This window comes from Haliotis asinina, chromosome 1 (assembly GCF_037392515.1).
Source record: "Haliotis asinina isolate JCU_RB_2024 chromosome 1, JCU_Hal_asi_v2, whole genome shotgun sequence".
In the NCBI taxonomy this organism is placed as follows: Eukaryota; Metazoa; Mollusca; class Gastropoda; order Lepetellida; family Haliotidae; genus Haliotis; species Haliotis asinina.
In genome coordinates, this window is record NC_090280.1 from 22,200,889 (window position 1) to 22,272,977 (window position 72,089).

At 39.2% G+C, this 72,089-nt stretch overlaps 2 protein-coding genes across 4 annotated transcripts in view; both read right to left on the reverse strand.

Annotated features, from left to right (window-relative positions):
* Positions 1-26,772: 26,772 nt before the first annotated feature.
* LOC137276953 (retinoic acid receptor beta-like) lies at positions 26,773-41,041 on the reverse strand. Of its 2 annotated transcripts, none has more exons than XM_067808611.1 (7): positions 40,927-41,041; positions 36,665-36,801; positions 33,165-33,303; positions 31,193-31,422; positions 30,364-30,547; positions 29,121-29,345; positions 26,773-27,994 (listed from the first exon to the last, which is right to left on the reverse strand). In XM_067808611.1, the coding sequence occupies exons 1-7, from the start codon at positions 40,979-40,981 to the stop codon at positions 27,756-27,758; spliced, it is 1,209 nt and encodes a 402-aa protein (XP_067664712.1). In that variant the 5' UTR covers positions 40,982-41,041; the 3' UTR covers positions 26,773-27,755. The 2 variants fall into 2 exon arrangements, with proteins under 2 accessions (XP_067664712.1, XP_067664716.1); XM_067808615.1 differs by lacking the exon at positions 26,773-27,994 and adding an exon at positions 28,022-28,376.
* A 16,976-nt stretch (positions 41,042-58,017) lies between these two features.
* The window catches only part of LOC137288790 (palmitoyltransferase ZDHHC23-like), a 15,153-nt gene continuing 1,081 nt past the window's right edge, over positions 58,018-72,089 (reverse strand). The window contains exons 1-6 of one of the 2 annotated variants that reach the window (XM_067820813.1): positions 70,336-70,406; positions 66,969-67,118; positions 65,700-66,340; positions 64,384-64,495; positions 64,058-64,234; positions 58,018-63,353 (exon numbers count right to left, since the gene is read on the reverse strand). In XM_067820813.1, the coding sequence (XP_067676914.1) occupies positions 63,101-63,353; positions 64,058-64,234; positions 64,384-64,495; positions 65,700-66,340; positions 66,969-67,096 (1,311 nt within the window). In that variant the 5' untranslated portion in view covers positions 67,097-67,118; positions 70,336-70,406 and the 3' untranslated portion in view covers positions 58,018-63,100. Of the gene's footprint in view, positions 63,354-64,057; positions 64,235-64,383; positions 64,496-65,699; positions 66,341-66,968; positions 67,119-70,335; positions 70,407-72,089 lie in introns of those variants that run through there. The other variant, XM_067820812.1, reaches the window with a different exon arrangement.

The following is a 72,089-nucleotide window of genomic DNA, read 5'->3' on the forward strand; positions in this document are numbered from 1 at the left end:
CATAATGGTATATGTAAACCAGGAGACATACATAGCTTGACATATAGAGAATCTCACCCAAGTATCTACCGATATCAAATATATCAACACTCGTGTTGATATAATTGATATCAGTAGACACGAGGGTGAGATTCTATTTATCATCCAAAATCATTCTTCATTATTTTTCAATGAAAAATGTACATCTCTGAACACAGCATTGGCATTAGATTTGCAGTGCAATCATGTCATAGCAATAGGACGTCATCAAGTTCGTGACGTCATAGTATTGTCAGGGCATTGTGCAAAATCTAATGTCAAAGCGATATCTCCCAGGCGATATCGTCTGATCTCACACAAGCGATATTTCCTGTGGAACACAGATTTGGATGATAAACGTTGTATCTACATATAATTTAAACACTTATTCAGATCCCAAGGGCCAGCACTATGGTGATGAGTGCACGAGGACCTCTGACTGTGTGGATGTCAGGACACAGTGCATCGATGGACAGTGCAAATGTCAGGCTGGCTACAGCTTCAACCATAAAGACAGATCGTGTATCGAAGGTTGGATTTCCACATTACTAAATACATATTTCTGGCAGAATCAGTTTGGGGGACTGAGTGGATCGCTGTGCATATAGTGTTCTTGGTTGTATTTGTATGATATACTCGCTGATGTGTCTGATTTGTGTGGCATATTCAGGTTATTCGATGTGTTGATGCTTCTTGGTAAGTATACAAGAATCTGTATCGAAACGTCGCAGCACCTGCATGAAGAACTTGTTCATCTATAGAGTTTCAAGTCGGTTTGATGACACAAAGTATGTTTAGAATTCCTATTACATCACAAAAGGATGTTGTACTAATATCCAAGTATTTTTAAAGATAAAAAAGCAAAATCATCGTCATAATTTAGATTTCTTATCTTGGGCTAAGTAGTAGGTAGTAAATTCGTCAAGAAACGTATTTTACATTGTGGCTTAATCAATTCACATTAACATTCGATGGATGCAAACATTGGATGGAGCCCCACAACTAGTACTCAAGTACCAAAGTGTTAATTTGCCTCAAAATGGACATATGTTCAGAGGAATGATTGGACGCTTGTGTAAAGCTGGATTCGTACCTTACTGTCGATTTAAGGCTGTATTCGTTTTGAAATATATACTTTGTATAGTTCCGGACAGATGCAATGTCACATTTCAGTGGAATCATGTTTCCCAGAAAACCTGTACACAAGAATAGGGGTGGTATTGGAAACGATGTAACTACCCCGAAACCAAGCCGGCCACTGAAGTAAAAATTTACCATTTTTGGCAGATCTTCATTAGTATGGACCAAAGGCCTTGTCACACTAAACCAATGAAATGGTATAGCCCCCGCATAGCCAGTGAAACATTGCTGTTTGTGTTATAAGAGACGGGCGGTGGGATAGACTAGTGGTTAAGTGTTCGCACGTCGCCTCGAAGGTGCGGGTTCGATTCCCCACATAGGTTCAATATGTGAACTATATTTCTGGTGTCACACCTTGATATTTTTTAAATATTGCTAGAAGCGGCGTAACACCATACAAGATAATCTACTATAATTCCAGAGAAGCAGAGGCGAGATAGTCCAGTGGTTAAAGCGTTGGCTCCTCACGCCGAAAACTGGGGTTCGAATCTCTACAAGGGTACAAAGTGTGAAGCCCATATCTTGTGTCCCTTGTCGTTGTTCCTGGAATAGTGGTAAAGGCGGCGTAAAACTTAAATCGGTCAGACAGTCAAAAGGCACAGTTACGGCACAACACGTTCGTTTGCATCGGTGCTGTTATTACTGTATTTGGAGAAAACGAAACATGTGGTTTGGACTAATGTGATCATTTGAATATGTTTGATTTTGTTATGACCATACTTCATAATAACTGTCACTCCTGCACAGTCAATATGCTTTACCGGTCACTGTGGTAGATTTGTAATATTGGCAGTAAATCAGCAAACTCTGGTCAGAGAACTATGACTGTGTTGTGTTTCATGTTAACAGAGTGCGACAAGTACGGCACAACCTTCAGTCTGCTGTCCTATGAGTACTGCAGCAAAGGCTTCAACGATGAGACATACCACAATCGAGACTTCAGGAGATGCAGTAAGAAGTGCGGGCAAATCAGAAGCTTCACCTGTCGCTCGTTTGAGCTATGGAGTGGTGCATGCTTCCTATCAAGGGACACAAGACTCGCCGTTCCTGATGAAGACTGGAAGCCTTATAGAGGATGTAAACACTACCAGAGAAACTGTGCAGAGTAAAATAAGCAGAACCAATCTCGGAGTAACAACACATTATGTACGAGGGTTGGCTGAAAAGTTCTAAGCCTCACTGTGGAAAAAAGTTACAAAGTCAACGTTTGTAATTTATTATTTTCTACATAGTCCCCTTCCAAGTTCACACACTTTTGCCAGCGATGCTGCAAGGCCCGAATCCCGGTCAGGAAGAAATCTTCTTCAGCTACCCTAAAAAATCAGTCACAGCGGAAATGACGTCATCATTACTTGCAAAATGGCGACCGGCGAGTTCCTTTTTCATTTTGGGGAACAGGTGGAAGTCAGAAGGAGCCAAATCAGGTGAATAAGGAGGATGGTCAATGAGTTCAAAGCCACAATCGCGGATTGTTGACATGGCCACCACCGATTTGTGAACAGGCGCATTGACTTGGTGGAAGAGGACACCTTTAGCGATCATCCCTCGTCGTTTGGCTTTGATTGCTTCTCGCAACTGGTTCAGTAGATCAGCATAGTATCTGTCGTTGATAGTTTGACCTTTTTTCAAGATAATCAATGAGCAGAATACCCCTGGAATCCCAAAAGACTGATGCCATCACCTTTCCAGCTGAAGGAACAGACTTGGCTTTCTTCGGAGCTGGTGAATCAGGGTGCTTCCACTGTTTTGACTGTAGTTTTGTTTCTGGTTGAAAGTGATGTATCCAGGTCTCATCCATGGTTACAAATCGTGCCACAAAATCATCGGGATCTGCTTCAAAACGACGCAAATTGTCAAGGGACGTCTGGAACCTGACACGTTTCTGTTCTGCTGTCAAGAGCTTTGGCACCCATCTTGCAGAAACTTTCGTCATTCCTAATTCGTTGGTGATAATATGCTCAACCCTCTCATGAGAGATGCCCACTACACTAGCAATATGTCGAGTAGTCAATCGTCGATCATCCATCAACATATCGAGCACTCGCGTGATGTTTTCTGGAGTGGTTGCTGTTGAAGGCCTTCCTGAGCGTGGGTCATCATCAAGGCTTTGTCTGCCACGCTTAAATTCTGCAGCCCACTTCTTTACTGTGGAAAATGAAGGAGCATCATCCCCTAGAGTGGAGACCATGTCAGCATGTATCTGTGTTGGGGACATCCCTTTCTTTTGCAAGTACTTGATGACTGCCCTGTATTCAGTTTTTGATGATTTCAGAGGGTAGGTTTACCAAAGAGCTGTAGTTGAGATAAAACTATTAGTACGTTTGTAGTTCTTGTGTCTATGATTCACTAAATGATTGTCCTCATTGGTGGCAAACACCTGTCTCTACCTGGTGGGGAAAAACCACTCAGACTGAGAACTTTTCAGCCAACCCTCGTAAATATGTCGGATTGTTAAAGACATTCTGCATCATTTTGCGGTGGTGTTTTTATCATTTTTTCCTCTTTCGATGCCAGCAATCCGGTACTACATTGGATAGGAACAGGGTAAATTGAGGGTTGTGCAGACAGGACTTAAGTACAACAAAAAATCATGATTCCTGTTGATCTCCATTGCGTTTCTATGTTCATCAGAATTACATGCATTCTCAAGTGCACCAACAGTATAAAACGCCTGACATTTCGTCCCACACACAGCTGATATCCTTGAAGTACAGTTCTATACCACCTGACTTACCCACCCCACATACAGCTGACATGCCTAAACATCCTCACTCACTCAAGACACTTACAGCTTACATGCTTCAATACAGTTGTAAATCACCTCACTTACCCCACTTACAGCTCACATGTTTGAAGTACTGTTGTAAATCACATCACTCACTCACCCAAAATACAGCTGACACCCTTGAAGTACTATTATAAACCACCCCACTCACATACCCCACTTACAGGTGACATCCTTTAAGTACTGTTATAAGCCACCTCACTCACCCACCCCACATACAGCTGACATGCTCAAAGTACTGTTGTAAATCACCTCACTCACACATTACACTTATAGCTGACATGCCTGAAGTGCTGTTGTAAACCTCCTCACTCACTCAAGACACTTACAGCTTACATGCTTCAATACAGTTGTAAATCACCTCACCCACCCCACTTACAGCTCACATGTTTGTAGTACTGTCGTAAATCACATCACTCATTCACCCCAAATACAGCTGACACCCTTGAAGTACTATTATAAACCACCTCACTCACATACCCCACTTACAGGTGACATCCTTTAAGTACTGTTATAAGCCACCTCACTCACCCACCCCACATACAGCTGACATGCTCAAAGTACTGTTGTAAATCACCTCACTCACACATTACACTTATAGCTGACATGCCTGAAGTGCTGTTGTAAACCTCCTCACTCACTCAAGACACTTACAGCTTACATGCTTAAATACAGTTGTAAATCACCTCACCCACCCCACTTACAGCTCACATGTTTGTAGTACTGTCGTAAATCACATCACTCATTCACCCCAAATACAGCTGACACCCTTGAAGTACTATTATAAACCACCTCACTCACATACCCCACTTACAGGTGACATCCTTTAAGTACTGTTATAAGCCACCTCACTCACCCACCCCACATACAGCTGACATGCTAGAAGTAATGTTGTAAATCACCTCACTCACTCACCCCACATACAGCTGACATGCTTGAAGTACTGTTGTACAACACCACATTCACACATTACACTTACAGCTGATATCTTAGAAGTTGTAAACCACCTCACTCACCCAACCCACATACGGCTGACAAGCCTGAGGCACTGTTGTAAACCTCCTCACTCACCCGCCTCACATACAGCTGACATGCTTGTAGTACTGTTGTAAATCACCTCACTCACAGACCCCACATACAGCTGACATGCTTGAACTACTGTTGTAAGCCACCTAACTCACACATTACATATACAGCTGACATGCTTGAAGTACTGTTGTAAACCACCTCACTCACCCCACATATAGCTGACATGCTTGAAGTACTGTTGTAAATCACCTCACTCACTCACCCCACTTACATCTGACATGTTTGAACTACTGTTGTATACCACCTCACTCACATACCCCACATACAGCTGACATGCTTGAAGTACTGTTGTAAACCACCTCACTCACTCACCCCACATACAGCTGACATGCTTGTAGTACTATTGCAAACCACCTCACTCACATACTCCACATACAGCTGACATGCTTGAAGTATTGTTGTAAACCACCTCACTCACACATTACACATACAGCCGATATCTTAGAAGTTCAGTTGTAAATCACCTCACTCACCTACCTCACATACATCTGACATGCTTGAAGTACTGTTGTAAATCACCTCACTCTCTAACCCCACATACAGCTGACATGTTTGAACTACTGTTGTAAATAAACTCACTCACACATTACACATACAGCCGATATCTCAGAAGTACAGTTGCAAACCACCTCACTCACTCACCCTACATACAGTTGACATTTTTGAACTACTGTTGTAAATCTCCTCATTCACACATTACACATACAGCCGATTTCTCAGAAGTACAGTTGCAAACCACCTCACTCACATCCAAACTACAGCTGACATTTTTAACTACTGTTGTAAACCACCTCACTCACTCACCGCACACACAGCTGACATGCTTGAAGTACTGTTGTAAATCACCTCACTCACTCACCCCACATACAGCTGACATGCTTGAAGTACTATTGTAAGCCTCACTGACTCACACATTACACATACAGCCGATATCCTAGAAGGACTGTTGTAAACCACCTCACTCACTCACCCCACTTGCCGCTGACATGTTTGAACTACCGTTGTAAATCACCTCACTCACTCACCCCACATACAGGTGACATGCTTGAAGTACTGTTGTAAACCATCTCACTCACCCACACCACATACAGCTGACATGTTTGAACTAATGTTGTAAATAACCTCACTCACCCACCCCACCTACAGCTGACATGCTTGAAGTACTATTGTAAGCCTCACTGACTCACACATTACACATACAGCCGGTAGCCTAGAAGTACAGTTGTAAACCACCTCACTCACTCACCCCACTTACAGCTGACGTGTTTGAACTAATGTTGTAAATAACCTCACTCACCCACCCCACCTACAGCTGACATGCTTGAATTGCTATCGTAAATCACCTCACTCGCTCACCACAAATATAGCTGACATGCTTGAAATATTGTTGTGAATCACCTCACTCACCCCACATGCCACACGCTGTTGAAAACACAATTCACTCCCAACAACGTAACAGGACACCTGCTGATCAACAGCAATAACCTAACGCCCTCATTCGTACAATATTTAATTTTAACAAGTTTGTTTGAAAAAGCAACATCAGAACATCACTTTCTCAATTTTCCCATAACGCAGTTAGATGGAAATAAGTGTAGTATGAACGAAATAGCAGCGATTAGCACACAATTACGAGAATGCGAGATAATGATATGTGTAAAGGTGAAATTATGGTAGACAATTAGTCCAAAATACTGGCTTCCCTTACAACCTTAATTGGTAAGCCACCTTAAACAGTACAAGATCTTCATGGGATGTATATTTTCGACAGAAATGTAGACATTTGGTCGTTATTTGTGTAGCCCTTCTCAAGTGACCATATGTGACTATTATTTAAACACCTCTGTATGCGCATTTTCCCCACGACATGAAACGATCAAGTCCTCCACAAACAATGAGTCCTCTACTGTGTCATGTAATAGTTTTGAGAGACTAATGCGCTTTATGTTGAAGAAAGTAACAGACTAAAAAACGACCATGATCCTGATTAAAATGGTCAGAAATAGTAGATCCAACGTGAACTTGATACTGTCTGTCTACTAAAAACTGTGACATAAAATGAGTCAAAATGACGTTTTTTTTTAAACACAAAAGGAGGTTAAACGTAAATGAAGGGTTGGACTAATTTGAAAGAGATTTTGTAACATACTCCGAATATAGTTTGGGTGAGAGATGGCTCAACGTCTTCATTTCAAGGCAAAGACTGTCAATAGAGGAAGTACGGACAGATTGAAGATCTTGGTGGTGGATAGAATTAGAAGTGCTATTAGAATGAGAATATGGCTCCACCATATACCATGGAGCCGCTCCACCATATACGATGGAGCCGTAGTCGAGTTTACGCATGGGAGGTCGTTTCACACAAAGTTGTCTGTTTTCTGAAACCTGTGATATATAGTGAGACAAATGGCCTCTCAAACCAAGACCTTGAAGGTCCCGGGATAGAATAGGTCTTCAGCAACCCATGCTTGCCATAGTAGGTGACTATGCTTGTCATAAGAGGCGACTAACGGGATCAGGTAGTCAGGCTCGCTGATTTGGTTGACACATGTCATCGGTTCCCAATTGCGCAGATGGATGCTCATGTTGTTGGTCATTGGATTGTCTGGTTAGGACTTGAGTATTTACAGACCGTTGTCATACAGCTGGAATATTGCTGAGTGCTGCGTAAAACTAAACTCACTCACTCACTCTCAAACCAAAATCATGTAAATGTATTAAAATAGCCATGTTTCCATTGTGCATCATGAGCTGGGCTGAAAAGGATTGATACAGCATGCCGGTTATTTACAATGGAATTTTAATGGATGATTCCAACAGCACGTAACTGTCAACCTTATATTTTTACGAAGCCTACATTGAATGTTGGCAATAAGATCAAGATTATTGATTTCTTGAAACCATACTAATCTACAATTGACGATATGTTCAAAGGTTTTGCATGGCTAGTAAATTAAACAGGTGCAGTTGTGTGCATTTGTATGATTACACAAGAGGTTTATTGAGCAAAGGAACAGTCTTCATGGAATTAGTGTCCTCAACCATCTGGGCACTGGTTGACCACTGCGGCAAACAGGTTGGTCAGTTCGATCGACCCTTACGACCAGCAATAGGTTGCTGAGGACCTACCATGAGTTGTTTGCTTTACCCAACGCATCCAAGCGGGCAAGTGCACACCCTGCCCGCTAATTCCATTATCTAATGAAGTATAAAATATCTGATTTTCCATTCTGAAATGCGACCCTGATTTCAACGTGTGAAGTTTAACGATGCTGCTGGTGCATAACATAAGCAAAGATAAGTCTTATCCCGCTCAACAACGTGACCATAGTAATTATTTATACAAAGACGTGTTTCAGACTTTACCCTGTATTTAAGGCGTAGCTCTGGTATGAAGCTGTGTTACAAAAACATTCATGCACTCATGCACACGAATATGAATACACACGGCATATTTGGACTAGTTTGATGCAAATACTGTGTTGGTAGTGAAGACTGGGTATTCGATTTCATTGACCTATGACATACAAGGACTGGGCTGTTGTTTCTGCTGGTTCCCTTTTTACGCTACGCAAGGGAATAGCGGCACCTCTACGCTTAATGCAATATTTACAACTGTATTTCCGGTTCTTCGATCACTTCATCGATCATGTGGCAGCATTTTGACAAGACAATATTTCCTTTGATCATGTGGCAACATTTTGACAAGACAATATTCCCTTTGATCATGTGGCAACATTTTGACAAGAAAATATTCCCTTTGATCATGTGGCAGCATTTTGACAAGACAATATTCCCTTTGATCATGTGGCAGCATTTTGACAAGACAATATTCCCTTTGATCACGTGGCAGCATTTTGACAAGACAATATTCCCTTTGATCATGTGGCAGCATTTTGACAAGACAATATTCCCTTTGATCACGTGGCAGCATTTTGACAAGACAATATTCCCTTTGATCATGTGGCAACATTTGACAAGACAATACTCCCTTTGATCATGTGGCAGCATTTTGACAAGACAATATTCCCTTTGATCATGTGGCAACATTTTGACAAGACAATATTCCCTTTGATCACGTGGCAGCATTTTGACAAGACAATATTCCCTTTGATCATGTGAACATTTATGCACACATACATTTTATGTCTTTTCTGCCTTCAAGTCCTGGAGTATTGAGTGGCAGACATATTTCTCAAAGAAAGAACCGCACACACACACACACACACACACACACACACACACACACAGAGAGAGAGAGAGAGAGAGAGAGAGAGAAAGAGAGAGAGATACACACACACACTATAAAAAAAAACAAAATAAAATAAAAGCAAAACAAAAAATATTAACAATAACGCTCCAGAACGAACTGATTCATGAAAATTTGAAAGTTTGTTTGACCAGTAGGTCAGCCGTTATTATTTGTATTTGAATGAACTCTAGGGTCTCCAGTCGAATTTTGTACTTCGGACAAACCATTCTTCATAGCTGGAATGTGGCGATAAACTACAAAAATGTGATAAATCACATATGTTAAAATGACTGAGATCTGGAATAAAGCGTCCAGTCGAATCTTTCTGCAGAAATACCCTGCAATATACTCTTCGTGAATATGACTTCTCGTTATGATTGTGAAAAATGTTTTGGCCTGCAGTGGAAGGTGAAAACTGAAAGGTTTTAACGCATGCTCCAAAAGGGACCACTGCCATCATACTCAGTCGTAGCCAATCCAACTTTTTTTTTCTAAATTCCAGACCTGTCTATGTGCAAATTTATGAAGAAATAGTGAACGATTTTAAAGTTCTGCGGTAGAAAATAGCACTAACACCAAATTCAGTCAAAGTCGAATTTGTTGCCATGGAAACGCAAAAAAATGCATATTGTACAAAGGAATCCGAATCTACTGTAAGGCACCAGTACACTACCAGATGTATAAATATGCCATGTTTGGTGAAAAAAGAAATAAACGGATTTGAAGTTCTGCTCAATAAAAGACGAATGTGCACGAACGGACGGATAGATCGCATTTTAAAACCCCCACAATAGGCTTTGCGGGGGATAACAAGGTGGCGATAGTGTTAGAGTGCTAAAGGGGCGATTTAGACGAAAACACGCAGGTGGGAATTGCCAGACACTAGACGAGGTCTCAAATGCAGTTAACGGCCTAGATGTTTTATCTGAAGCGATGTTTGAGGACAGTTCAATCAACAACACTGAAAAAAATAGAATTTTGAATGTCATCAAGGCCTCACGCAGAGTCATTAAAGGGAAAAGTTCATCAAGCACCGGTAAGATAAATTATTCAGGCCCAGACGAAATCTTAAGTTCTTATCAGCCTTCTTAACCAGAACAATTGATCTACTTAGTTCCATTAAAGATTCATCAACTATTGATTTGGTTTCGTGCATTCGTGAAAGTTCGACTGCATGGCCATTCACCTTGCCTAAACCTGTAAACAGCATCGCATTGTATTCTCTGAGCAATGATTTTCCCGATATAAATTCTATGTTGGACTTCTGTAAAACTCAGGATCGTTTGACCTCCAGTGTTTTGACGCTGATACCGTATTTGAACACACAGATTCCTCACACTCCCTCACCAGGAGAACCAGCGAACAACTTCTTAAGCACAGGTAACCCTGAATTGGTTTCGAAATTCTCATTACGTCCATTCACCGTGGGTTCCGAGACATCCGTAACACTTTCTGACACCTTGTGGTATGACGACAGATTAAATCTAACGTACAGTAGCAAATTCTGTCACCCGAGTCGATTAAGTTACACAACCTGACTTCATTACTCGTAGGTATCAGAGTAACACTGTCGAATTGTGATAGGAAATCCCAGTCAAGCAGAACAGTCTCCATCTAATGACCAGATAAGCTACGAGTTCGTTTTGTGTACGGACATACCGCTAGAAAAAGCCCTCTCCAACGAGCTAACACTAATGAATGGCACACATGCACCTGAAACAATGACTGCATGAGTAATGAGCCGTAATTTCAGCAACTTTGGATGGTAAAGCAGAAGGTTGTACAGCATTCACTCCCTTACGACAGAGTCGCGTAACTTCGTACTTTCCCTCATCACGCGTACCTCTCCTGAAACTCGCTGCATCACGGGACCCATAACATCAGAACGTGTGCCCTCCTGGCTAAAGGCTAAGTGTAACTTACCACGAAACTCCTTTTCCCTATGATCAAAGTTCTTTTGAAAAATGAACATATATTGTACAAAACTGCAGGAATAACAGAAAGGTCCTGGGACTCTTGCTGGCGACGAGTCATACAAGGTTATCGAATTTGGGCAGTTTAGCTTGCTCACAAAGAAGTAGCTGAAAATGACCCTTAACAAAGTTTGAATACAGATCACCAACAGAGTTCATCCGTATTAGATAAATGGGGGATAAGCCTCGTCTACTTGATATAGATAAATGGGGGATAAGACTCGTCTACTTGACATAGATAAATGGGGGATAAGCCTCGTCTACTTGACATAGATAAATGGGGGATAAGACTCGTCTACTTGACATAGATAAATGGGGGATAAGACTCGTCTACTTGACATAGATAAATGGGGGATAAGACTCGTCTACTTGACATAGATAAATGGGGGATAAGCCTCGTCTACTTGACATAGATAAATGGGGGATAAGCCTCGTCTACTTGACATAGATAAATGGGGGATAAGCCTCGTCTACTTGACACGATGTGCCTGGAGCCTGCAGAAATGTTTCCTTCTTTCTTTCTTTCCGGGACATGCTGATTGGCACACTCAGCAAAAACTGTGACGAATCATAACAAAGCTCACACGTCGGGTTATCATCTGTTGCAACTTTAACTTTTCTCTAAAGCTTTCATGCATTTTACAAACATTTTACATGAGAAATTTACTTTACTGGAAGATGCTCATAGTAACAAGCGACTTCGCTATGCCCAAAGGGGATCATCAATCCTATTCCGAAAAGTTCTACAGAGATATTACGATAGCTAGTCCAACATGTAAGACCTGTTGTGGAATCCTGAATAATCGACTTTCGAAACATACTGAATTTAAAATGGTCACATAATCAAAATGATTTTAGACCAGGTCGATCAACAATGGAACAGGTATCATCATTAACCTTTATTTTTTAAACGAGGAAAAGTCTCAGGAATTCAACTTTTGTCAGCTTGATTGATTTCACGATGGTGTATGATTACTTAGATAGAAGTATTCTCTGGAATATATTATGGAGTATGGGCATTTAGGGTAGATTTATAAATGCCCTCGTGTCACTATAAAGAGACGTTCAAAGCCGTGTACAACTGAATTGACAATACACCCCAAGGTGTGACGTGGTCTCAAACAAGGTTGTGTTTTATCCCCATTTTTAGTTAATACGTATTTAATATGTATGTGAGTGATCTGATTGTCGATGTCAATACCTCTCCAGGTGTTGAAGTCGACAGCGAAAATATCAACATTGTGCAGATGACATCATGCTAATCACTGAAAATAAGAGAGAATACGAATGTGTTACTCTACCTACGTCACTGCTGGTGTACTCAAAATAGAATGAACATCAATGGGGTAAAGTCGAAGTTTATCCATTTGAGAAATCCATCAGTATGTCAGACTAAACAGCAGTTTGATTATTTGATTACTCGGGTTTACTCGATACTCAATGCTTAGACTACAGACGAATAGGGCAAGCTATAGCAAGTTCGGCTAACAGAGCGCTGACAGACCGCTAGGGCTATTTATATCCAAATAGATACTTGGAGGGCTAAAGCATGAAAATTTGCCATGTGCTTGGGAATATCATGATAAAACACATGTTCTGCTATAATCCAGCAACAGCTATGTAGTGTCAGAATTGAAACCCCTTCATTTCTTGGAAAATGACCTCAAAACATCGTGCACACCCCAAAATAGGTATTATCATGATGCTCCTTAGGAGTGTGCAATGTTTTCTGCTTTAATACAGCGAAGGTAAGTCATATAGTATTAAAATATGAAATCTTTGATATCTTTGATTCCTTAAAATGGGCCCCAAAATCGGTAAATACGTTTTATCACGATGTTCCCCAGCACTTGGCAAAGTTCTACTCCGACGTGTAACGATCACCTTCAAAATCGGACATAATCCACTGCAATACTTATGGCATAGGCGACAATGCCATATATATATCAGCTGTTTGGGGAAAATATAATCTCAGCTACATCAACGCAGTCCAGAACAAGGCTATGGGTTTTTTCATGGGAATTAGAAAAACTTACTCCGAATAGTGTTGTATATGGAGACATGGGATGGATCCCTCCAGCAATACGACAACGGTAAACTATATTCAAGTCAGACAAACAAACTACGCCGATACAATCAATCAGCTGAAGAGTGAATACGAGTTTGTATGTTTTAATCTGATTCTTATGTCGAAGGTTAACAGAGTTCTCTAGCAGTATTTCAATGAGGAGTGGCTCCCGTACGGATGATACACAAACCTACCTATCAACCAGAGAGGTGCTTCTATTGTGATTCATGTGTGAAAAATGAAAACCATAATTATCCTATTGTGCTGCCCAGTTTATAATGATGTCAAACAGGTACTCGAAGATAAATGCAGTGTGGTGCTGTTTTGCAGATAAATATGACAGTATGAAGTGTGTTTTGTCCTGGCCAGTCCGAGTGTTGAAATGCTCAGTGCCAACCCCAACAATGCCATTTTACCGCTGCCAAGTAACATTTCTAAAGAACCTGAATGTCTATTTTGTATATATGTTGTACAGAATTTCTTTATTCCACTGCAATGTACACATTTGTAAAATATGCTTTTTACTGTATTTAAGAATTGTGTGTCTCTCATAGCTCTGACAGAAGTAGCGCATGTTAGGTTATGTTATTATGTAGCATCGTATTTACTACCCATCGAAAGACTTACTGACGTACTTCTGTCAGTTGTTCTAAGCTAGCTTTTGCAAAATATTCCACAGTGATTAAATTACAGTTTATACATGAACTGATGTATTGTAAAGAAATTCGTAACTTTAAAAAGATTACATGTATTGTCATAAGTTCAATAAATAATGAATTTCAGTGAAACTTCCTAGCAAACTTTATATCCAAGCTGTTCTATGCACGATATTTGCAGATGCTTTTGAGCTATTCGATGCATGATCCTCGTTCAATCCATCCGTATAAAGTCTGCAGTTGGCTTCCCCAAGTCAGTGGAAACTTCATTTTCGATGTGGCACGCACGCACACACACAACATACAGTGAGTGCTTAAAGTAACTTTAGATTGGTGGTATATGTAATTTGACGGGATACATTCATCGCACTCCGGCCTGATTGGCACATCATGTCCAGTGTGTAATCCATGAGTATCCCTCACTTAAAGGGACATGTTTACAACTGCACTCCCTTTACATGACATTTGTCAGAGGGTCGGTTGGCTGGTTTGTTGTTTAGCCTCGCGCTCAGCAATATGCCAGCTATATGACGGCGGTCTGTAAATAATCGACAATCCAGTGAACAACATCTTTAGCATCTATCTGCGCAACTTGGATACAATGACATGTGTCAACAAAGCCAGCGGGCCTGACCACCCAATCCCTAATCGCCTCTTGGGTTGATGAAGACCATTTCTCGCCAATATCTTCACGGGTAGTTCACCTATGCTCGTGCTGTTCGACTACTTTTCTATATAACAGACAAGTTAACTGCTGTACTGTAGAAACCAACAGTCCCCAATACAACAGCTGCCGTCAGTAATTTAAGAAGTACGTCATCGTCATTAAGTATCTGGGAAAATATGAATAGAACAGCCATGGAAGGGTTCGACCAGAATGTCATCGGAAATATTAATCCTAATGGCAATACTTTATTACCCCAAGGGGAATCTTATATATATTTCTTAAAAACATAGTAATTTATAGAATCCAGAAACAAATCTGGACAAACCAATGAAGAATGTCTGACATTATAAGCACTAATAAAAACATCCCAAATGCATCTCGTGATAATGTGTTTTTGTATGATTGGACGTTGAGATTTCGTTCATGTCTATGAATAATTTCAAGCCACCATTTTGAATACAATACTGATCTCAGACAATTCTTTTGTCTTGGAAAAGCGCAAGTGAGAGATAATTTGGATTCAAACTGAGAGTGATTTCCATGTATGCCATAACATGTTTAAAAATCTGTAGTAATTGCACTGTCATCTGATCCAACGTCAGTTGCGTCCTTTACGTTAATGTCGATCATACCTCAAAGACTAGTCATATTCGCCAAGTCTGCAATTATATCCACACATAAGAACATTTGAAAGGAATTTTGACCTACAGCTGTTCCCACAAGGGCCCAGAAGTACATCATCCAAGTGCTGTCAGTGTCTCCCAGTCCACCCAGCTGTGAATTGGTACCTCCAAAGGATGGGAAAGTCAGATTAAATTGGTGTGCCTAGTGGCTGCACGAGTTGTATACTCCCCACGGAGTTGAGATTGAAAAGTACATGTGACATTGAAACTGATATCCAGTGATGGAGGGAAAACCTTAGCGCATTAAGCATGAACATCGGATGGACCATAGGGATATATAAATAGCTACAAAACAATAATATTTTGTGTGGACGTGTTTGTCCTCAGGCTGTTTCCTTCTCGGAATACAATGAAACGAAAATGAAGTCATTTTGAAACAGTCCTATTTATATATTTACTAAACTAAAGGAACTGGAAAACTGTTCAGCAGGATAAGGATTATCTCTAAGGGTGAAATACGCCAGTATCACAGTTGATTTTCCCACGCTGAAAAATCAGGTTCGCATTTAGTCGACTGGCAAGAAAGATAAGATAGAAATGTCAGAAAAACCACAATTGTAATCTTACAAAAGTTTTCATCGAACATTTGATGTTTTCCCTTATTTTCTGTTCGAGTAATTGTTTAACTGTTATTTTGTTTCCTCTGGGCATCGTGGAATATGATTCGTCGGATACTGGACGCCCATTATACATGTATTCTCATTTAATGTGTATGGCTCTGTTTTGTCCACAATATGCATTCAACTTTAGCCATGGCTTACGATGCTGGGAGAATAGCATAACAGAAACATTAATTTCCATGATCGTTTCTTCTGCCTAATCATTTACTCCTTGACTTTAAGGCATTTTTATTACTTGGTTTACGGATCCGTCCACCCGAAATTTGAAGAAAGTGGGAAAACAGTGATTTTAAATTTTTAGCCAAAATATGCCACCCACCTGATAGGAAAGATAAAGAAAGTGAGAAAATAGAATATAAAAGAAAAATATAGCAAGTTATACCTTTCAAATATTGCCTGAAATTATTTAATATTTTACGGAAGACAATAACACAATTCGTCAGAACTTATAACTCCACGATATAGTCAAATGTACAAAAAAAAAATTACCATATTTCCTCTTTTCTCTACCTAGTGACCTAATATTTAAACCAAGTAATTAGAAAATGTCTAATATATATTTAATGAAATCTGAGTGATATAGACGACATTAACTGTTTTTGTGTATGAACCTCACAGACAATGCTAGTCTTTTTGTGACTTGAGATGTAATGTGACATCAGAGGCAATATCTTATATTCCTTAAAATAATGTTTGATCTTGCCATTCAAATATGACTGTATACCATATCTGCATCTTTTCTTAATGCAGTCAGTCTTGGGAATGGAAAACCAGACGTACGTACGTCTATTCTCGACTCGTAGCTAACCACATAGATCAACGGGTTATGTTATTCCGTGTATTTATGGACATTATAACAAATGTACAGAGTACTATTTCTTAAACATGAAATGCGCTATGACACACTTCGAAGAGTTACTTTCGACTGGCACAGACGTTGGTGTCTAACTAGCATGACACTGTGATTTAAGATTATACAATAAATTGGCTGCAGCAGTTCCTAGCTTCAGCAGTCACGGGATAATTGCATTGAGTGTCTGCTTCATATTCCAACTTTTGTAATTGTACAAAATTGAAGGACATGGGATAAGGGTCGGGATGCTTTGTTCAGACGGATTAGTTAAAATGCCTGGCACACTATACAGCACATCGAAGTCAATGCTCCATCATAATGAAACGAAATTTCAAACCAGATTTGTAAACAAACGTATCTAAGGCACTTGAATACTTGTGACTATGAACAAAACACTGCCAGGCGCGGATCTACTTTTGTTTGTCACTCAAAACTGGGGGACATTCAAACTCACAAACCCAAAAAGGAGATCTTAATGAACACACTCAAACGCAAATACCCACTTTATGAAACGTCAATGCAAACTTAACGTGTTCTGTTTTTTAAAGAACAAATTCCACCATGCGCACAGGGTAACATAGCGGAGAAACTATCTGAATTGATCACTAAAATATCTGTGATGATGCGTTGGGCAAAGAACCAGGGGATCGATGAGCGATGGCCCAGAATATACAGATGTCAATATTTAATGACAATTGCAATTGCGTAAGTGTGCAGCGATATTGCTGGCGTGCAACTAGGAGACACCAATGCAATATAACGTCAGTGCAAACAGTTAACTCGACATAACATGTTACTTTTGGTATTACACTTTCTCAGTAAAGTACAAATTCTAGTACTGTTGTTGAGCTGCGTCACATCCGGGATTCGAACCCACACACTCAGAGCACCTAAACACCAGCACACAACGTCAGGGGAAATATACTCTGACTGAAACTGTACATCATATTTAATATTCATAACAACTGAGCACCAAGGCTTGGTCATTAGTGAAATGTTAGCTTACAAAGACACGACAGCGATGCAACCCACTATGCCCTGTTGTTATGTGTTGTTTCTGTTTATGCCGGTTGCTGCAATGGACGCAACAGCCATACAAGAGTGGACATTTAAGATAAACCATCAGAAAAGTGACTTCAACCTATCTGTGTTACACGAAAAGCCAGGGATTTCTCGTATTCAATGTATTGTAGAATGTAGTCAGTCAAAAGGATGTTTCACCCTTGAGTACAAGCGGTCAGGTTCAATCTGCACAAAGTATCGCCTCTTCAGGAAAGAGGATGGCAAAGCAGCGTTTACCAGTAGTGGTCCTGGTGTTGACTCCTTCACCATGAATGGTAAGTAAAGCCAGGACCCTAAACTTGCACAGCCACCAAAGAGCAGGGAAATATTTTCCGAATATGATTGTGATTATAGGGATGTCTTTCAGAATAGCCTTAAAGGAGAATAATGCTGAAAACACAACTTTTCATAAAGGTAAAGGCATTCTAAAAGTCGACTTCTGTGATTGAAATCGAACAAAGTTTCGAAAATCGAAATAAAACACATAAAACGTACTAATACTTCCGCCTAAACAGATGACGTCATAAGTACCTAATGCTAATGGCTCCCTCTTTGATTTTATCTGAAAACGTGACTGTGACCATGGATTCTGAGGCAATAAAACAAGTCCCTGATGCCATTTCTGGAATGGATGTTAGACCATATGAATACCATCCCATTTCACATCTTGCAAGATAATCTTCCAGTTAAGGTGAATAAGAAAAATCAAGCAAAACCGAGGCACCACGGAGGCAAAACAATTTTAAAAACAGACAATATTATTTGAATGAATATCATTTTTCAGCAAACTGTGACACATAATATCAAAGTTCACAAAAACAATGCATTTACGACATATATTTAATCATTTCAAATGCATTGGAGCATTTTGATTACCCACTGGAACAGTTTGATCAGAAATCCGGGTCAATCTGACCAAATGTGCTGGCGCGTGTTCATTTTGTGATTTGGACCATTCGACTAGTACCCGATTTCATCACAGTCGGACTTCATTTACTGTAATTTATAACACGGAATGATGTAGAGTGAATGAATGAGTACTCCTTCCTTCTTCAGCTTTCGTATTTTCATTCCCTATGTGTACATGTCTCTTTCTCCTGCTTTTTACTTGCAAAACGGAGGAAGCTGCATATTTTTTAATCTTCGATGATGCTGTGTATCCCCAGGTAACGCATTACGCCATCTTATCATTTACAAAAAACGACAGACACAACACGATTTGTCTTATTTTAACGCTTGTTCTTTGGCAATATGGCGGACTCTAGTCACATATGACGTCACGAGGGGAAGGTCACGTGAGTCACGGCGAAATATGCATATGCTGAAGGTCGCGATTAAAAAGCAAACAACCATATTTTTAATTCAGATAGGGGTACATGTTTCTAATACCTTTATATTTCATCCAGGAAATCATTGAAATTGTCTCATATTCTCCTTTTACACAGTTTGAAATGCGCCGGTGTGATTTGTTCTTAAAATACGCTATTGTGATTGGTTTTGGGGTGTTTCACATGAATTTGTGTTCACTGTGGATATTTGCTTATTCGCATAGACACAAGGATCAATATATGGTTTTTGTGTTTGCGCTGTGGTCTGCTTAGTATATGATATACTGATATTGGTATATGATATACTGATATTGGTATATGATATACTGATATACTTCATATATATATTCAGAAGAAATTACCTAAATCATCACTTGTAAAACAAATATAACCTTTGATGGCATGCGATTCATCACACAGGCATTGTCATTTAGATAGAACGTGTAATTGAAAATTGTTTGAATATTGCTTTAAGTTATACCCTACTCATTTCAGAGAAAGTTTTGGTTCAGAAAAAGTTTTGTATTGAAAAGTGAAGACAGTTCTGTCGAAACTGATAATGGTCGATTTCATGAAAAGTACAACCGAAATGGTAGCAATAAAATATTGCTCAATGTCTCTCATTAATATCTTGAATGCAGTTGTGCAGGAATACCTGACAAAAAAACCCACCTAAATTCCATCAGAAGTAGATGGCACATTAACTGAAACTAGACAATTACAAGTATTCTTGCAAACGAAAGAAATAACACAAATGTAGTATTAGAGACATTAATGAAAAAATTTACAATGATCGATGCCATTTAAGATACTCTCTTCATTAAGTTTTAAAGCAGGAATCCATTCCACAAAACGAACTGTGTTTACAAATCAATACAAACAACTATGAAGGAATTACAATGGCATACAAAATACAGTGACAGTTTCAACTCAATGGCAACACAGATACAAATGTATTCTTGCTTTATTATACTCTTTTCAGAACGACAGTCGCACTGAAACACTCCCGTATGTGCATCGTTGATGTTCTTTCTGACATAGTTTATGCCGATCTCATCGCTGGTGGGCATAAAACAGTGACAGCAATAAAACTGACGTACTAATAGGTTATCTGAAAAAGGACGAGGTTCCAAGATATTTCCTGCAACATATGTCATATCTGGGATGTCACTTCCTCAGTAAATATGACATATGTTGCATTTGGCCACTTCCTAAATGGCATCGTGTAATCAAAGATATTTTCTGCTTGGTGAAAGACTAATATGTAGCAGTATTAACTGTGTCATGAACAAAGATGACAACACGGCTACGGGTGTGATGACTATCCTCATCAGTTACACTTAGAGGTATGGTCCCTAGGTGTAAGTCACACTAGAAGGACATGGTGGACACAATGACTCCAGCAGTATCTTGGCGGTATGGAGAATATGTGTTTGAAACTGAGCTGAAGTTTGTCAGTGACTTGTCTGCCCAGTGACTGAGGTGCAAGTGAGAGTTAAAAAGCATGCAAGCTGATAATAATAGGGTGAGCCACTCAACCAGAACATTTGCCCTGCTTTTAACAATAGAAGCTAGTAGGGTGGTGACTGATCCAAGCACAGCTAAGTTAAAATATTTAAAGTGTAATATAACCTCTTAATTAAAATCCTTTTCACCCATATTACAAACTAATATCAAATGCTTATATTAATACTAATATATATAACTAATACTAATATATACTATAAACTAATAACTAGTGCTAATACTAACACTAAAACTAATATCTAGTACTAATACTAACACTAAAACTAATAACTAGTACTAACACTAATATGACTAATAATTACACTGTACAAAGCTGCCAGCCATATGAATATATGTGACTGCCACACATATACTACACACAAAGTTAAGACATATGTGTAGTTCATTGCATGCAGATCTTTATTGAGTTAATTTATCCGAGTAAAGCTTGCAGTTGGGGTGCTCCAGTGGAAGATGAAAACCGATTTTTTTACAATGTCTAAAATTTGTCAGCTGCCGAGACTTTGAACTATCAAATCTTCACTTTGGCATTGATACCATTCTTTGCGGCAACCCTGCTCAGCCAAACACTATTAATGAAAATTTCTTTAGTCATGTGCATAAATACTTTGTAAGAAATAAGCGCTGCGATTAATGAATAATATGTCTTAATATTATAATGTCTATTCGTCACGTCCATCCATTGTTGTTCATGTTTCTCATGAGAGCATGCGGTGATAAGTTACATAACGTATGCTCAATCTTTTTTCGATGTTGAATAAAATATGTTCAAACAAACAAGTCAGCCAAGTCTGACCACCCGATCTCCTTAGTCTCCTCTTACGACAAATACGGGTTACCGAAGATCAATTCTAACCCGGATGTTGAATACGGTTGCCGTTGTGTCAACGCAATAATGTAATTGTGAGAGTGTTAGCAGGTGGAAATCAACAAGCTGTGGCAATGTACAGTCTGTTGAGACAAAATGATACCGATGAATTGCAACCTAACACAAAAACTAATAGACATGAAAGCATCAATCCAACGCAAAATGCAATAACAACAACAGACCATCTCTAGAAAAATTGGTATAATTTGTGTCACAAAAATATGAAAAAAATACTTGTTTAAGAAAGTGTCATTTATTTGCGAAAGGAACAGCTCGAAAAGTGGATTGAATCAAATATTTGAATCAAACAAGATGCTGGTGTGTTTGGTTTTCGCTGTTTTTGACGATGTTTTATTTCACTCAAACACAACGAGTACTGAATCAGGTGCATCCCTAACTTGTCGTTAAAGTGTTCTTTAAATCTCACAAAAAGCTGCACTTAATGCATGACTATCAAAATTTAAGGTGTTCCAAAAATTTTGTTTGTAGTATAATTTCGTTAATTCCGGTTTCACACCGTTAATGCGATCATCATGAGATTGACGGCACTGCACTAACGATATTGCTAAACTATGGCGTCAAAATACAAATGGCGCGGGGCACTGCATAGAGGTCATTAATAAACAAGCAGTGATATATATATAAGTTCGAAGCACATCTTTCCACACGTCCACTAAATGACATAGAGCGACATGAGGGTCCCGAATTTGCTGTTGTGAAGGCTCACTCTTGAACGCAAAAGACAAGTCTAAAATATTCAATTATTTTATATTGGACGAACAAAAGCAAGATACAATGATTTACAAAAATGCAACTGATTCAAATCTAAAGTAATGGATCACAAATATAATGACAACTCACCAAAGTCTTGGTTTGAGAGTGAGAAACAGTTATATATAGCGAGCGGTCAGGCAGCGGTTATTTAGGTTAAGCGTTGACGGAGAGGCAGGCAGACAGGTAGGCAAATGGTATATTCCAGTGAACCGTGTCTGTCCGTCTCGTCTAACACAACAACCAGTCTTTATGTACACAGTCACTTATTCCTGAATAATACGACCATTGCCATTAAAGTAGAATTTTCTCGGCCAGCCTCTTGTTTATCTCTGTCAAAACATTGTCAAACGGAGGTAACTCCTTTAAAAGAAATACCTGGAAGGCCTGCCGCTAAAATACTAATTGCACTGAACATTTAGGATGCGAAATGCGACCTATAATAACTATCAGTCAAACTCTAAACAATGTCACCCAATAATAATTATCACTTAATCAATGATACAATTTACAGAATATACACTCTCGTAACAACTGTATGGTTTCAGATCCCAGGGGCCAGCACCATGGAGAGACTTGTTCCTGCCATATTGACTGTGTGGATGACAGGACACAATGCATTGATCACGTGTGCGTGTGTCTGGCTGGCTACAGCCTTAATCGCGAGGACGGATCTTGTATAAAAAGTTAGTTCTTTCATACATATCTTGTAAGGGAGAACAGGGAATGTTATGCAATGATGCGCAATTTTCATATGTAATCCAATGACATTCTCCGATATATGTTGCTGAGCGAGTTAACCTTGTAACCAAATGAACAGCTATTTTATACGAATAGTGTTGAATTCATCTATTTGTTTCCTTTCGGAAATTACAATTCTGTGCAAATATATATCTTGCTATTCCCATATGCTATAAACTGGTCCAGATTGAGCTGGGCGATGGAGTAGCCTCATGGTCGAAGCGTCTACTCGTCACAGGGGAAGAGTTTGTAAAGTCGATTTTTGTCGAAATTGCTAGCAGCTGAAGGGATGGTGAATCCAGCTAGGGTCCGTGGAGGTAGCAAAAGTACTGTAAGCCGCTTGGTCCCTTGTATGGAGATCTGCTTGCAGTTGTTGGCAATCTATAGCCTGTTTTTATGTTCACTTGTCATATATAGTTAAATGTTTTAGATTATATTACTTGTTTTACATATTTACCTGTGATATTCTAGATGCTTTACTGTCCTTCGATGTCGGATTTCTTTTATAAATTTGGCTTTAATTATTAGTAATCTATACCTTGATGTAGTCACGATATGGCTGAAATATTGCCAAAGTGACCTTTAATTCACAACCCTACTAATAGACTTCAAATGTTCCTTTACATAATTAATTTGTAGAAAGTTCGGTTCAAAACTTGTACTTTTTGTTTGACGTGTCATTGGAGACAACCGCATATATGCAATCTAGCAGTTAAGACTAGGAATCAGTTACTTGTGCTTGTAAGAGACAACCAGAAATCAGTCAGGTCACAGACAAATTGTAACGCAAATATGGTTGCGCAACAATGAGAAAATGACCAGTCTCTCTTGATGCGAGGTAGGCGAGCAAATGTTGGCAGGATACTTCCGTCGTTTCGGTTCGAAAAATATGTTTAATATCAATACAAAATATAGCTACCATCAAGGGTAAACACCCATTTTCTCATTTTTCTGTGTGTAGAAAGAATGTCAACAAAATTCAAACAAAATGACGGCAGACAAGGTAAAATAATCTCCAATGGGTCAATGGCAAAATTATGCAATATGATATTTCTTTTAAATTCTGCTTATGCTTGTTCCTTGAACCGGAAGCCGAATGTGGTAATGGAGACGAGGAACGTTGTGATATGCCACGCATAGGGATTATAATGTCGAAATAAATGTATTATACGTGAGTAATTATTACATATGAGCCTGGAAATCCGAGAGCACAACCCCATGTGTATTAAATGTCGACATTAGATGGTGGCGATATTAAACGTATATCTTGAACCAAAACGAGGGAAGTACGCTGTCAAACTTTGCTCGTTTCAATCGCATATAGGAAGACTGGTAATTTCTCTGTGTTGTGCAGCCCCATTTGCGCTAAAGTTTGTCTGTGATGAGGTTGCACTTTCCATCATGTATCATTTTACAGACTGAATATTTCAAAACATAATTCAGAATGTCATCATAAATATTGTACCTGAGTATAATTTAGAAACTTGGTCGTCTTCAGATCACAAGAGCCAACGCTATGGTGAGGAGTGTTCAGTAACTCGTGACTGTGTGGATCGCAGAACACAGTGCATTATGACAGCGTGCAGATGTGTGATTGGTTACAGCTTTAACCCCAAAGACAGACTGTGTGTCGAAGGTTGGCTCTCCATAGTAACAATATAGTAATAATATACTGTCCAGCAAAAGAAATGGAATTTGTAAAACAAAATGTAATTCATAAATGTAATCGTTCATGTTGGATTTACCTATTCCATAAACTGGTGTGATAATTACATTTTAATGATCAATCCGCCCATTCGTTATGTCATAAAAAACAGAAACGTTCGAATGTTGAGCTGATATTCCAAGTGTTAGGATGAAACAGACAAAATCAACGTCATGCTTCAACACTTTAATCTTGATTATGGAAAATGATGAGCAAATCTTCCAGACTTAATGACTTTATGTACTTAAACACGAAGAACGTGGTTACGGTATAATGGCAGCATTCTGGAAATATCTACATGGAAAAAAGTACTTAGTATCCCAACAGTCCCAATTTTTCTTCGGATCAATATGCTGTCATTAAGCATAGCCGAGGAACATGTCCATGCCTCAGTTTAACTAATAGTCTGGATAAACTGAATATCCAGGAATAATTAATTACAGATCTAACGAAAACAACCCCCGAAACAGTAGTTTACTCGGAAATAAAAATATAACTATAGCCGTAAAACGTAATAAATGCGGTAATGTTCAAGATTTCGGCGGCATACAATCCTGAAAAAGTCAGGATTCAATAACAATGTTATTATCTGGTGGAACTTCCGCCTCTCGCAATTACATCCCCAAGCTTTATTCTCATTGACTGACTGACCGAGTTAGGTTTTACAGCAATCTTCTTCTTCATTTATCTTCTAGCAATATTACAGCAACATCACAACAGGGGACACCAGAAATAGCCTCTCCTCATTGACAGTATCAGACGTTCAATTAGACTTTGAGGCACTGCATTCAATTTTTGATGGTGGGCTTCATGTAACACTAAATAATTTGTACTGGAGGACTTGACTTGTGTATTCTTCGACCCATAATGTCCAAAATATGTACTTTGGTATTGAAGACCGGGCCCCTCAAGAGGTTTCAGTGGTGTACCGGTGTCCCTTAAGATCTTCTCCGATCGACATACCGTCAAGTTTACACTGATATCTGAGTAACAGATACTACAGCTTAAATGTGAGATCAAAACAGGCAGTCGTAGGAAACAAGTACTTAATTTACGATTTAGGTTTCATTCTGGCAATACTTTAATCTAGCAAGAAAAATGACATCGTCCTTATATTGTCCGATAGGACACGCCCACACCAGAAATCAACCAATCACGATAATCCATTTGTCTCATTATTAATCATCCATGCATTCAAGTGATCCACCTGGACTCAAGCCACGTGATCGCGCCTCAATGGCATCACAATATATAAGGTTAGAATAATGGTGACCATATGGACCAGAGGTCTAATCACATTCATCCAGAGAAATACCAGCTGAAAGAATCGTCAGCGAAAACTTCTTTGTTCCTGTTTCACGTTAATATATAGATCTTAAATATACAAGGGGCATCGACATACCAAATTGATCTTTTGAACTGGTTTATTATAGAATGTATGAATTATGATATAATGTCCGTGAAGGTATTAAAATGGTGACCTTATCGACCAGAGGTGTCATCACATTTACCTAGCAAGATGACAGCTCAGAGCATTGCCAGCGAAAAAGACACGCTCTTCCTGTTTCAAGTTAATCGGTCCGAATGATAAAGGAAAACAAACTAACCAAGTTGATCTTTTGAACCGATCTATTGTTTTATATCTTTTATCACTGATTTTGATATTCTTTGTCGTTTCCGAGTGGAGAAGAAAAGGACGTGGAAGGACATATACGGTTGTATAAACGACATCAGATTTACGAAACTCACTAAAGTGTTATTTATTTCTTCTTAAATCATCTTCCTACAGAACATTTCTTCAGAAATACCTGTAAACAAGACATTGATTCCAAGCATCAGTTTTCATTGCAATATTACGTTGAAGATCTGGTAAGTTTATTGCAATGAAGTTTTGTGGGGGGTGCAATGTCTGAATGGGAAACTCAGTAGTCGTTTGTATGGGGAAGTCCATAGCCATACTTCTGCCCAGTCAAGATGCTTTACGGGTCACTGTGATAGATTTGTAATATTGTTGGCAGTAACCATTTGCACTTTATATCTCATGAATAAGTGAAAAGCGTCAACAAAGGTTGACTGCCATGGCCATACTTCGTAATAACTGTCACTCCTGCCCAGAGAAGGTGATTTACCGCCTGCTGTGATAGACTTGTAATATTGTTGTCATTGGTGTAAACCAGCCAGGTCTGGGCAGATAACTATGACTGTGTTGTGTTTCATTTTAACAGAGTGCGACAAGTACGGCGCAACCTTCAGTCTCCTGACCTACCAGTACTGCAGCCACGGCTTCAACGGTACAGAATACCACTTCCCCGACTTATCTGACTTAAGGAGATGCAGGGAGAAGTGCAGGCAGATCACAAGCTTCATCTGTCGCTCGTTTGAGCTATGGAATGGTGCATGCTACCTATTTAATGACACAAGGCTCGCCGTTCCCCAAAGGTACTGGAGGGAATATGATGGCTGTAAACACTACCAGAGAAACTGTGCATAGTACAATAGGCAGGACCTACATGTGCATCAGATCGACAACATATTGTGTATTTATATATGTATAGATAAAGGCTTTAATGTTTTTCTTCTCTTTTGACACGAGCAATCTGGAACCAAGTTAAGTTATTTAAGTTACTTGAGTACTCTAAATAAAGTCTGAGCAGGACAATCCAGTGATCTAGTGGAAATGAGATACGATAATATGTGTCAGACAAGTCGTCGAGCCTGACCACTCGATCGTCTCAGCCGCCTCTGACGACGAGGTCGGTGAAAACCAGTCCTAATCCGCATCCTCAGCTTGAATGAGTGAGTTTAGTTTGACGCCATACTCAGCAATATTATAGCTATATGGCGGCAAATACAAATAATCGAGTCGGGACCAGACATTCTAGTGACAAACGGCTTGGGCATACAAAATATTTATATGATAGTATGCATCAACCAAACCAGACACGTTTATCACAAGCCATATATTTCCATGAGTAGTTGACTTTGTTGCATAAAATTCCACTGGGAGAGTTTGTCCGCTGTTCTGTGATCCAATTCACAAAGTTCTCGAAGATCGGTGACTCGGTCAATGATCTTGGCAAATCTTGCCAATGGCTTTTTATGTCTTTTCTTCATGTGATGAATCAGAGCTTCAACAATTACCCATTGGATTGAATCTACTTTGTGTGGTTCGTCCAGGGCGCAGCGGTCTGAAAGATGGACATGAAAACACGAAGAAGTGGTAACACCTACATGACCTGGTCGTTGCCAATTGGCGCACATCCAGAACATAAACATTGTGTTCAAGATGTCCACAAAATCGCATTGACATAACAGACCTTATTCCCCATAAAGGGTATAGTTTGTCCCCACAGTCACGTCACGGCTGTTTGAATATATCGAATCTGTCTCGTTAACTCAAAATTTTAGTTGCTGTTTAAATATAATTCGTAAGGAATTGTATTATTTGGGAAAGAATTCTATTTTCAAAGTGATGCTTTAAATCCGTCTCGTCCCATAGAGAAGTACAGCAAGTACAGCAAGTAGCCATGGTCCATGGTGATCTACCTTCAGCTGCTGGCTATCTGTGGCCTGTATTTATTGAACTAATTATAGTTTAGATCCAACTGCAGGTTTTACATAGAAATCTTTCACATACTGGTTGTGTGGACTGCCCTTTGTATTTAAGCTGTGTATCTTCTGTGAGTTTATAACTTGTTCAATCACGATATGACTGCCGATTTAAGAAAACAAAAACAAAAACAAAAACAAAAACAAAAACGAAACAAAAAACAAACAAAATCAACCCAAAACACATAACTACTCACTCATTCAAAACGTCAACATTAAGTCTCGAGTTTCAGCCATAGCAGTTTGTTAAATATAGCATAAAAATAAAAGACGAAATAGTGATGACATATTCGTTAATAGACAAATAGACAACAGAAATTCAGTAATGTCACCACATGCCAAGGATGCCCCAATCAGTCTCGAATACCTCCCAGAATAACATATTTCATAAAACGTAAATAGTAAAATAATATGACGAAATGAATTAGAAAGGTTTACAGAAAATCAGAAACCCTGATTTCAATTACGCCTAGGGAAAGGCAAAAAGCTCCTCCTATAAACGGTTTCTGAAAGGAGTCTAGTCGTTAAATGCGTCCGCCCGTCACGCCGAAAACCCGGGCTCTATTCCCGAATTGGGTTCAATGTGTGAATTCAGTTTGCTGTGCACACGCCGTGATATTGCTGGAATACTGCTAACACCGGCGTAAAACCATACTCGCTCAATCACTTCGTAAGGGAACTACCAAAATGTAAGGTTTAACGTACCTGCACACATTACACAGATTCCTTCGACCAGCACCAATTCAGTCAAAGACAGATTCATCCGCTTTAAAGAAGAAGCAATGACAAAGAGTTTGTCTGTGTATTCCCTTCCCCATATCCTGCTCAAGGTGTCAGCCCGACAGCACAACATCATTGATATCGATGCCACATTCAGCTCTCTGTTGTAGCCAGGAAACTGCTCCAAAACGAAGAACTCCAGTCGACCATCTAGCGTAACAGAATGATACTCTTTATTACTGAAGAAACATAAGAAAACAACACAAGTTTTTATTTTAATCCGGGACACAGAGGTGGACCAGTGGTTAAAGCGTTCGCAAGTCACGCCCGGGTTCCATCAGATATAAACTCCACCTCACTCACACACACTTTGATTTTACTCATGGTGAATAAATAGCAGAGGATTTAAGCCGCTATTTGCAGTTTTTCAGCAATGTCACAGCAGGGGACAACATAAATTGGATTCAGACCCTACACCAATGTAAGGAGTCAAACCAGGACTTCCTAATGATGAGCGAACGTGTCGACCACTCGGCTACACCATCAAAACGTCTGGTTCTTTTAATATTTTCCTGTTTGTCTTATTTTTAGAAGCTTTTAGATAAAGAGTTATTGTAACCTACTTGGATTGAATTGAATTGACAAACAAAACTATCCTCACGATAAAAACATATTTTTTATTACTGCAGGTAAGAAATGTCATTAGATCTCAATTTAACGATATTTCCTGAACACGATTTATCACAGAGATCTGTTCACCACTGAAGCTAAACCAGCTGATACACATGTGAAATACAGTAGCGATGATCCAAGTGGTCGGTAACCCTAGTTATAAAGTGCTATTACAATCAGCCTGCAGAGTCAGCCTAATGTTTGATAATATGTAAGAATATATTTCCGGCCACCTGACTGGTCTAGAGTAGGTTTAGAGGCGTCGACAGAAAAGCACATTTACTCCAACCCAGGTCCGACCAAAAGTCATACGGCCTCTGCGTTATTGTGTCGTAGTGATAATAAAATTACTTTTCTTGACTAAATGGACATGTTTTGGTTTTTAGAAGCTTTCTCTGGGGTAATTACATAATAAAACAATTACAGACTGGTGAATTCTGGTCAATACCAGTTTTTATGGACCTGCGAAAAGCAATATTGATCGAGGAGGGAAAAAAGATATTGACCTCATCAGCAGTTTGTGAATTGTTTAATATCGTACAAGTCGGTGACATACGTTTGATGAGTTGTTCTCTGTCATTGGAAGACAACTCGTTGAAGCCAGGCACAGACTTGATGAACTGGATGTACTGACAAACGCTTTTCTCCATTTCCCTTGCCAGGTCACATTGCAGATCCACGTTGTCGGCGGTATCATTAGATATAGTGTCCACCAAGCTGCATTCTGATGCTTTATGGGTCTACAATGAAAGAAAATAATGACCACGTTTCATGATGGTCATCTGTCAAGATTAAAATTCTCAGTGTGTGACAGATCCCTTTGAATGTTAACCGTATGGAATCTTCATCGTCCTGGGCGTTAATCATACAGTAAATCCTTCCTTCCTTCCTTCATTCATTCATTCATATCAAAACGAGGTGAATCATCAAAATTCATCCTAACACATCAAGGCAGGCACGTGGGCATGCAACACAAAGGACTTGGCAGCAATACATTTACAGTCACTGGTCTTAATATTATAAGAAAGGAAAGAGGTAAAACAAGGTCAACACTCCAAGTGTGTTTCGGGTTCACTGTGTATAACTTCAGTCAAACTAGACACTCGTTCCTAGATGAGTCATTTATCTCATTCATCTACAACATGAAATATAGATCACAATCATTGAAACCATGGTTTGAGAGCCGGGTCTTCAAAACACAAATCGTGGGTTTTTTCAATTCCGAGTTAGGTTTGTGCTACAAGCCCCTGCGGAGACAGGTCTAAAGGAACGTATCTTTGTTTACTAATTGGTACCCACAACTGTGTTCATAGCGTTGCAATGTCCTGGTATTGTTAAAACACTGGAGTGCTTTAAAGTAGGAAAAGCAAGGGCAGTTAACTCACGATGTACAATACGTGCAGTTCAGCTATTTCAGCATCTGTTAGATAATGCAGAGAGGGTATATACTCGGCATGTGCTGTAAGGAGCATGGCAGCCAAGCAATCCAATTCTTCATTAGCTGATACAGAACACAAGTCTTCTTTTGGAGCAGACGACCATTCGGCTCTTAGCTTTCGAACCTCAAGGGTATGTATCGTTCTTGTTTGCAGGGTGTAACGCCCAATACGAATATCTGCAATAGTAACCTAATTTATAATGACGCCATGCAACCATGAACGAGGATTTTAATGGTATTTGTCGTTAGTCAATGGGATAATTTTAACGCCGGTTTAAACAATATTAAGTTTTCGGATGGGTCGTAGAGAATCCTAGAAACATTCAATAATTTATTTTGGCGATTACTCGTCGTTATTGGCAGCTAAGAAAGTTATTGTGATTAAGTCTACGGCGTACTCAACAATGGGGTAGACCAGTAAAGATAGTGAAATGTCATCTAGGTCTCATGACGTCTGCAACAGACAGACAGACAGACAGACAGACAGACAGACAGAAAGAAAGACGTTTATTCAATATTTCAGGCCATATGACAGTTAGTTTAGATTTGTACATTCCACAGTCACCTGGATATGTAATATACATACATGTATTGCTGTCTAATTTCAAAAATCATTTTCAGGAATATTGAAACGAATTTTATTTAGTTTATATTTCTTGAATTTAATAGGCTTTTTTGTTAATCTTTGTGGAGTTGAGATCACAGGGCGGTATCTGGTTCTAAGAAACTCATCCTCGGCATAGCCCTTATTACATAAATTACATAAACTATTATTTTTATCATGTATATTTCTCTTTCAAAAATTATAAAAAGTAAACTTGTGTAGTGATATTCGTAATTTACAGAATGTTCTCCGTAAAACCCTATCCTGTGGGTCGGTTACATATTTTTCAGAACAAGTAATGATACAATATTTGCATAGCGACACAGAAATTTTGAGATTTTGATATTTGGCAGTGTCAGTTTTGTGAAACTATATCAAAAGAATCTTTCCCATTATCATCCAATCTTTTTAACATTTTATAACATTGAACGGAAAATCTATTTGAATTTGTACGAAGTAACTTTATCCAATATTGACAGCCCATAACTGTGATGCAACAAAGAGACCAGTGCGACCAGTTTCTCCTAAAATAGCCTTGTTAGAGGCATATTTACCAACACCCAACATGTGTTTAAAACATAAAATATAAACATATGATTTGTTTCGATGGAATCATTAAACATGCGTTTACCTCCCTTATTTCGGAACCATATGGGAGAATTGGGGCAATTTTCTATAAAAACAAATAGAAACAACTGGGAAAGACATAAAGTTATTTTCTTTAAAGAAGTTACATACGGGGATCAAGGCTTTTGATGCTTGCGAACCTAGCTGTTTGCAGGCTGCTGATCATGATAATCTGGACGATACACAGTAGGAAATGTGTAAAGTCTGAAATGTGTAACGTCTGAAATGTGTAACGTCTGAAATGCGTAACGTCTGAAATGTATAACGTCTGAAATGTATAACGTCTGAAACGTGTAACGTCTGAAATGTATAACGTCTGAAACGTGTAACGTCTGAAATGTGTAACGTCTGAAACGTGTACCGTCTGAAATGTGTACCGTCTGAAACGTGTAACGTCTGAAACGCGTAACGTCTGAAACGTAACCTCAAGATGTTGATGACACATATATAGAAGCAAGACTTGTCTGTATCGTCAGTTATTATGGTCTGGTATAGTAAACGTCTTGATTCACTGAGCTCGTTGGAGTGGTTATGTGTGTAGCCTAGTGGTTAAGGTGTTCGTTTGTCACGCCAAAGACCCGTGTTCGATAGGTATAATGTGTGAAGCCCATTTCTGGTGCCCTCCGCTCTGATATTGCAGAAATATTGCTAAAACCCGACGTAAAACCCAATTCACTCACTCACTGACCTTGTTTGGACATGCCTACAGCAACACACTTCTTAAATCTGCAGTGGGAACAGCATCTTCTATTGCGAGTCAGGTCACAGTTCCCACTTTGTCGACACGTGTAGGGGTTTTCTTGCATGCTGTTACGTCGATAGAACCCCTGTACAACAAGAAACATTCCATGGCATCACGTTCATGATCCTAGATGCACCTGAGTAGAGTATATAAAACATTTCTTGGATCCGCTCGTATGAAATACGTTCGCTCCTTAAAGATATATAGTCTGGTTCATAATTATTGAGAATTTTTCTTCTTACTTTGAGCTATCCTAACACCTCAACTGATTCACTGATACTTAAAACTAAGTTATGGTATAAGGGAGGTAACTCATCTTGGCCTACTGAGTATAGTACAATTAGAGTTACCTCCCCTGAATTTGTAGCAGACGTCATTTTCCTCAGCACTGTCAACAATGTCTGCTGAAGATAAAAGAAGGTTGATTTTTGAGTTGTGTAATCAAGGAATTGATGATGTAAATACACTGGCAGAGAGAACAGGAACTCCTCTTTCTACCGTGTATAGGATTAGGAAGAATTTTAAAGAGGGAAAGGTTTTTGGGCACCAGAAAGGAGCAGGGAGACCCAGAAAATTGGACTTCTCAGATCGCGTCCGGCTGGGACTTTTAGCGTCTAAAAAGCAAAGGGCAAGCATCTCCAACATCAGGTATGAAATGATAGAAAGGGGATCAACAGTTGTATCAAAATCTACAGTTAGAAGAAATTTGATTGATCTTGGATGGGAGAAAAAGACTGGAATTCCTTCTCCTCTCATGAAACAAGAACATAAAGACAGGCGTGTTAAGTGGTGTTTGGCACATGAAAACTTTGACTGGGAAAATGTGATTTTTACTGATGAAAGCTCAATATGGGTATATCCCAATAATGTGAAAATATGGACAAAGTCTGCGTCAGCACCGTTGTATCGACGACCTAAATACAGATCAAAATGTTTCATGTATGGGGAGGGATATCCTTATTAGGAACGACCCCACTGTGTGTGTTTGAGGGAAATCTGACATGTCAACGCTTCACTAACATATTAGATATATTCTCCTTCCAAGTGCACATGTGTTTTATGGAAATGACTGGATTTTGCAGCAAGATAATGATCCTAAACACACTGCAAAACATGCCAAGCAGTGGTTTCAGGAGAAAAATGTGACTGCATTACCATTTCCTGCATATAGTCCTGACTTAAATCCCATTGAGAACATTTGGGGGATGATGAAGGAATGTGTGAATCAAAAGGGGTTGACAAAAATTGAAGACATGAAGAGAGAAGTGGTCCGATACTGGGACAGCATAACTCACGAGACACTAACCTCTCTGATAGGAAGTATGCCTACCCGTCTTAGACTGTGCCGTGAAGCTCAAGGAGACTTGATAAAATATTAAATTGTTACCTACACAACATGAAAAGGTCAGTTCACTTTCACAATACATTCAATTTCATCTGATTTGTTCTCGTTTAATAATATGAAATGCTTTAGCTATTCTCAATAATTTTGAACCATACTGTACCATCCATCTGTGCCTATGAAATACATCGAGTCATCAGCGAACAAATAATCTCTCTACAGATATGTATTATATCAACACAAGCAGATACAACTACAACATTTTACCTTTGTCAGCGAGTGTTGATATAATCAAGAGTAAGATGCTATTTATCATCAAAACTCATCCTTCATTGGTTTTCAATGAAAAATGTTCATCTCTCAACACTGAACTTCTATTAGACTTGCAGGTCAACAATGTCATCGCCTTGTGACGTCATCAAGTGATAGCACTGTCAGGGCACTGTATAATATCTACTGCCAAAATGATATCTCCTGGGATATCTGATATAATTCGATCCATCCGCTCCTAAATGGCATGTTCGAGTCATCCGTGCCTACGAGGTAATGCATTCGACCCATCCGTTCTTTAAACATATATTCGATCCATCTGAGCGTAAACAATGCATTCATCCCATTCGATCCTTTAAGATGTATTCGATCCGCCTTGGAATAGATAATAAATTCGACCCGACCTTGAAGATGTATTCGATCCTTTACCGAACAAATAATACATTCAACCCATCCGCGGGTATATTTGATCAGTTGTGCCAATCCACACCTGAGACAACTACCAGATCAGTCGCTGATCTACTCAGTAGACAAAGAAACTCTTCTCAGTCTTGGTCTGTTCTAAGGTCAAGGCAGTGGTTTTCTCACAGGTTAAGAGGTACTCCTGAAAAAGGTTAACTATGACACATTTTCATCTTAAACGAAATAAAAGTGCTGAAAATGACATTTGTAAATGTCGCCATTTTTACACATTATGATTTCGCGATTCACAGCGCTACTTTGGTGCGTGTTTTGTAAAATTTCAAAAATTACATGAAATTACCAATGGTAATTCTGAAATGTCCCCGATAAAACTGGAATCGGATGGCATGTTTACGAAAACACAGGAACTCGAACAAGAACACAAAAGAGGAAGTGAGCTACTGTTTACAAAATCACATCTGTCGAAGGCCATGAGCCATGAGACGTCTATTACATTACGTATATATCACACTCACCACCGAATTCCTACACGATAGAATCAACGCAAATAACCTCTTTCACCAATACCAAGGCCCCAGATGAAATCAAAACATATTGGATGTGAAAACAAATGCTGTGCTGGTAAGCTGCGTTTGTTGAAAAGGCAGCAATAAAAAAATCCGGTATTCATACTGTGTAACATTTCCACAATATCCAGACATCCATTCGTCTGTTCCGTCTAAAACAAACTTTGCCTACACTATATGTGTATTTTCCCTTTGGCTTCTACAGTTACGATATATCATATAATTACCGTGTCCGGTCAGACAATCTATAGTGACCAACACCATGAGCATCAGTCTACTTAACTGGGATACGATGAAATGTGCCAACCATGTCCCATATCATAACATAGACTTAAGACAGTCGTAAGGTGATCGTAACTTCCATACCATACGCTTATGAAAGTCGCAGCACTAAGGTGATAGCAACTCCTATACCATAACATAGATTTACAACAGTCGCAGCACTAAGGTGATAGCAACTCCCATACCATAACATAGACTTACAACAGTCACAGCACTAAGGCGATCGCAACTCCCATACCATAACATAGATTTACAACAGTCGCAGCACTAAGGTGATTGCAACTACCATACCACAACATAGACTTACGACAGTCGCAGCACTAAGGTGATCGCAACTCCCATACCATAACATAGACTTACAACAGTCGCAGCACTAAGGTGATCGCAACTCCCATACCATAACATAGACTTACAACAGTCGCAGCACTAAGGTGATCATAACTACCATATCATAAGACAAACTGACGACAGTCGCAATATTAAGATGTCGTAGCTTCCATACCGTAATACAGACTTACGACAGCCAGAACACGAAGGTTGTTATCGATAACAATAGTTTTTACCTTGCAAGCTTCACATGTGACAATCCCATAGTGTATTCCTGATGCTGGGCTTTGGCACACTTTGCATGGAGGCAGGTAGGCTGGTTTCACTGGCGCATTGGTGGGCTTGTTTCTTACTCCTTTCTGTTTGGTTGAGTCTGAAATAACATTGATGGGCTTGAGTGAATGTTGCTTAGCGTCGCTGTTGGCAGTAATCTTTCACATGACAGTCGTCTTGAGAAGTGTACACCAGCTCAACCTACTACCGATATGAATATGACGTTTTAATAACACAGTCACGTTTTAATAACATTTACAGTTTAGGTAGCATTTCATATCAAATGCTTGTATACTTTTTCCATGTCATCATAGTCATAAGTCTTTCATATATTTTCTGTAAGAAAATGAAAGTCACAGATACTTATAGAAGGCATGGCACGTCACAGATGTGTCTAGAAGGCATGGCATGTCTCAAATGTGTCTAGAAGGCATGGCAAGTCACAGATATTTATAGAAGGCATGGCAAGTAACAGAAGTGTCTAGAAGGCATGGCATGTCTCAAATGTGTCTAGAAGGCATGGCATGTCTCAAATGTGTCTAGAAGGCATGGTATATCACAGATATTTCAAGTAGCCGTGGTAAGTCACAGATATTTATAGAAGGCATGGCAAGTCACAGATATTTATAGAAGGCATGACATGTCACAGATATTTCAAGAAGATATCGCAAGTCACAGATATCTCTAGAAGGTACCGCAAGTCAAGGTTACTTCCACATGGCGTCGCAAGTCAAATATACTCTTCCAAAACGTAGGGGAACTGTACTTTCAATGTACGATTGTCGAAATTGGGAGATATATGGGATTGAATCAATGTTGATACATTAATAATGGATGTTTTGAGAATGCATCACCATATGGAGTTCATTCAAAGCAAAGGTGTTCGTTCAGTTATCCGCCTTGTTAGGTGACTGGGATATGACATGAAAATTTCAGGTTTACAATTTTCAGTGAGTAGTGTGTGATTTGACCCTAAAAGCCCTGACCATGCACAAATGCAAGAAAATTACTGGAAAAAATGGTCTACAGTGATTTATCGACATGCCTGAAAAAGATTCATGATGACACCCCATGCACGTGTAGGAGGCTCCCACGTTGTGCACGTGCTTCCCATGCATTGTGTTTGCGTGTGGTGATAACGTGAAATGATGCTGAATACACAAGATGGATGTCATTGTAACGTTTCTTGATAGGATTTCTTTCGACCAGACTTCAGAGTTCAGGTTCCCCTACTTTTATTGAAGAATGATATTTTTATAGGGCATGGTAAGCTTTCATGTCCCAAACTGATACCATTACTGATTTCATCTTTGAAAATATACTATGTCAACTAGATTGCCTTCAGTTCTGCTCTGATTATGAACAACGGATTCAGGCTGGCGATTTAATTGCATCCGGTAAATGGTTTTTATATACGTGTACACCTCCTAATATAGCAATGAACAATACATACTCGTACGTACGCACGAATGAGTATTTTTTTCGTACGTACCTTCACTGATGTCGTAACTTGTCATGTAATTTATCTCATTGTAGCCGTCACAATTTACACCAGAACATGCTGTCACAGTGAATAACTGCTCACCTTTCACTCTAGCCCCGAGAAACGTGGTATAACGCTTTTACATTAACAGGTAATGTGTCTTAACTGTCAAAAAAATAATATATTCGAGAGTTTATCATGACTGAAGCTGCTCGTTAAAGCTCACAAGCGCAGATAAAAGCGGTTAAAGATGTGCTGTTAAACCCGTTTGATGGTATTACAGGTTGATCCGTGTATCTGAACCAACATAATGAGCGACTGGAAGAATAACGGACTGACAGCAAAGGGGAATGCAAAACTGGTGGTCGTGGGAGACTGGGATCCTTGCTCTGGGACATACAGGAGACTCATCACGTCTTCATTGGCATGGACAAACAGCCTTTCACATCATTAAAATGTATTCAAACTATAAAAACCATTAACTAACTCTCTCTCTCTCTCTCTCTCTCTCTCACTTTCAGCAATATTCCAGCTATAGGCGGCAGTCTGTAAATAATCGTGCCTGGATCAGATAATCCAGTGATTAAGCATGAATCCACGGATCTGGGATAGGATGACGTGTATCAGACAAGTCTGACCACCAAATTCCGTTAGTCGCCTCTTAAGAAACGCATGGGTAACTGAAGACCAGTTCTAACCCGGGACCTCACAGGTCTTTGCGAAAGAAGACTTACATGTAGGATACATGGCAAACAAACAACTTGCAGAGGATCCATGGTAAAGCATGTGGTTTATACTAGCTGTTTCGCAAACAAATCTTTCATCAAACATTAATATGGTCATTGATTTGCACCCTGATTGTTAATGTAATTTTTTCAATGATGAAGAATGAAATGTGCGTTTCAAGATAAAAATGAATAACATATCCGCTTTCGTGTAGGTCTTCTGTCAAGCTTCGACAATGACAACGATCCTGGTAAATGCATATCAATCAATGTGATTTCTGTTTCATACATTAGAATTTGAGACACATCACTGAAAATTTGATCTTTTCCATATTAGTTCTTCTGGACATGGATCATATTCCTAGGAAATCACCATGGTTACATAGATGATATTTTGCATGCATTGTGTTATGTGGTATTAGAAAATGTTGACAATATGTGTGAAGGCATACATAACGTGGCTATGAGATAACGGTCAGTTAGTGACTTCGAGCGGCCTTCCCTATTTGTCTGAAGTGATACACTGGGACAGGCTAACTGGAAATCCGGTTGGAATACAAACTGAAATCGACGATTATCCTCTAGCTTCTATTCGCGTTTATGGTTCCGGGAAGTGGTTAAGACGTTTTCTAGTTAGACCCGGGTTCGAGTCAATAAATAAGTAGCATGCCCACTGCTGATAATATTGCTGGAATATTTCTTAAAGCGGCGTAAAACCATACTCAACACACACTCACTCTATTAGTGTTTCAATGTTAAACAGATCATGTGCCAAATGGACCAAACAGTTTCCGGATATTTCGGAGTACACTGACGAAATAATTCGTCACTGGTCACAAATACACTGGTGGTATAACGCATAATTCTGTTAATCATTGATCTCGTGTTTGACAATCGTAAATTGAAAACCTGAAGTCTGATATCTAGTGTTAGGAGTCCCTGTTTATGCTATACAGAGGGCTTTATCCCTTGTATGTTTCAGGACGTGGTTAACCATATCACAAAAAAGACATTTTTCGGGAACATCTGTGGGTACAAGGATGACCCCATTACATGCTAAATACTCTATTATTACTTACCCACAATAATTTGCATTGTTTATTGTCTCATTCAGCGATACAATGGACCGTACGATTACATGCAAGCCTGTCCATCCGATCCCATCAGTCGCCCCTTACGACACGGATGGGTTGCTGAATATCAATTCTAAAAAGGATCTTCACGAAGGTGAATTATATGTAATCGTGAGCATGCTTGATCCAGATTTGTCTACATGTCATATGCTTTGGATAAGCCAAGAACTACTTATGGACATTTCCATGAAAATCCGAGGATGATGTGGAAGAATGTGACACTGTTTATAATGTGAGATATACAAACACTTCAACAACAAAGTTGTCACAATTTCGGTAAGCAAAGATTATTTGTATTGATTCATACTCATATATTTCACGTCAAACGGTATCATTTTCTTTGTTTTGGGGAGTTTCCCAATAAACTGGAAGAGCCTAAAATCCCCTGGTAGATTGTTCTGTGGTAACAGCGTTTCGAACAAAGCGTACGTTTGAGCGCTGTAGATTGTTTATTCATGACATTAAACTTGCCAATGAAATCTGCATCAATGGGTTCCTTGCACATGCTTGGATGCAAATGATTTAATAAAATAACAAAGAATTTGGTTAACCTACTAACTGTCCTTTGTGAAGAGGATAGACAACAAAATCTGTATGGTAATGTACATGTTCATTTGAACAATGAATATATCTACACGTTTCAACCCAAGAACTAAGAAAGCGTGTAACACTGATTAATTTCTAATTAACGTGGGTTAAACAGGTTCTTTAGGATCTGGAATGGGATGTGTTGCTTTTATTGAAATTGAAATAACAAAATGAAAAGTCGATCTAAAAAAACAACTGTGAAGCAAGTTGTAAGTGAATAAAACCTTACGACATACGCAAGTAAGTTAAAAACTGTTAACTGAGTAGCGACATGAATTTACTAACTACAAACTCACTTGGTCGCAGACATCCTCTGCCGGTGTTTGTGATGACTAAGGGAAATTGGTCCATACAGAAGGAATGCAGGTTCCATCTAACCTTAGAGAAACACAGCTAACATCTGATGTTGAGATAAGCAAACGGTTCGTGTGGATATTAATTCGCACATGCGCATGTATATATACGTCAAGTGGGATTAGTAAGTAAAGATGATACGGATTCCAAACAAAACACGTGGTGCTCCATTTTTGAGGCAGTGAAAATTTTCTCTTAATATGCATTTGTGAATTTGAAATGTTGAACATCAAAGTTCCTGTTATAACGTATAATTGTCACTTATGATGCATATATAGCGGTTGATATGACATGTATATCTATTTAACGAACAGAGTGAGACTGTTCAGCGTAAGGGTCACTGTGACATTCCGTTCAGACTTCATTTGCATACGACACAAGATATTCCGGAGAACGACTTCAGTACGTCTGTACTCCTCCCTATCGTCATGTGATTAAATGGTCAGATTAGTATGTCAGATAAAAGAATGAAATCTTTGCATTTTGTGTTTAGGTGAAGTCTATGTACACAGGCCCTCGCGTCTTTGGGAGGACTGAAGATATGAAAACATGAGATGACCCCCCAACAGGAAATACTTCACAGTGAGTGCGTGAGTGAGTGAGTAAGTTTGGTTTTACGCCGCACTCAGCAATATTCCAGTTATATGGCGTCGGTCCGTAAATAATCGAGTCTGGACCAGACAATCCAGTGATTAACAACATGAGCATCGATCTGAGCAATTGGGAACCGATGACATGTGTTAACCAAGTCAGCGAGCCTGACCACCCGATCCCGTTAGTCACCCGTTAGTTACAAGCATAGTCGCCTTTTATAGCAAGCATGAGTTGCTGAAGGCCTATTCTATCCCGGACCTTCACGGGCCTTACAGTGCACTAAATCATAACTTATATCTATTCTACTGTGAGCCCATATCTAGTGTCCCCCGCAGTAGTCTTGCTGGAATATTGCAAAAAGTGGCGCAAAAACCACACTCACCCGCTCGCTACATCTGCACGCAGAGAGTATACTTGGTATTTAACCTGAGACGACACTTTGCAACAAACTCTGAATCGCCGGTAGCATGTGTGGTGTCTTTTCGGCGGGTGATCGATGCTCGTGATCTCATTCACTAGGTTGTTGGGTACCGTCTTGATTAAAAGAGCGCCGAGGCAGAACATATAGCTGGAAATTGATGTACGACTTTGAACAATATATAACCATACCTGTTTCTACTTCTTCTAAGTCCGTATATGAATCGCTAATTCCCATGCCCCAAATGTATCGTCATTTCGCTCGAATTGCGCAGATCGATGTTCATGCTGTTGGTCATTGGACTGTCTCGTCTAGAGTCGATTATTTACAGGTCGTCGCCATGTAGCTGGAATCTTGCTGCTGAAGACTGCTGAATGTGACATGAGCAATACCTGCGTGAGAGTTGGTTGGAATGAAGGTGTTTAGGTTGAACCCCTTGCTGGCATGCTCCAAGATCCTGCAGACTGCTGATTATTTGAGATGGTTCAGTACAGCGCTGGTCAGCGTCTCCCTCCAAATAAGAAGATATATCAGTATCTTCAGAGTAAGAAAGTGAGTATGGTTTTATGCTGTTCTTTTAGCAATATTGCAACTACACACGGCGGGAGACACCAGACATGGGGCTCACACCTTGTACACAAGTGGGGAATAAAACCCAGGTCTTCGGCGTGACGAGCGAACTTTTAATCACTTGACCGCCCCGCCACCCCCACGTTGGGGAGATAACTGTGTTTGACTACTTGGAAAGGGAATCGTACTCTCTTAAACTGAGCCTGACAATGTCAGTTATTGTTGATTATAGTGATGCATTTAACAACATTCACGTATATTTGTCATTCTGAAACATGAAATGTTCGGTGTTGTATTGCCATGTACATCCTTGTGTCATATTGTAAATCCAGTGTTTATTAAAGTGACCATAAGCGTACGCTAAGAGTCTATGTGCAGTAGGTTGCGCATCGCCATATGTTGTTGAAAGGCGAAACACTAGCAAATGAAAATCGTATCAACCAGGCTAGAAATAGAAAATCTGCACACGACATGATAGTGACACTACCGAGTCTCGGGGCAGACAGTTGTACAGAATTCAGAGTCACTCCAGAATTTGCAGTACCATAGAAAACAGAAGTTGCAATCCTGCTAAAACAGGAATATTTATATTCTTTGTTTAGTTTAAAAAGACAATACGTCCATCTTAACGCTTGTTGCCATCCTGCTAAAACTGCCATGCATATATACCGAGGGAAAAAAATAAGGGATCACGTGAAAGCACACGTGTTCCCGTATTTTGGTCTATTTTTGCACAAGATATGTGATAACAAAGCTTGTGAAGAAACTTGGAAAAATACAAGAACACTGGTCCTTTCATGTGATCCCTTATAAACCTTATATTTTAAGAATACACGCAGACATTCTATCTTTGTTACAACACAACTAAGAGCAGTCAACTATTGGGTAACGTTATTATGTATGAATGCTTATAGATACCCATATCAATGTTATCGCATGTTAAAACAACTAGATGATAAAGGTAAGAACAGCTGGGTGTCTGATATCAGAAATATTCTTTTTAAGTGTGTGTTTTCTTATGTTTGGATGTCGGTGATATAAAGCTGTTTAATTCAATTTTTAAACAAAGACTAATAGACATATTTTCCAAGATTGGCATGCTGATGTACATTCATCTGAATATCTTTCCCATCATGCTTTTGTAAAATCGTTACTGGAGCAGAAAAATTACAGAAAAATATATAACTGTATTACATTACAAATCTTTGAGAAGAGCTTTCTGTAAATTCAGAATCTCCATGCATGATTTCAGTGTACAATCTGAACGTAAATGTGAAAATTTATATCCAAATGAAATTTTATGTGTAAATTGTAATTATGGCAATCAGGTCGAGGATGAATATCATGTGTTACTTGCACTACCGAGATCTGCGAAAGAAATATCTTCCAAGCTTATGTATAAGGATCAACATTCTATGACAAATCTTTTAAATTCTAAGAATGAAGATGTTATTATCTCCGTTGCACGTTTTCTGAAAAATGTGTTTATTTTTAGAGGTAAAACGTGATAAGTATGCAAATGAGAAAAACATGTAAATGTACTATGGGTCGTTTGGCCTAAATACTGAATAAACTGTCTGTCTGTCTGTCTGTTTGTCTGTCTGTGATCCCTTATATTTTCCCCTCAGTATATGTCCCTGAGGCGTATTGCGTAAATGCAAAATGTCCATTTTGATCGTAAGTTATATAATGATGCTAGAAATAGATTTATTAATCCTTTTTGGGGTGATAACGTCAGCAAACAAAACTTAATGCATATACTTAACAATAACGATAAAAAATGTTTAAATGTATACATAAAACTAGACCTTCAACTCTGAAAACATGAACCTGTCATATTTATGTGCGCTTATTTCAACTCATTTATCTTGTATTAGGGGCCATTGGCCTTTATGCTGACTAACCTATCGGTATCCCTGTCTGTCTGTCTGTCTAAATAAATAAATAAATAAAATATTTATTAAAATGATTGCATGCGTTCACGAAGCACGTACGGTAGGAGGCACAGCGCCATATATTGTTGAAAGGTTGACTACAGTTTATCTAGTACAATCACGTGCTTTCTATTTTGGTATATTACAAATCCAACTTGACTTGAAATAAGTCTATGAATAATTCCTATATTTTTTACCGATTTATATTTTAGCATCAACCAGGCACTTATCAACATACTAGATGCCCACAGTCTGAAACCAGGCGACCCTGAGCACAGCCACATACAGTCCCGCCAGGCTGCTTTTAAACCTGTTTAAGGTCAACTTCATGAGATCTAACGGAGAACGCTCCCTACTGCCTTTAGAACATGCCGCGTCATGTCCTGTGTGAACTCACATGACTGTCTTTACAACCATTCGTGCATACATTAACATAATCTGTTCCTGTATATAACGCTATATGACCTTTCGTTAACATAGTCCATCTATTCTGAACAATGGCGATTATCGATATTGAAACAAAATCGTGGTGTGCACATTTTGTTAATCCGTGCTGGTCTTCTTTCACGGTTAATATCGAAGATCATAATAGAAATTGATGCAACTTAAAAAATTAGTTTAGGCATAGTTTTTGCGTAGCTTACATATGGTAACCAGAAACCGTGCAATCATACTAGTACACCTCAACGTCCAAGGGAAGCGTGCAAGAGAGAAACTTGGAACTTATGACCTGTTCCTGAAAGTGGTTCTACAGCCGAGTAGCTTTGGACCATTCCACATGGTCGGTATATAAAATATAAAGAAAACGAAACAAAAAGACATGTCACAAGTGTTGGTATTGGCATACAAACTACGATACATCATATTACTAAAACTTTAGTCACGACTGATATTGCAAAGTATAGTCGATACGAATCCCGATTCAAAGGTGGCGATATGTATCACGATACTGAAATCCTTAATTCTAACACTATCTATAAAACACCTTCAGATCAAAACAAAACCATTTTAAAATATTTTATAACATTCCGCCAGTGTTTTTTTAAACATTCGGAAACTAGATCATTAAGGTTATACACAGACTTTGTGAATGTCAATGAAAAGCGATCGCTATGTTTGGCACAGTTCCTGACGCAAGAATGTTCGAAAAACCTATGACGGGACAATACGTACGCATTTATTCTAATTGACAGATATCACAGTAAAACATCGATATATCGTGACCCATTTGAAGTATCGTGTCGGGATATACGACAATGTAAAACTGTGTATTGATTCACTGTATCGGCAGCCCATGAATCCATACATCGATGCGAATCGATGAATCGCCACACCACTACATACTACAGAGACTCGGGCATAGGTAGTTCTGCAAAAAACGTTTAGTTTCATTTTCTGTATAATTAAGACAGATAACCAGACTCTTTCCCAACAATGGGAAGAAATTTTGTTGCTCCACCTATTACTGAGTTAATAAACTAAACTCACAAAAAGGCAAAACCACACAGTACGATTAGATGGAGTGTCACGTATTTGACGTCATACCATCAGGATAATCTTGACGAGCAGATCAGACTCCAAGAACAGATATGACTGCTTCTGATACAGCAAAGTTCAAGTCTGACCATTCAGCAGTATATACTTACACACACAAGTACAAACCTATTGCAACACCTAGGATTCCTAACCTCCATATAACCATGTATATTGATATCATTATGATGTTTGTTTATATGATTGTTTTGACACATTGGACACCCTCCATTCAATTTAGACATGAAGCGTCCTTCATTCAGTTTAGATATGAAACTGTAATAATCAGTGGCTGGCATCTGGTACACACATGTACCCGTCATTAATTTAAGATCAAATTTCAGTAAACTGTTACAATCCCTTGCATTGGAAAATCAGTCATTTCTATACTTATAAACACATATATATGAGTTCTTCAACTGGCAAGTTATTATGGAAGCTGTCATGTCACTGAAGGTGACTGTGTGAGTGACTGGTTGGCAAGCATTGACCGACTATCAACAAACTGACCAGAAAGCATAAGCAAGCCACTGGCCATAAGGGTCATCGGCGTTCAGGTCAAGCAAACCCTTTATCAGAATCACAATGCTTTTTTCGTTTGTGACAAGTGGCGTTTGCCCCAAAACGGTCCGAAATCGCTCCAAATCAGTCTGATAAAATGTCAGACGACCTACCTCCGACTTCCTTTGGTCAAGCTCGACGTCACTGGAATTTGAGGTCATGGAGAGATGTCCACTTGTCGGACGAACATGGTTGTTGTAGCCCTTGGCGATGGCCATCTTCTGACAAGAAGGACAAGTTTCGTGAACGACAATGCTAGGTCTCATCGTGCACGTGTCAATGCTGATTTCTTAAGTCTAGAGGTGGCGGCACAAGGATTCCTGATCATGTCTGGGAATGAAAAACAGGATGTGTTGCGATACAAATGTTTGCTTTGTATGTAAGCATGGATAATTATCAGTGAAATCGTCTGCCCAGTCTCAAAAAGGTCTCAGGGCAACAGTGTGTCATGAGTGAATTTTGAATATCAAAATTATATTATTCCTGTAAGGTCTTTGTAAAAATACCTCATTCACAATAAGTATATTAAGAGAGTAATTTGCATTCAGAAGATTAAAAGGATGTTTTTGTGTTTAGAAGATATACTGATGAATGAACACATATTACAAGAGTACCTTTTTCAATTCCAACAGTGTAATCAGTGTGTGAAATGGCCCGCTAGCCCGTGACAAGTAAAAGTCCAACCGGGCTAGCGAATCTCCACAGTCACATAGTTTACTCTCTCCGACTTGTTAAGGTATAATACATCAAATCATGGAAGATTATGGTCAGATAAAAATGTTCATAATATTAGCAGCTTATTCTTATCTATCTTTGTAATATTGTGCTTAGTTTCGACATTCAAATCTCGGGGTAGTGAGTTACTTTGTGGGCTGCTAACTTTCAGTCATACCTGTCACGGCTGGCTAGCAAAAGCTGGAAACTCTTTTGCTCACTGAGTGTAATACAAAGCCTGCAAAGAAAAATGGAAACATAGGAACACTTCGACACTTGATTGGCATTCTCTATGTCCATAGGAACACTTCGACACTTGATTGGCATTCTCTATGTCCATAGGAACACTTAGACACCTGGCTGGCATTTTCTATGTCCATAGGAACACTTAGACACTTGACTGGCATTCTCTATGTCCATAGGGACACTTGTAATTTCATGTGTCCGTTAGAACATATTCACTTGAGAAATTCAAAAATATTATAATAATGTTAAGGTTCGTTTGGAACTTTAGGTAACTCTGTGACCTCTGTATGTACTACGCCCGACTGATTCGGCGAACTTCAGGTCGAGATGTTCTTCCGGTCGGCTAAAGATTTATATACACATGCACAAAACTATCGCAACACATATTATTTATGTATACACTGCAGTCTAAGTAAACTTAGTCTCAGTGTATTTCGTTACACTCCACCACTGAGTCGAACAAAACCTAGTTGAAGGTCGCGTCAGGTAACCTTTGAGCGACCAATGACCGTTCAACCAAACGCGAGACGGTTAAATAGATTTAATTAAGACAACGGCTACTATTCAGGGATCGGAGGAACTGTCAAAATATTCATGTCACTGACACAGATCTCTCCAAAAACAAAAATCTGCATGTAACACAGTTATTTGACCTGCAGTATATATGCTTTGGGGTTTCTTTTGACACGGTTACCATTAGCTAATATTTCCGCAAGATAACATCCTTGAATATTGCCCTAGACACTATTTTCAGCGACTGTTTACTCATCGTTGTCATGGTTGTGCGTACGCCGTGTGCATCACCCGGAAGCGAGCGTAAGCTAAATAGCATTCGGAATCGTTCGGGTACGAACCTTTTCGCGATAACAAGTTCAAAAGGTATGTGCGAATGTGCACTTTCGCGATTTGGTAAGCTGTGTTCTGATTGGTCAATCTCAAAGGTAACCTGACGCGACCTCCCATAAGGTTTTGATAGACTTAGTAGTGGAGTGTAACGAAAAGTACTGAGGATAAGTTTACTTAGACTGATATAAACTGATGTTATCACGTGTGATTGCATGACTATTTTGATCCTTTCGGGGAACCATGCATTGATTTTAGATATGCATGTGCTTCATTAATCAAACTTGACATTAAATATCATTTGCTATTTCCTGAACATATCTGTGCCTTCAGAACATATTCTTTTGGGAAATGGTTTCTTACCTCCTTCAGAAATAGTATAATTAAGTAGAATTATGTATGGAAATTTATGTATCCCTCTTATATTTATGTACTACGCTTGATAGCTTTATAATCATTTATCTTAGAGAGATTGACAAGCATGCAACGCTCTGAATATGTGGCATAAATATAATTCATCTTATATCTGTACTATGGTCCATGTGGCCCGAGTTATGAAACACACTCATACTTTCCTCAACATTAATTTAACTAAAAATCGACACTTGGAGAACCAGCAATTAATTATCATCTGACGCAACAAGGGCGACACCGTATGCAGACAATGATATACCTATGATAGAGCGGTCTAGCGCAAAACAGAAGTTCAGCTTTTCGTGTTTTCAGCCAAATAAAAGTTAAAGAGTGTTGGTGACAGCACATGACCCTGTTGCAGTCCTGACATCACAGGAAGCAATTATTAACCGGACACTTGACCAAAATATGGACGTCATAGAGATCTGACGACAATTTCGGAGAGACACTGTATCATCGACAACCAAGAGTGAGTGAGTGAGTAAATCTAGTTTTACGCCCGTGAGGTTTTGTACCCATGTGGGGAATTGAACCCGGTTCACCCGGGTCTTAAACGTGAAAAGCGGACGCTTTAACCACTAGGCTACACCCACCGTCCATCTGCAGCCAAGATCGCTGATTACGAGCCATTGACGTTCACACGGGACACTCACTGCATATCTGCACAGACATGTTGTATCTGTAGGCGAGTTGCAGGAATCTGAGCAAGAATGCACGGGTCGGACAAGTGACGACTAATGTCCAAAGGCGAGTTGTGTGTCGATGACAAAGTGGGGCCTCATCAGATGTTGTACGTTGACAAAATAGCGGGGAAGTGTGGATGTAGGGAGCAATCGCTTGCAGGTTGTGTTCATGCCAAGGTCACCTGGACAGGTGCGCCTTTTGACTGGGAGATCGCATGTCCGCTTGTTGTCTCCTTCTGAAAGCACCTGTTGCTATTCTTTTTGTCGGTATGGCATCGCATGTGTGCTAACGATTTAATCTGCAATATAAGTACTGCACTCAGACATCATCAGTTTGCGTCTTTCTCAACAGATGTCAGTTGAGGTTAGTTTTGTAGGTTGAGAATACATATGTGTTTTGTGTGTGTGGTTTTTTTTTGTTTTTTTCTTTGGTTGTTTGTGACATTTTGAATGTGACGTTGATTGACAATTTCACTGACACTTCCGTCAGGGAACTGAAGGTTTTGTACTTCATTATACCGATATTCTGTTGAGTTATGCCTGTATGTGAACTGCATTATTTATTGTTGTTTTAAAAATAAAAATCAGTGCGGGTTCGGGTGTTCCTAGCACAGTCAGACTGGTACGACTCATCAACATCTCTGTGTCCTTGCCCCTCCACACGTGTCTTATACAGCGAATGGGACTTCTCCCAGGAAGAGCTGCTTAGGCGAACCCACCAAGAACTTTGGTGTACAAGGTGTACATATACTTTAACATGTTTTTTTCTGAATGAATATGCAGTACTGATTCCAGTTATCAGTTGTTCATGCAATTACCACGGAAAAGCATAACTGCTACATAAACCTCTGCACTAATACTGGAACTTGTCACGAACTTGCAGGACAAGACAAGTAAAGGCCTGATCTTCCACAAGATGCCAACTTGAACGATCCAAACCCTGTCACGTTACAAATGAAGAGTGTTGCATTTGTCGAGCCTATAATCACCACAGTCCTACTAATATATTACGCAAAATGCATATAATTAGATAATACACATACATACATACATACATACATACATACATACATACATACATACATACATACATACATACATACATACATACATACATATATACATGTATACATACATACATGTATACATACATATATACATACATACATACATACATACATACATACATACATGTATACATCCATACATGTATACATACATACATACATACATACATACATACATACATACATACATACATCCATACATCCATACATACATGTATACATACATACATACATACATGTATACATACATACATACATACATGCATGCATGCATCCATCCATCCATACATACATACATACATACATACATACATACATCATCCATCCATCCATCCATACATACATGTATACATGTATACATACATACATACATACATACATACATACATACATACATACATACATACATACATACATACATACATACATACATACATACATACATACATACATACATACATACATACAAAGTGTGAAGTCCATTTCCGGCGTCGACCGCCGTGATATTGCTGGAAGAGCAAACAGCATCTTCTATTGCGACGCTGGTCACTGTTTCCACTTTGTGGACACGTGTTGGGGTATCTCAATGCTAGTGATAACAAAGTGGACAAATATCCTTTCACATACGGGACGGAAACGGACACATATTGAGCGAAGTCGGATCGATAAATCGCCCAAAGTATTCCAGGTCCATAGTGTTATCACATGACATGTCATATTTCACACATTGTGTTAAGATGAATACATGGTTCAGATACACAACCCTTGTTTGAGCCTCGACATAAAAATTCTCGTGGTGATCACGATGGAAAAACATGAGTTTGCCTTGTCTTACCTGTGTAATCCTTTGCCTAGTAAAAAACGATATTTTATGAAGATAATTGTTCATTTTCTTTAAAAAAATCCCCAAAAATCAATGCTTTTACCAAACCATACCTGTACAATTATGGACTTGGAATGCTTAATGTTAAATATTTACTGCTGAATGTGAACATTTAAAACGCCATTTTACGTGTCTTACATGATTCAAGGTCAATACCGAGAATAACCTCATTGTGACTGTATGACAGCCAGCACTCTCCTCCTCATACTCCTGTCAGCCGCCCGATCCTCTTAAGGGTCAATCATACGCCATTCCTCTTGTAAAGCAGCTTCCAACTGTGCCAGGCTCTGTACAGGAGGTTCCCTTTGTTGTACATGGCGACAAATCATGTCCTAGATATGCTCCAAACAAATCTGGGTTCATTCAATCGTGAGATATATCAGGGGGTGCTTAATTAAGTTCTGTATGTATATTTATAAATACTCAACCTTGAGTCATCAAATTAAGTATCAGTATATTTGGAGAGTCTGCATTTGAGGCGTGGTTGCTGTACATATCCCAGTGTGTTTATGGTAAGCCACAGCTTAAGCACACCTGTTCTAAATCTCAGAGATATTTTTTTTATTATTATTAAAAGGGAACATAATGTCATAGAACTACAATCAGTCTGTGTGTTGAGTTCTGAACTGAATTCGAAAAATAAATAAACTAAAACCCAGACAAAAGTCACTTGGTGGTCTGACTAATGATTCAGAAATAAAAATTTACTTGTGAAGGCTTGAAGACACAATAACTAAGGAATCGTAATCTCAAATATAGCATGCTCAACATTGTGAAGCCTTCTCATGCACATTCATGGCGACGTCCCACCGACAAATCGTCCATGGTGAGTGAGTTTAGTTTTACGCCGCACTCAGCAACATTCCAGCTAGTCTGTAAATAACGGAGTATGAACCAGACAATCCAGCGATCAAAATTATGATCATCGATCTGCGGAATTGGGAACCGATGACATGTGTCAACCAAGTCAGCGTACCTGACCACCCGATCCCGTTAGTCACCCCTAATAACAAGCATAGTCCCATTTTGTGACAATCATGGGTTGCCTATTCTACCCCGGATCTTCACGGATCCAGTCCATAGTATCCTACTACGTGATGGACATGACATGTTTCACACATTGTCTGTTAGATGAATACATGGTACAGATACATAATCCTTAGCGGATCAAAGTTGAATCAGCTAGAATAGCATGAGCAGCAATTTCAATTTCCGTATTTCTTTCAGGTTGACGGTTACTCATCGGGTAATATGTAGGCAGTAGCTATGACTGAAACGCGTATGATTTATTTGAGCATTAAACTAGAAGACGATCACCTATATTCAAATTAAGTCATAACACATGTCATATTCATTATCTATGGTTTTCAGACAGGCACACATCATCTTTCAATTTTAACGTGTCTAACAAACCGGTAAAGCCGTCTGGCTGCATGTCTGACCCTATCTATGTGTCTTCATTTTAGTCCAACATGCTCAGATTTTTCTTGCATGTGTGAAAGTGTCATTGTGTATTTTTTTTCAGAGTCAAGTTAAATCTACGTCGTGGCGTTTATACTGCCATGTCTCAACACTTCAGCATATATGACTGACCCACATCACGTGACATGAACCGGAGAACGTTCGCTCACGTTTCCAGTTCTTGACAATCTGAGCAAGGCTACTTGTGCAGAGAGACCATTATGAATTTGCAAACGTTCCATCTGTTTCTCATTCGAAGTTATTGCTACTATGTAGGGTGATACATGGAGGCAGTGTTTACCCACATCGTCAGTATTTGTGAGGTCATAGCCTAAAGCTCAGTCACTGGGTGAGTGAATTTGGTTTTATGCCGCTTTTAGCAATATCCTAGCGATATCATGGTGGGGGACATCAGAACTAGGCTTGTCTCACACCTCTGTATAGTAGGAGCCATTTCGTTGTTGGCTGCAACACGGTGTCAATCGCATAACCATATTGCGTTGTATATGTCCACACTGTAAAGTTAATGGAGAATGCCTGCATGCCCCACGGTGTCAAATTCTCTAGGGATGTTGAGGAAGCGGACGTTAAACGAGAATACCAACGTAAAACTATTTTTGATACATGGAAAAGAGCATCCTAAAGATCACTTTCCGTATCAAAATGTCTCAAAAGGTTTGTAAAATCGCAATAAAACCGTGAAAAACGACCTCGGATTTCCGCTTATTACGGAAACACCCGACAGTTAATGAGCAGAGGCGGTGTCACGTGACATGACGTCAAATGTGACTATAGCCGGTGGCATCCTCTTTGGTTGTGTACCCAATACCAGCTGATTTACATCGTGCAGCAAAAACTTCCAGTGAAGATGAAGAGGAAGAATCCATCGAAACGGAGGCCCCAGTTTAATTCAATTCAATTAATTTATTCCGTAGTTTGACCATGTGACCCAAAGTACATTGATTGTGACGACACAGCCATAACACGTGACAGGAAGAACATATGTACATCTTCATGAAAAGGAAAACACATGTTTCATGAAAAATAGTGATAGAAGTTATGGTTTGGGTATTTTATGTACCGAGAACAGACTTTTGAAATTGATACTATGTAATTATTTTGTTCCGAGATGCGCATACCTATCACATACAAATAATACATGGTACTCATCATCGAGAATTCCTAGATTATTACAACATAAATATATAGTGCATGCAGGAATATTTCATTGGTACAATGTTCTTAATAAATTAACTTTGACTAATGCAATGCAATAGGTAATTTTACAGAATGCACGAATCAAGGTGTTATCACTTAGTACTGTAAGGTTTTATTTCAGGTTGTAATTCTAAAGTCGAGTAATTCCTTAAAATTGTGGATGTACAAAGAGAGTCATGCCAAATCTGGGAATATATACCACGGATTCTTCATGCAAAAGTGCTGTTACACATCTGTAGTTTTCCTGCATCTTGCACTATCCAAACATATGAAACACCAGTTGTGAAAAATATGTGGCGGATATTCGAAACCCATGTATGCTTACCATTTTCATCAAGCTTTTATAGGAATAGATAACACTAGTGAGGAAGGCGGTGTAATTCAATTCTTAATATTTCAAACCCAAACTTTATAATACACCTTTGAGTAGAAACGTGAGCTCCTGACTCGGAATGGTAGGAATATTTCTCTTGCCTAAATCTGTCTTTATATTTGGAAAACAGATGAAATGGTGGCCCTTTTCATTGTTCGATGATTCCATGCATCCCCAGGCAACTGAATAAACTGTCGTACCATTTGCTAAAACGACAGAAACAACACGACCTGTATTACTGGAGCGCTTGGTCTTTTGGAAGCTAGTCACATTTGACGTCACGAGCGGAAAGGTCACGTGACTTCCAGCGGAATATGCATAATGTACATCCCAACTTGTACAAATTCATCAGCATCATCCAGAGAGAACAACAACAAACCGAAATTGTCATCAGCCAGCTTGTATCCGTTGGTCGCCAGCCCTCAAGAAAGAAAAAGTACCGAAAACTAGCGGGAGAAAGACTCTCTTGTATCGGGTGCGAAAACTCCAGACTCAGTGTCCCATCTTATTGGCCTGTGAGGCAAATGTGTTAAACTGACTCATGACGATTAGTTCAAAACAATGAAAGTGCTTTGTGATAGGTACAATACATATGTCTGTTAATTGTATTAATGCTAAATTTCTTGTTAAAAGAAAGCAAATACATTTTTTAAATGTATTTATTGTCATGACTATTAGCGCTAAACAAAGAACTATATCATGTAGAATATGTCTGTGAATTGTTTGTTGTGAAAATGAATTTATGAGATGGATTTCTGTACTTTTTCATTGCCTGATTTACACGATTGGACCAAGATCGACAAACTCACGGCAAAACTGGTGGCAGTGAGGGAATAAAATTTTGAGACGACCCACAGTGTGTCCTATTGTTCCCCCAATCAACACGCTCGACTGCATTGAAAACAATAGATGGTGGCAAAGTGAGGAGATTGTGGTTTTGCCTTTGATCACACCACGCCAAACGTTGAGTGAGTAAAGGACGTCTGATTGGACGACATGCACGGAGTCCAGCGGATTGACAGAGGTTGACATACAGGGAGGTGAACACTGGTCATTCACGATATGGAAACGAAACACATGGGTATAACTTCGTTAAATGAACCATCTAAAGTGTCAATCCATCAACTACCAACACTGCTGCTACTTTCGATTGTAATTTATTGACGGTCATATGGGGGCACTAATACGTTATCAATAATCATGTCCAAAACAATGGTTACACAGAAAAGGTCTGTGGTCCAACGTACACAAAGTTCTCAAAAAAAAAAAATTCGCTGTTCAATCCTAAGCCAACGGTAATGGTGACATCAGTATTTGGTGTACCCTCCCCTCACACGGATAACAACCCTTCTCATGCTGGAAATCAAACGCCAAAATGCGCATTATTGGAATCCTCTGCCATTCCTCATGAAGAGCCTGGGCTAATTCCTGTAGGTTTTGAACAGGTGGATCCGTTACTTGAACTTGACACCGCAGATGGTCCCATAAATGCTCAATTGGGTTGTGATCAGGGCTTCTCGCAAGCCAACGTAATCTGTCAACTGCGTTGTTCTGCAAGTATGCGATAACAGCTCTGGAACGATGGGGCCTAGCATTATCGTCCATAAATACTGGCCGACTGGCGAGGGGGGTGCGGTTATCGAAATGAGGGACAATAGCAGCTTCCTGTTGGTATCTTGACCATCGAGTGTCCCTTGAATTGTGATAAGATTCAGCTTCCAGCCATAGGAGATACCCCCTACACCTTTACAGAGTAACCACCAAAGGGTTCAGCTGCATGGATAATCCACTGTTGATAAGCCTCATTACTCCTTGTCCAAACTCGCCAACGGCCACCAGTAACTCGAAGAAGAAAACGGATCCTCCGCCATGTCATCAGATTATGGTTTTACCGTTGATTACACCACGCCAAACGTTGAGCCTTGTGTCTATCAGTGAGTACGGGACGTCTGATTGGACGAAGTGCATGGAGTCCAGCGGATTGACAGAGGTTGACATACAGGGAGGTGAACGAAGGAAGAGGTTCTATTACAGGGAATAGAACAGAGGAAGAGGTTGGAATACAGGGAGGTGAACAGAGAAAGACGTTGAAATACAGGGAGTTGCACTGACGTTGAAATACAGGGAGGTGAACAGAGAAAATGTATGCATCAGAGGAAGAGGGATGTCACAAAAGAAAGGGTACATGCTGATTAAATGATGAATCAAAGAAGAGGCGGAATCACAAAAGAGGAACGAGTGTCATACACAGGAGGATGGCATACAGATGAGGTTGAATTATGGTGTGATACACAAAACAAGTGCATGCATTATAGATGAAGAGTGTTGTCATAACAGGAAAGGGAAGAAACAGAATAAACGATTAATCACAGGGAAGAACATTCTCTTCCCACAGAGGTTACTCCTGTCATACCTTCTCATGTAATGTTACATTATTTAGGAAGATATGACAGGAGTAACCTCTGTGGGAAGAGAATGAGGGCAGAGTAAAAGGGTGCATCAAATCGGAATAGGTTGGATCATCATAGAAGAGGGTTATCACAAAAGAAAAGGGTACATGACTGAACAAACCATGGATCACAGAGGAGGTTGCAATACAGGTGGGAGAACAGAGGAAGAGTTGAAATAAAGGGGAGGGGGTCTTTAAACAGAGGAAGAGCCTGCACCGTGGAGGAAGAGGGTTGTCAATAAAAAAACATTACATGCAGAATAAAAGAGGGAGCTTAGCATGGGTACATGTCAGTGAGGATGTGCATGAGAGGAAAATACAACATTGGCAGAATACAGTTTACGTCAACCCAACCGTATGACTTCTGTTAACCCATGGTCTTTAAACTGTTCCTTTCTTATATGAACCTAAAGTGTGCCTCTCACTATATATTAGGTCATCTCTTGTTTTCCCAGAATAACTGCATTTGAGGTTTTTGTATGGAGGGACAGGTTTTACTTTTCACTGGAAAAACCTTTTCCCAGGTTTCACTTTTCGTTAGTAAGACCACTTCATATGTCTTACTTTTCCTAACTTTATTCGAACATCAACATTCAAATGATACGCAAGTGTTTGAAATCAATTAAAAAATGTAGTTCAAGATGAACTCACAATACAAACGTTTCCCACAAAGCAAGATTAGAATCACATATTTCATATCAGTAGTCGTCAGATGCTCTACTGCGCGGCCACCAGGCCTACGAACGTAAGGTGGTTAAATTATCTTTTTGTAGTCACTTTCATTAAATTAAGTTTACGCACACTTCAGTTATTGTTATGTAGCTTCATTAAATGATCATCTACAGTGTCAGTACCCTTCCTTGAAGGTATATATATGTTAGAGAAAATACTTCTCGATTTTGATAGACAATGTAAAACCATTGGGATCAATATTTCCCTCCCCCTCCGGTTTTACATTGTCTACCAAAACCTCAAAGGAGTGTTTTCTCTCATACTTCACAATTCACCTGCATGGCCCTGATGTCCTGAATAGGAGCAGGAAAAACAATAACACAAATATACCACAGTTGTTTGAAAACGACCTTAGAAAAGATATTTATTTGAAATATACATATTATGAGCAGATTAAACATACAGAGGTTACAGACACTGACACAGATGATTAGACATAGGTAGAATGGTAAATATACTCTTCTCAGGATATATACACAGTAACTGGCAACAATGTTAGGCTTGAAATTTATGGTTCTCAGGAGACATTTGAAAAGAACTCTGATCTCTCTTTTTTCTCTCCCTTTCCTGACTGGTCAGAAAGAGTGAGTATGCTTTTAGCAATATTCCAGCAATATCACGGTGGGGGACATTAGAAATGGTCTTTGAACATTTTAACCATACTGGGAATTGAACCCGAGCCTTCGGCATTACCAACCAGTGGTTAGACCACGAGGCTACCGCACAGGACGTTGGGAGGTCAGACATTTCATTGTGTGATGTCACACATTTTGTGAATTTATTCTTCTTTTATCAGAAAGGCCATTTAATACTTTGAAGTTCCTGTCTTAAAAAAAGCATGTTGTTAAAAAACAAGAAAACTTCAGTTCCTGAAGGAGTGACAGTCTAACTGGCCTCTGAATAACTTCCCAATCCCATTCTAAACAATGAGTGTATGTTTACACCCGAGAACCCTCACATTTCATTAACCTTTGAAGGATTATCAAAGTCAATGAATCTCAATCAGACAACATTCTGTTTAATATTGCTAATAATAATTAAAATGTTCGTCATATTGACTACTTGTATCTCACAGAAAAAAGGATACAAATGAAATAATTACAGGTAACCATGCTACTTACAGGTAACCGTGCTACTTACAGGTAACCGTGCTACTTACAGGTAACCGTGCCACTTACAGGTAACCGTGCCACTTACAGGTAACCGTGCCACTTACAGGTAACCGTGAGTTTAGTTTTACAACATATTCAGCAATATTCCAGCTATATTGTGGCAGTCTGTAAATGCTTGAGTCTGGACTAGATAATCCAATGATCAAAAGCATGAACATGGATCTGCACAATTCTGAACTGATGGCATGTGTCGTGTCAGTGAGGCTGATCATCTGTTAGTCACCTCTTATGACACGCATAGTCGCCTTTATGGTGAGCATGGGTTGCTGAAGACCTATTCTACCCCACATCTTCACAGGTCCATGCCAGTCAAAAGTGATATATACACTTACTAAAGTTAAAATGACTACAACCAAGGGATGAGCTGACTATTGAATAAGTTAATGATCAGCTTGCTTAACAATCTGCACTTAAATGTTGCTAAATTTATGAATGTCAACTTCTGTCATATACATACATATCAAAGTGCAGGTACAGCAACGTGCAGTAAACTTGCACAAAGTACTCCAGTCCACCCAGCTGTGAATGGGCACCTCTTATTGATGGGAAAGCCACATTCACTAGCTGTGCCTAGTGGCTGCAAATGTTGCATGATTCCCAGGGAGTTAGCATCCTGTGATCAAGGGGAAAACAAAGCACCATTGAGCAGGTGAACTGAGTTGGATATTGGCACTATATGAATGTCAGCATAGTAATAAGAAGAATAGGACTTCCATGTTATCATCATCAGCTGTCCAATGGAAATTTATAAATACAACTTTTACCAACATTTGATGCTAACTAAGAGATGGCGGTTAGTCTCCAAGAAGGTCCCTGAAGAGATCTAAATTGTAAGATAATCATACTTCCACTACCGTAACCATGGTAACACAAATTTCCACTAAGCAAGGAGGAATGTGCTTTTCCTTCTCTTACTTTCTGCTTTAAGTTATTCATAAAAATTCAAGGCATTTGTTTGTCCTTTCCAAGACAATAATGGCTTAAAGCAAGACCAAGATGGGACTACTAATATATTATCTTTCTCTTGCAAAGACATGACAGCAAAGTAGCACTTGGCATCTAAGGGACATAACTCTTCACAACAAACTGTGGTGAGTGAACCACTACAAATACCAGTGGGTGAATGGGTTAAGTTTTATGCTTTTTTTGGTAATATTCCGGCAATACCACGGTGGGAGAAACCAGAAATGGGCTCCACACATTGTGCCCATATGGGGAATTGAACCAGGCTTTAGTGTGATGATGAAACGCTTTAACTATTAGGCCACCCCCACCAGCCCTTTATTTAACGACGTGCACTGTATGCGTCATCTTACCAATGTGTCATATCAAATCACAGATTCTAATGTACAAATGCCATATTACACCTTGTCTTACATCACTTAGCTATAGGAAATCAAATAAATGGGACCTGGCATGGCACTTCGTGAGACCTTAGTTCTTATGGTGACAAAAAACGTTTCACGTGTTTTCGAATGGTCTCGTGATTGTCAGCTGACAGGGAAGAACAAATTACTGACCTAACTATCCCCAAATTAGCCAAATGCTACTAATGTCAACAGCTGTGACAGCCAAGCCTGGTTGTACACTAGGTCTGGACTAGTAATGTTATATTTGGTGGTCAGGCAGTTCGGAACTACAACTGGTTCTTGAAAATATGTTTGTCACCAGAAATCTAGTACTGGAAGTAACCTATATTGCAAGTTGGCGTGTGCAAAGACAGAGGGAAACCAGGAACCCATTTCACAAAGCTCTTTTATCTTTTCATTCCTACCTCCTATACTGTAACACTGACTTACGATAGTCATGGTGCTATGACAACTTAGTGAGACGGGGCCCAGCTTAGTATCAGAAGTTACAGGCCCTATATACTGTGGCATAAAGCAGTGTTAAGTGACAAAGCTAATGATATGTATTTTCAATCTGAAACAGAACAGCTCACAGAAATAGCAATGAAAATTTCATGGAACAAAACAAGCAGAACAACAAATGACTTTGTCTGCATCAGAGTAATTTTGGAGTGCAATCAACAATGAATAAATGTCAAGACATTTGTGATTGAATATCCTGACGGTGCCTACTAAAAGACTACCATCATTTAAGATTGATCTTGTATTACCATAACATTTTTATGAAACATATCAACATATCAATTACAAAATCTTTACAAAAATTTTAACTATGGTCTATCATCATAATGATAAAATCTCAATAAAGACATATATATATATATTTTTGATTAAACATCATGACAAAACAGTCACTGTTTGGTATTAGCAAAATATGGACTGCAACAATGAAATGGAAGATGGCTTGTCCCTATGTCTGTCCTTAAGTGGTTGATGTTGTTGACACTTTAACATGTTCATTATGTCACAAATCTGACTACAGTTCCCTATGTCAAAAGATAGTAGGCATTTTTGTCATATATATCTGTTTACGAAATTAGTTGCTTCAGAGGGGTAAACAAAGGTTTAAAACCTATGCATATTAGGAACCACATCACATTTACACAAAACACAAATCTGACATCCTTGTTGAGTCAGTAAGTCATTGACTTCAGTGAGTGAGGGGCTTCAAGCACCTTACAGCAACATTACAGCAATATCGTGGAGTGGACACCAGGAATGGGCAGCACACATTGTACCTATGTGGGGAATCGAACCTGCGCCTTTAGCATAGCGAGCAAACTCATATACCACTAGGAAGCCTCACAGCCCCCTCACTGACTGAAGCTACACCTGAGAACAGACAAAGATGGAATGTTGGTAACTTGTGGTAATACTAACAACTGAAGTAATAATTTCAGAACAGCTTTAGAGAAGATCAAGAAAAATGCAAACAACATTTTTAAATGGACTTGCAAGGAAAAGCCTACCTTTACTTCCGACTAATCAAGTCGTGTACAACAAAAGTGGATCTAATTCAAGAAGACAAAAGTATCATCTGACATAGGCAAAAATAATGTACACAAGCCATTTAGCTTAATCATGTGCATATATCTTGGCATCTGCAATGCCTGAATGTATTAACTTGTAGTAAACCAGCATAATCATTCTCTTGATCATTGGATTGTCTGCTCCAGACAATCACACATATATGTGACATGGGTATGAGATTAATCACGCGAAAGACCCACGCTAGATTCCCACATGGAATCCCCAAATATGTGAAGCCCATTTCTGGTGTCCCCTGCCATGGTATTGCTAAAGCAACATAATTCTGTACTCCCTCACTCACACACTCTCCATTTATTCTAGACTGGAATATTATCTAGGTCACAAAATTTTCCTGTGGTACAAAACCAAAATATTTTCACAGCTGATATAGTTTAGGTCTACTCACTGTGTTTTACACAGTGAAATCAAGCTCTGATATGTCATGACGACAGCTGAGACAGGGGTCCAGAAATGCTGTGAATTCACACATACTACTTCGCACATACTTTGATGCAAATAACCACCGCCATTCAAAAAAGTTAATAGTGTAACTGATTATTATGCATTGTTTCCTTTTCATAATGCATAACTGTGTTCCTTACAAATTTTTAAATCCAGCATCATTTTGTTTACTCAGTTTGTATGTTAACACCAAACTCGGAAATATTACACCTATAATCTACATAATCTACATAATCAAGTCTAGACCTAACAATCCAGTGATCAATACCACAAGCATTGGTCTATGCAGAAGAGATACATTGACATGGGTGAACAAGTCAGTGGGTCTGACCACCTGATCCTGTTAGTCGGCTCTTATGGGGAGTGCTTGCTGAAAAATAATTTTCACTCAGAGTTCATCATGTTAATGTTTTGATGGAATAGAAGAGTGCATGTAAACCCATGAAGAACTGATAATGGCACCGAAACCTCCGTTACTATTCTGAGAACATATACATGATGGAATAAATTGTATATATACACAGTTGGAAGGTACCCTCCCACAATATAAAATATCATACTCTCTCCCCTTCCTTGACATTCACATCAACAAGCATAAATATACATCATAGCATTATACAAATTTGCATCATACAAATACCAAATATTCTAACTGATTCATTTTGATCTTCTCCGGAACAAAATAACTCCTGTGACTTGGCATTGAGCAGTATTTGTTATATAAAACTACAGTCACTGTACAATAAAATGCTACCTCAGAAAATTTAAACCTCTTATGCAAAACTGACCTGAATAAAATAATAAATATGCTTCGAAAAAACTCCACGTGTGTTTGTGGCACGGCACTATGTTATGATGGGATGGCGGGAGAAGCTTTCCGGCCGTGCGACAGAAGGAACTCTACCCAGTTGCGAATGAAGCCGTGGTTGTTGACGTTATTGACGGCAAACACACCCATTCGTGTCATCCCCCTGGTGGCAGCCTGGTGAAGCTCCTGGGAGGTCAAGTTTTGGCTGATGAGGATGACCTGATGGAACAAGCCCACCATCATGATGATCGTGCTCATGATTGTGTAGCAGACGCTTACGAAGCACAGTGCTGTCCTGTAGGGGAAAATATTGAACATACAGTCATCCCTCACCATAAAAATCTTTGCTACACTGCGGTTCATGTCATGTTTCAGAAAAAGTACCATGAGTGAATCAGTGTGAGTTTAGTATTATGCCACACTCTGCAATATTCAAGCCACATGGCATCTGTGTGTAAATACTTGAGTCTGTACCAGACAATCCAGTGATGAGTATTGATCTATGCAACTGGGATACAATGGCATATGTCAACCAAGTTAGTAAGTCTGACCACCCGATCCCTCTTATGACAAACATGGATTACTGAAGATGAGTTCTAACCCTGATCGTTATGGGCACATCTACCAAAAACAACATAGCCAGTGACTTGAAGCCTTCTACCAATATCTAGATACTAAACACAAGACCTCTTAAATCATTTAAGATTGACAGGTGCTAAACAACTAACAACTAAAAAATAACTCTACCTGAGCTTCTTTCTATACATGCACCGTCTACCTAAATCTTTAGGTCTGTCTTTATCAGAATTTCTGTACACTACTGAAATATTTAAATGCACACAATCCAAGCCCATGTAATTAAAATCTCATTTAACAGTGCATTTGATCAGATTCACATTATCAGGGCCCAGTGTGCATGTGAGGTGCATTAAGACCCTACATAGTAAGCCTGGGACCCCAAAATCCAGAACTGTGATAACCATAGCAACTCCCACTTACTGAATGTCTCCGTAGAGGAACCGGCAGTCACTGGGCAGCAGGAACCAGTCCAGGTACATCTCTGGGGTGCACACCGTTGTCAGGGTCAAATGGGAACCATAGCAACCACAGAATATGAACAATAACATTGCCGCCAAAAATGACCGATGATTGTTGGCCCCTATACAGTTATCAACCCTGTAAAACAGAAAGACACATGTCAACAAAGACTGTTGAGCAAAGATTACTGGGGACCATTTTTTCACTGATGGGGAGAGCTCTCACAAGCATGTGTGCTGGGAAAAGTCCACTATAACTAACAAGTGCTCTACTGACATCCAACATACCAGACACAGTGGTGATCACGGACAGAGATGCAGGATTTGCACACAGTACAATGGCCTGAGCGTGCAGGTCGGTGGGTGTTGCAGTCATTGCACTGCATCTGCAGGCGACCCTCTGGAACACAAACACTTCAAGTCACAGGACGCTAATAGTTTGTATGTTATCAACATCACACCTAATACTATTCCAGATATATAACTGTGGCCTGTATATAATCAAAAACAAGTTCTGACAATTCAGAGGTCAACATTACCAAGATCCAATGGGATCAGGATGTGATCATCAACAAAGGTACAAGAATCTGTAGTTTACTAAGACAGTGTAATCCCAAATATATCATTTTTTGCGTTTGACACTTTGAAAAAGGCATTGTGGAATGTTACAAGAGTGTATTTTCTGTAAACTGTATTATTGATTAAGTGATAATTAGACTTGTGAGTGATTGTTGTTATGGGTCACATAACATTTCATAAATGTTCAGTACTTTTCGTACTTTGGCAGCAGGCTTTGAGGTAGCGCTTTAGAGATACCTCCCTTTGAAAATGTGTTTTGATTAGTTGCACGTACTTCCGGGAGACTACCAGAAGCTTCTATGTTTATAGCGATGGTCATATGTGCTCGAATATTCATGAATCAGTGACTGTATATATAACAGCTACATTAAACTGCCTGCCTTCGTCAATGCTTGACCTACATAACTGCTGCCTGACCGCTCGCTGTGTTACATTCTGCATAACTGTTTCTCACTCTCTTTGGTGAGTTGACATTATATTTGTGCCCCATTACTTTAGATTTGACTAGTTTGCATTGTACATGAAACCTCTACTGTTTACCTATGTATCTTGCTGTTGTTTGCTGAATACATATTATTGAAAATTAAAGACTTCTCAGTGTTATATTTTTGCTGGTTGTGAGGGGATTTCTAATATCTTTTTGTCATGGCAAATTATTAACCTTAGCCATAATCAATGTACAGCAGTGATGAATAATAAGTTTACTAAGACTGTAGGTTAGATTTGATCTTCAGTATGCATGTCGTAAGAGGTGACTAACAGGATTGGGTGGGTAGCCTCGCTCACTTCGTTGACACATGTCACTCATTGTCTCTCAGTTGCATAGATAGATGCTCATGCTGTTGATCACCACACTGTCTGGTCAAAACTTTATTATTTACAAAACGCTGACATATAGTTTGAATATTGCTGAGTGTGGTGTTAAACAACAAGCAACCAACCCAAAACCTATTTTGAATCAATGTCAACACTGATTGTGGATTGCGCTTAAATTTTCTACTAACCCTCATAACATAACTTCTCACCTTTGATTGGTCGAGAATCCACCCATGTGACTTGCTCAGCCAAAAGACCAGAGTCCTCAACGACAGCAGATGTCAGATTTGGTATCTCATTATACACATTTTGTCCATTACCATTCATTTTTATTTCAACATCCCCATTTTCCCGTTTACTATCACCATTCGGGAGATACTTTGTCTTCACCTCCCTATGTCTGCGAAGCTGTGTTTTAAGTCGCCCAGGATTCTGTCTAACTTTACTCAGGTAATAAAACATCAACACAACCGACGTCGACAGGAGGAGAATCTCCCAGAGCAGAATCTCTCGGAATGGAATCACACAGGCAATGAAGATGAGGACACAGAACACAACAGATGTACAACCCCAGAGAAAGAAGAACTGTGTTTGATGATTCCCCGTCCGTTTCCATATGACGTAAAACGTCAGTATAAACACTGGCATGAACATTAGCATCATCACTGTGGCAAAGAAGCTGATCGTCCCGATGAGAAGACACACAGGTACCATAACAATGGGGGTAATGGTGTCCATGCGGATCTTTACCGCACCCTTTCCAGAGCACCACGGGAAACGACACCTGTCAGCAAACATTGAAATGATCTGCTGCATTGTGGAGTTGGGTATTGGTTGACACGTTATGCATCTGGAACATACAAAAAGGGAATGGTAACTGGGACTAGTTACTGCTAGGACCAGTTAACATTTTGTGAAATCCTGGAAATTCAATCACAACATTTGGGCAGGACATAACTTTTTACAGCTATCAGATAAAAGTCTGAACGTCAAAATGTAAATACAGGGACCACTGACTAAATCAATATTTTTCAAATTATAAATGTTTTTGTAAATCTAAAAGTTTTCACGAGGATTTGGTGTAGACTGACTTTGAAGACAGATTACCTAAACTACTAGTGGAGTAATAATACTTCATCACATACACAGTACTTGTTTGTTTGAAGACACAACGGCACCTTGACTGATCAAGAACACCAATAAGAGCCATACTATACCTGATGAAGGAGCAAGCACATGTTCCCAATGGTCGTGTTATCCACAACAAAGAAACTGACATCCATAAATGGGGGTTTTCTTAGTGTTTATTGTGTTTACAACATCACCCAGAAATATTCTGGACAACCAAGGGTTTTGAGAAGGGTATTTACATAGGTCAGATACATAACCATGATAACTCCACATATCAGTTTGTCTGAAGACTAACTGTACTTTACAAAGATACTTCAGTGCTAGGTTACCAAGGTAACTGCACCCACCTATCTGCCGCTTCATCCAGTGCTTGACAGTCACAGCAGCATGCCAAGATGTGACTCCTCTCACCGCTTGCATTCTCGTACTCACAGCAACAAAGGGCATTAAAATCAGTTGAATGAGCTAAAGACATCTTCTGGATGATCCATCACTACCTGAAACAAAACCCAGTTGTCAGTAATACCAGATACTTGATACTAAGACTGACGGGGCCATTATCGACACTCATTCTACTACTGAGTATCCAAGAACATCTGAGTATACTGGGCTCGCTATGTGGTGTAGTGGTTACAGCGTACGCCTGGAGAGTGGAAGGTCGCTGGTTCGATCCCTGGCCTTGTCATACCAAGAGATGTTAAAACATGGTACTTGTTGGTCTCTGACTTTAAAACAAGGTTAAACAAGGAATGGTCAGCCAGAAGTCAGTATATTGTGTCTGAATTGAGTATTCATGTTTTAAGCTGAGGTGAGTTTTCTAAATATTATACCTGTTTTCAGGCCCTGACAACTTCTAAGATATATTCCATCACCATATGTGTAAAAATATTGCTTTCAAAATTGTTTGTGTTTGATTATGAGAAAATGTGACTGACTGCTTGGTCATGTGGACATCATTTCAATTAATCAGAACACCACTGCCCCTTGCTAGGGTTCAAAATTAACACTTTGAGGTAGCAAATTTGCTGTTCAAAATCTTATTTTGGTGCCTGAAAAATACACACAGCAGCAACAAATTGCTGCTTGGTATTGTTTCGTGAAACTGCTTATCTTCCTCACTTACTGAATTAGTCAACATTTTCAAAGGACAGATCTCCACTTGTCCTCTTTCACTCATAAACTTACCAATACTGGTACTTTACTTTCCCCAAAAATGCTCATTGGAACTTTGTTGGTCACTAATAATAATAACGACAATAATGGGCAGAGAACCAGTCAACTCAGTAAGAAATCACATAATGTAAAATTAGTGCTTTTGATGTTTGATAAAGGACATTCATCGTTTCCTGTGGAAGGACAATAAAACATCTGCAAGTACAAGGAGACCTAATATAGTTCCACATGGCAAAAGAGAGTTATGGGAGTGGGAGGGAGGAATTAACAGCAAAATGAAAAATTGCTGGTACATGTACTTGGTAAGAGATTTTGCAACCTATTTTTAAGCCAGGTAGCAAGTACTTGCTACTTGCTAAAAAAGTTCATTTCAAACACTTATACTAAGTTATAGCTAACATTTGTCTCACACAGTAAACACAGGGTACTGGGAGAACATGAAACTTGACCCAGGTGAGGTCTAAACCACAGGGCTGATAACTCTTAAAACCAAACAGCCCCCAGAATACTGGTGTCTGGGAGATTACAGATAGATAAATAATGGTTGTTAAATCGACAAAAGAAATATTTGGGCTTAAAAACACTAACAAGCATGCACCATGCACAAGTATTATGATCAAATCGGAAACATTTTCTTTTTAACTTAAGCACACACATGAAACTGGGTATCAACATCACCTTCATCATCATATGAGAAGAGGAGTAATTTAACATGTTGTAGTCATAGTAATTTTCACTTGGGATAAACTATCATGTTATAGTGCATAAACATTGTGCTCCAATAATCATACCAAGCGAAATATTCATTTTGACCAAAGAGATATTGAAAATCATGTAGTATTTGGCAACAAATATGAATGTATGGAGAGACCAGTGAAGGTCCCAGGGTAAAATAGGCCTTCAGCAACCCATGCTTGCCATAAAAGGCAACTAGGCTTGTCATAAGAGGCGACTAAGGGGACCGGGTGGTCAGGTTGACATATGTCATCAGTTCCCAATGGTGCAGATCCATGCTCATGTTGTTGATTACTAGATTGTCTGGTCCAGGTTCGATTATGTACAGACTGCCGCCATATGGTTGGAATATTGCAGAGTGCGGTATAAAACTAAACTCACTCACTCACTCACATGTATGGAGAAGAGGTATAGCCTAACATTACCATCATCTCATGTGTGGAACTGAGGAAGAATCACCATTACCATCATCACAAGTAAGGAGAGGAGCGAGTTTGTGAACAAGTTTAGTTTAACTAACTTTCTCGTCACTTTTAGCAATATTCAAGCAATATCACAGCAGAAATGGGCTTTACATATTGTACCCATATGGGAATACAAGCCTGGCCTTGTCATGTCAAGCAAACGCTTAAACCACAGGACAGACAACCTCATCACCCCCAATGTAAAGGAGGAATAACATTAAAAACACTGCTTCGATGAAAGCCACAGGAAACACAAATACATCACTGTAACTCTGCCTAACTGCTTTAGACTGCAAGCCTCAACACTCCAATAATGAAGCTGCATGGAGAAAGAGAGGATGGTATGATGAAGGTAATGTAGTGATATATGTACATGTCATTTGCAAGCTGTGAGCAGAACAACATTAGTCAGGTAACATGAATCATACATTATGATGCGAGACAGATGTTACATGTTCATCAAGGGAGATTTAATGTGGCATTCATGTCTACTGCCCTGCTACAGATATATACATGTGTGTGTTGGGCTGCTTATACTAGCCCTGATATCCAGTTTCATAGTGCCAGCTCAACTGAACATGACTGAGTGAATTTGGTTTATTCCACTTTTAGCAATGTTCCGGCAATATCACAGTGGGGGACACCAGAAATGAGCTTCACACATTGCAGTTACTGAAGAGTCCCACCCTGACATTCAGCATGATAAGCGAACACTTTGACCATATTGCTACCTCACCGCCCTGTCAATGTTTTTGAGAACCATGGTGTAATTTTGATATGACTGCCCCTTCAACTGCTCACAGCTACTTTGCATAGTGCAGACAATTTTTTTATTACTGTCTCACTTGCGGCATACAAAGACAATTAAACTATATACAGAATAACAATGACATCACTCAGTGATTTACGGAAGAATTAAGATATATACACAAACTTACATTCATGATGAAATGTAGATTATAAATACACACCTGTGAGAAGCGAATGAAGATATTAAGCACATAAAAGCTGGCGCTTTCTGGCTAAAATGTCATAGCAGACCTTGGAAACATAAAACGCTAGGTCAGGACAGAATAAAATAAATATAAACTTCTCATCCATTGGCATGCTGATAACATCCCCACAGTTGCTTCTACAACACGCAAAAAGTGCAGATCTGATGTCCTCCACACTGGAGTAGGTCCACCTGTTACCATGGTTACACTGGCCTCTAAGTAGGTCTTGATAAATCACAGTTATACCACATATTTTAAACACTCCAGTCAGACCTCAGAATAAAGTTAACTGCTGTTAGCCGACATTAGAACAGAATACAGAAAATAATATAAAACTAACTAGTTACCTTTCAAAACATACAGAGACAGGTGGATACCTGAAGTACCAGAGGGCTCTAAAAAAAAAGAACTAGGCAAACATTTCACTCAGTACAAGGCAGAAAGGTGTAAACAACATTCAGAAGCTATGGTCACCATGGCTACACATGCTGCTTCTGTATCAGAGCTTACATTCCGTCTAAGTAAACTTAGCCCCAGTGTTATTCATTACACTCCTACACTGGGTCTAACAAAACCTAGTAGGTCGTGTCAGGTAACCTTTGAGAATGACGTATCAGAGCACAGCTTACCAAACTGCCAAAGTGGGCATTCACACATACGTTTTGAACTTTTACCCATGCAAAACTTTGTACCTGAATGATTCCGAATGCTATTTTCACTACAATCGCTTCTGGGTGATGCACATGGAGCGGGCCACAAAAGTGAATAAACAGTCGCTGAAAACAGTGTTTTTGGCAATATTCAAGGATGTCAGCTCGTGGAAATATTAGCTAATGGCACCCATGTCAACAGAAACCAAAACCCAAGTCCCACAAAACCTGTATAGTAGGCATTGTCTGATTTGTTAAATCCATTTAGCCATCTCACATTTGATTGGACGGTCATAACCTTTGAGTGACCTCCTACTAGTTTAGATAAGACCCTGTGTGAGAGTGTAATGACTTATACTGGGGCTACATTTCTTTAGACTGTAATTACATTGATTACGTCCTCTCAACACATCCAAATGCAAATATAATGCTGTGAATAAAAAAGGCATGATAGCTAGTATTATATCGTTTCTAAATTTTAGAGTCATTATGTAAAATGAATTGATACATATATTAATAGAGATCATAAGTTTTTAGTTTGAGACAGTTACTTCTAATGTAATACTGAACCTTTTCAAATGTATATATAACTGTTTGAGTGGCGGTCATATTGTTTTAAATATTATAAATACTCAAATCTGAAACAAGGCTTCCAGAGAGAAATATATATATGACACATGTGCCCTAAAACACTCTTCTCCATCCCAAAAGACAATGAGACAAAATTCTCCACTATATTTAATACATAATCAAGAGCTTTCATACCCTTAAAAGGTGCTCTGTCACTGTTGATACAATATATCAAAACTGATGATGATGATGATGATGATGATGATGATTTTACCTGTAAACAATCTGTCACTGTGCACAGTTAGATGGATATGATGGATACAAGATGGATCTGATCCAGCACACACATGAGAGGGCATAAATCCTCGTTCAATAATGTTTACAACTCTATATTCTTCCTCATGTATTAGCATGAAACTTCAACCAGTGACAACCTCATGTTGCCAGACAAGATATATTTTTGATGTTTTAATATTAAAAATAAACAGGGATTTACATCTAGTCCTGTACTTTAGAGTCCCTGGGACTCAGTCATACTCTTAATTTTTGAGGGTCCTAGACAACAAAAGGGGGTCAAAGATACTTAAATATTATTGTTAACACAGTTATTATATTGTGTATCATGATCATCACATAAATTATAACTGTAATTAAATTGCAAATGATACCATAACCCATCTTGTAGCAAACACAGTGATAACTTACTTCAGTGGAATTCGTGTCCTGTAAATCTCTGAATAAACATTTCTACATACAACGTCATGGATTGGGACATCGAACTTTGACAAAGGGCCATTTTCAGTATTATCAGCTATTTTCGGAATTTAGAATGGGCCACTCCCCTTGTATCAAGAGTAAACACAAGATTTAAATGGGCTATT

Bases quoted from the DNA above. Each gene is read 5' to 3' on its own strand.
- LOC137276953 (XM_067808611.1), bottom strand. From the start codon at position 40,981: ATGGACCAATTTCCCTTAGTCATCACAAACACCGGCAGAGGATGTCTG. The intron at 36,802-40,926 runs GTGAGTTTGTAG...ATGTTATTTCAG, and splicing joins CAGAGGATGTCTGCGACCAA to ACTCAACCAAACAGAAAGGA. The intron at 30,548-31,192 runs GTGAGTTAACTG...CTTTCATTGTAG, and splicing joins AACTGCACGTATTGTACATC to ACCCATAAAGCATCAGAATG.